The sequence below is a fragment of the Amblyraja radiata genome, chromosome 42, assembly GCF_010909765.2.
Source record: "Amblyraja radiata isolate CabotCenter1 chromosome 42, sAmbRad1.1.pri, whole genome shotgun sequence".
Classification (NCBI taxonomy): Eukaryota; Metazoa; Chordata; class Chondrichthyes; order Rajiformes; family Rajidae; genus Amblyraja; species Amblyraja radiata.
Window position 1 is genome coordinate 5,802,481 of NC_045997.1, and position 62,058 is coordinate 5,864,538.

Here is a 62,058-nt window from a genome sequence, read left to right on the forward strand (position 1 = left end):
AGGCGATGGCAATTTGCTTCTTAACAGTCTACTGTTCAGTAACTGTGAGGGGCATAGCCGCCTGTCCCATCAAGTGGGGTGTTGTGGTATTCGAGGATGGCATACATCGGGTCACGGCCGCTGCGTTTGGCTTTCCTCATGATATCTTTTATTGTCTCGCGTTGTCAGTCATCACCAAGTCAGGAATGCCATTCCGGGCAAACATGCCCTTCATCTCACATATCACCGAATGTGACGTCATGTCTGTCATTTGCGCTATTTCTGGGTACTTGGAGTATTAGTCCACTACAAGCAAATGGTCAACTCCATTCAGATGGAAGATGTCTGCGCCGACCTTAGACCAAGGTCTGCTGGGGATGAAGTGTGTTTGGAGCGGTTCGCTTGCTTGTGCGTTCCTTGTCGCCTGGCCTATCGAGCAATTTCCCAGTGTCCTCAATCTGTGCGTTCATTCCTGGCCACGCAAATAAATTGCGGGCTCGTTGTTTAAGTTACACTACTCCCAGATGTGATTCATGTAGCGCGTTCAGCATCTGCCTCCGCATGCTTTGGGGGACTACGATTCGGTTTTCCCTCAAGACTAATCCATCAACTTCAACCAACTCGTCATAGTATGTATGAAACGGAGTCAAGTCCGAGGGCAGATCACGCCTGTAACTAGGCCAACCCTTCCTTATATACTCCATCGGATGCGTCGGTATTGGAGCTGAGCAAAGGAGACCGCAGAGGCATGAGGTAGGAGCTGGCCAAAGAAGACTGGAAAGGGACCCTGGAAGGGATGACGGTGGAAGAGCAGTGGCAGGAATGTCTGGGGGGAATAATTCGGAAGAATCCGGATGATTTCATTCCAAAGAGGAAGAAAGATTCTAGGGAGAGCAAGAAGCCAGTGTGACTGAGAAGAAAACTCAACGGCATTTTTAAACTGAAAGAGAGGGCATAATTACAAACTTTGAAAGAACAACTAGATCAAGTGCAGACCCATTGGGTCTGTTTCCCCAATTCCCCAATGCGGGTTTGCGGGGGGGGGGGGGGGGGTGTGCTGCGGCTTCACACCCACACTAACAACACCCCACACACACACACTAGCCCATATTATATTTATATTATTCATTCGCTCCTTTTAACCCCATCCCCCGCCCTATCCACTCACGCATAGTTTCCAACTGCGCAGGAGCGGCTAGAGAGGGATAGGGGTGGAGGGGGCCGGCGGCGTCACAAACACACATGGGGGAAGGGGGGAGAGTGGGGGAGGCGTGTGGAGGGGAAGGGAGGGGGAGGGTAGAGGGAGGACAGGGATAGAGAGGAGGGGGAGAAGGGGGGAGAGAGTGGGGAAGGGGATCCCGTACCCTCAATGTGGGTGGGGGGAGGTTGGGGCGGCTTGCGGCATCACAGACACACTACCCACCCCACACACACACTAACCACCCCACACACACACACTAACCCCCCCCCCCCATATACACACTAACCACCCCCCTTGAGATTATATTAATATGATGAATTCACTCATTTTACCCCATCCCCGCCCTATCCACTCATGCATAGCTCCCCTCACAGGCGCGGCTAGAGAGGGAGAGGGAGGGGGGTAGAGAGAAAGGGGGGTAGAGACACAAAGAGAGGGGCAGAGACTATAACATATGATCAAAAAGGACAATGTTATCTTTTGTAGATATTTATAAACTTCTAGAGACTATTTTATCTTTCAACCATTAACATATAATTAAAAATGTACCAATGTGGCTGTATTTTGGCACACTCCTCCAGTGCTTCCTCCCGGTCTCTTGTGCCCTTCGGCTCATTATTGCTTCTTGACGTCTCTTTGTTTTAGACAATAGGTGCAGGAAAAGGCCATTCGGCCCTTCGAGCCGTGTTGTTCCTTGACCATCCAGCAACTCGATTGCTCCCATTTCGTTGCATGATGTAAAAAAAAGAGAAAGATAGTAGAACAATGTAGATATTCATAAACTTGTAAAGACGAATTTTATATTTTATAGACATTTATAAACTTCTAAAAATAATTATATATATTATATGTTGCTCAAACGGGTAGGGAAAGAAGAGGAGGGCAATAGTAATTGGGGACTCTATAGTTAGGGGGTCGAATAGGCGATTTTATGGACGCAGTCAGGAGACCCGGATGGTAGTTTGCCTCCCTGGTGCCAGGGTCTAGGATGTGTCTGAACGTGTCCAAGATATCCTGAAATGGGAGGGAGAGGAGCCTGAGGTCGTGGTACATATAGGTACCAATGACATAGGCAGAAAAAGAGAAGAGGTCCTGAAAGGAGAATTTAGGGAGGAGAGTTAAGGAGAAGGACCAAAAAAGTAACAATCTCACGATTACTGCTTGTGCCACGAGAAAGTGAGAGTAGGAGTGGAATGAAGTGGAGGATAAATGCGTGACTGAAGGACTGCTGCAGAGGGCAGGGATTCAAGTTTCTGGATCATTGGGAACTCTTTTGGGGAAGGGATGACCTTTACAGAAAGGACGGGTTGCACGGGTTGACGAAACCCGACGGGGACCAATATCCTAGCGGGGAGATTTGCAATGGCTACTGGGGAGACTTTAAACTAGAACGGTTGGGGGGAGGGACTCAAATAGGGAAAGCTAGTAGGCAGTGTGTGAGGCAGGAGGCAGAGAAGGGAAGCACTCGAACCCAAAATGTAGGGGGGAAAGAAATAAAAGATAATAAACAGAGAATAAGAGGTGGTGGGTTTCTTAAATGTGTATATATTTAATGCTAGGGGCATTGTAAGAAAGGTGGATGAGCTTAGAGTCTGGATTGACACCTGGAAGTATGATGTTGTGGCGATCAGTGAAAAATGGTTGTAGGAGGGCTGCGATTCGAAACTAAATATTACAGGATTTAGTTGCTTCAGGTGTGATAGAATTGGAGGGGCAAGAGGTGGAGGTGTTTCATTGCTTGTCAGGGAAGATATTACAGCAGTGCTTTGGCAGGATAGATTAGAGGGCTCGTCCAGGGAGACTATTTGGGTGGAACTGAGAAATGGGAAAGGTGTAGCAACACTTATAGGGGTGTATTATAGACCGCCTAATGGGGAGCGAGAATTGAAAGAGCAAATACGTAAGGAGATCGCAGATATTAGTAGTATGCACAAGGTAGTGATTGTGGGAGATTTCAATTTTCCACACATAGACTGGGAAACACATTCTGTAAAAGGGCTGGACGGTTTGGAGTTTGTAAAATTTGTGCAGGATACTTTTTGCACCAATACATAGAGGTACCTACTAGAGAACGGGCAGTGCTGGACCTCCTGTTAGGAAATGAGACAGGCCAGGTGTTGGGGAGCACTTCGGGTCCAGTGATCACAATACCATTAGTTTCAATATAATTATGGAGAGGGTCAGAACTGGACATAGGGTTGAGATTTTTGATTGGAGAAAGGCTAACTTTGAGGAGATGCGAAAGGATTTATAAGGAGTGAATTGGGCCTTTTTGTTTTATGGGAAGGATGTAGAAGAGACATGGAGGACATTTAAAGGTGAAATTTTAAGAGTACAGAATCTTTATGTCCCTGTTCGGTTGAAAGGAAATCGTAAAAATTGTAAAGAGCCATAGTTTTCAAGGGAAATTGGACACTTGGTTCGGAAAAAGAGGGAGATCTACAATAGTTATAGGCAGCATGGAGTAAATGAGGTGCTTGAGGAGTATAAAGAATGTAAAAAGAATCTTAAGAAATAAATTAGAAAAGCTAAAAGAAGATATGAGGTTGCTTTGGCAAGTAAGGTAAAAGTAAACCCGAAGGGTTTCTACCGCTATATTAATAGCAAAAGGATAACGAGGGATAAAATTGGTCCATTAGAGAGTCAGAGTGGCCAACTATCTACAGAGCCAAAAGAGATGGGGGAGATATTGAACAATTTTTTTTCTTCGGTATTCACCAAGGAGAAGGATATTGAATTATGTGAGGTAAGGGAAACAAGTAGAGTAGCTATGGAAACTATGAGGATCAAAGAAGAGGAAGTACTGACACTTTTGAGAAATATAAAAGTGGATAAGTCTCCAGGTCCGGACAGGATATTCCCTAGGACATTGAGGGAAGTTAGTGTAGAAATAGCAGGGGATATGGCAGAAATATTTCAAATGTCATTAGAAACGGGAATAGTGCCGGAGGATTGGCGTACTGCGCATGTTGTTCCATTGTTCAAAAAGCGGTCAAAGAGTAAACCTAGCAATTATAGACCTGTTAGTTTGACGTCAGTGGTGGGCAAATTAATGGAAAGAATACTTAGAGATAATATATATAAGCATCTGGATAAACAGGGTCTGATTAGGAACAGTCAACATGGATTTGTGCCTGGAAGGTCATGTTTAACTAATCTTCTTGAATTTTTTAAAGATGTTACTCGGGAAATTGATGAGGGTAAAGCAGTGGATGTTGTGTATATGGACTTCAGTAAGGCCTTTGACAAGGTTCCTCATGGAAGGTTGGTTAAGAAGGTTCAATGGTTGGGTATTAATGGTGGAGTAGCAAGATGGATTCAACAGTGGCTGAATGGGAGATGCCAGAGAGTAATGGTGGATGGTTGTTTGTCAGGTTGGAGGCCAGTGACGAGTGGGGTGCCACCGGGATCTGTGTTGGGTCCACTGTTGTTTGTCATGTACATCAATGATCTGGACGATGGCGTGGTAAATTGGATTAGTAAGTATGCAGATGATACTAAGATAGGTGGGGTTGCGGGTAATGAAGTAGAGTTTCAAAGTCTACAGAGGGATTTATGCCAGTTGGAAGAGTGGGCTGAAAGATGGCAGATGGAGTTTTTTTTTTTTTTTTTAAATATTTTATTTTATTAGAAGTAAGTACAGTCATATGGCACCAAAGTGCCTAATATATATTTTCATAATACATTTTATGTACAACTTCTTTTTTTTTTTTTGTTACACTGAAAAAAGATTAGAATAAGAAAAAGAAGTTAGATAGTAAAGGATAGAAAGATGTGAAATATATAGTGTGTGAAAAAAGAAAACGAGTAAATGAAAAAAGTTGAGAGAGAGAATAGAGAGAAGAAAAGAAAAAAAGAGGAGATCATTATTTATAGTCTTGACCAACCCTCGTCCAGTCCTGAAACAGTTATTTTTTACAATTGTGTTGCACCATATGATTCCAAAAAAACGACGAATGGAGACCAACTCGTTATGAATTGGTCTGATTTATCCATTAGGAGGAATCGCATTTCCTCATGATGAGCGGTGTCCAACATACTTGCAATCCACATTTTAAGCGTTGGTATTGATGTACCCTTCCAAAATTTAAGAATTAATTTTTTTGCTATTATTAAACCATAGTTAAGGAATAGATTTTGAGATGTGTTCAATTTATTCCCATCTTCCATTACGCCAAATATAATCATTTCAGTATTAGGTTCCATTCTTGTCTTGGCAGATGGAGTTTAATGCTGATAAGTGTGAGGTGCTACATCTTGGCAGGACAAATCAAAATACGACGTACATGGTAAATGGTAGGGAATTGAAGAATGTAGGTGAACAGAGGGATCTGGGAATAACTGTGCACAGTTCCCTGAAAGTGGAATCTCATGTAGATAGGGTGGTAAAGAAAGCTTTTGGTGTGCTGGCCTTTATAAATCAGAGCATTGAGTATAGAAGTTGGGATGTAATGTTAAAATTGTACAAGGCATTGGTGAGGCCAATTCTGGAGTATGGGGTACAATTTTGGTCGCCTAATTATAGGAAGGATGTCAACAAAATAGAGCGAGTACAGAGGAGATTTACTAGAATGTTGCCTGGGTTTCAGCATCTAAGTTACAGAGAAAGGTTGAATAAGTTAGGTCTTTATTCTTTGGAGCGCAGAAGGTTAAGAGGGGACTTGATAGAGGTTTTTTAAATGATGAGAGGGATAGACAGAGTTGACGAGGATAAACTTTTCCCATTGAGAGTAGGGAAGATTCAAACAAGAGGTCATGACTTGAGAATTAAGGGACGGAAGTTCAGGGGTAACACGAGGGGGAACTTCTTTACTCAGAGAGTGGTAGCTGTGTGGAATGAGCTTCCAGTGGAAGTGGTGGAGGGAGGTTCAATTTTATCATTTAAAAATAAATTGGATAGGTATATGGATGGGAAAGGAATGGAGGGTAATGGTCTGAGTGCAGGTAGATGGGACTAGGGGAAAATAAGTGTTCGACACGGACTTGAAGGTCTGAGATGGACTGTTTCCGTGCTATAATTGTTATATGGTTATATATCGATGGATTAACCTATAATTTAAAAAGTCATTACACAATTATGTATCATTTTGGCTGAATTTTGTCAGCTTATTGTTGAGTCTCTTGTTCCCTGCAAGCTTCCGTTATTTTTTGGAGATATTCAAGATGTATAGTCCTTTCTTGTTCCCTTATGCTCCTTACTCTACTTCTCAACGTCTCTTTGCGATGTTGCTTGACCATCCTGCAACTCGTTTGCTCCGGCTTCTTAGAATGTCTGAAAAAAATAGAGATTTATTACAATGTAGGTATTTATAAACTTCTAATTGACAGTTTGATCTATCAATCCATCAACATACCTATTAAAAATGGTGATATCGTATACCGATATCTAGGAACTTCTTCTTGTGTCTCTTGTTCCCTGCTGTCCTTGCTTTATTTCACGCAGATTCACAAGTCGTTGTCAAAATATCTGGGATTCAGAAATGAGGTGATAGTGGGAGATCTAGACAAAAAGGCAGAATTTGATTAGTGTGATATATTCAGGCATTCTGATAAAAACTAAAGTAAATATGTATCAAGGATAAACAACACTGCACTGACACCAAATATTTTCAAATACTAACCTGTCTTCCATCTTACAATCCGAAGTTGATATTCACTGATGGATATAGAATTTGAAATTCCAATGCCATTAACAATATCAAATCTTGTGGTTGTATATTTGCAGCAAATAATCCACCTGCAAACGTTGTCAGGAAGCATGATAGCAGCTCCAGCAACCTTCTATCCAAAAAGCCAATGCAATTGGCAAGATTTTACATGTCACTTAATGTGTCCTTGAAGCTTTTTCTGAGGCAGCATTTTAAACTTTTGTGTGCAGAACTGTGATTGCTGTGTTGAACATCCATTAATGAACTGAGGAGCAATCATCAAAAGTGTGGAAACTCTGGACGTTCGGTTCCTTCTTGCGTCTCTTGTTGCCTTCAATTTTGCGTTCTTTCGTTGACTTAAGGAAATTGTGAGCACTTACTGCAGGCGTCATCGCTCAACAAGGAACTTGTCTAATGACAAAATTCCTGGTTGATAACCCATCCTTCAGGAACACTTTTACTTATTCCTTCAGCTCGCTTCATTACTTTTGTCTTGCGTTTTTGTTTTTGGAGATCTTTCAAACCTAGTCATTTCTTGTTCGATAACCATTCCTTCTATCAAGCAAACATGATTAAAAAACAATGTCATCAATTGTAGACATTTATAAACTTCTAAAGACAATATTAACTTTCAAACGTTTAACCTTTGATTTAAAAAGTGCTACCAAGTACCAACCTGGATGTATTTTGGTAACATCCCCTTGTGTCTCTTGTGCCCTTCTGCTCATCACTGCTTCTCGTCGTCTCTTTGCATTGTCCCTTGACCATCCTGCAACGCATCTATGGAGCGAAGGAAATAGGCAACGTTTCGGGCCGAAATCCTTCTTCAGACTGATCGGGGGTGGGGGGCGGGGACAAGTAAGGAAAAAGGAGGAGGAGCAGGGGGACTGAGGAAGGGGAGGAGATAGCAAGGACTCACAACATTGGTAGAATTCGATGTTCATACCCCCAGGATGCAGAATCCCCAAGCGGAATATGAGGTGCTGTTCCTCCAATTTCCGGTGCTGCTCGCTGTGGCCATGGAGGAGACCCAGGACAAAGAGATCGGAGACGGGGTGGGAGGGGGAGTTGAAGTGCTGAGCCACCGGGAGGTCAGCTTGGTTATTGCGGACCGAGCGGAGTTCTAAAGTTCTAAACTCGATTATAACCATCAATGACCATAAAGTTCCAAACTCGATTATAACCATCAATGCATTAACATGATTAAAAAGACATCAGGCTATTGTGTACAGTTTTGCTGTATTTTATCAACTTAGTGTTGTGTCTCTTGTTCCATGCAAACAAACATCCATTATTTTTCGGAGATCCTAAAAAGATTCAGCCCTTTCTTGTTGTGGCTCTGGTTTCCTTCTGCCCCTCACTGCTTCTCAACGTCTCTTTACGGTGTTCCTTGACCATCCTGCAACACATTTGCTCCCATGACATAATGTAAAAAAGGAGAGATGTTTATCATGATGTAGGTATTTATAATCTTGTAAAGACAATTTTATCTATTGTAGAAATTGATAAACTTCTAAAACAATTATAACTATCAATAAATTAACATGATTAAAAAAGACGTCAGGCTATTGTGTACCGTTATAGCTGTATTTTGTCAGCTTATTGTTGTGCCTCTTGCTCCATGCAAACTTCCGTTATTTTTCGGAGATCCTCAAGAGGTTTCTTGTTGTGTCTCTTGTTCACTTCTGCTCCTTATTCCTTGTCAACGTCTCTTTGCGGAGTCCCTTGACCATCCTGCAACTCGTTTTCTCCTGCTATTGGGCATGATTTTAAAATATGAGATATTTATCACGATGTAGATATTTATAAACTTCTAATTGACAATGTTATCTATCAATCCAACAACATATGAATAAACAAGAGATTTGCTATCGTATACCGATTTAGGTGTTTTCTATCAACTTCTTGTTGTGTCGCTTGTTCCATGCTGTCCTTGCTTTATTTCTCGCAAATCCCAAAGACGTTGAGTCTAAATATCTGGGATCAAGAAATGATGTGACAGTGGCAGCTCTAGACAAAAAGGCAGCATTTGAACTGCATGGTATTAGAGCATTCTGATAAAACGGAAGTACATATGTATCAAGGATTTGATAAAAAAACTGCACTGGGCCCAAATATTTTCAAATACTGACCCTTCATCCATCTTAAGATCGGAAGTTGATATTCACTGATGGTTACAGAATTTCCAATTCCACTGCAACTCCTGAGAAAATGCAGTCAATGCTTACATACCAAATAACTCGACAATAGGCCGAAGTGGACCCTTCACTGACTTCTGGTAGGGAATGAATGTAACTAAAACGAGGGAGTAATGAAGCATATAGGTTCGGAGTCGCTGTGATACTGGGCGATAAATGATGATCAGAAGGTATATCCATCTATAGTGGGTGGCGTACGTCTCACCCTCACTTGACACTATAGATGGGGAATATAAAACAGTATAATTCGGGAACAGGTCGGTAGGCACCAAAATATATGCCGAGTATGACTCCTACATCATCACGATTAATGTAGTCAGGGACACCGCTGGTACTTCTGGAATCTACAACTGCAGATATTGTTTCCGAGTGAGGGTCCACTGTTATCATTCATCTTGCTCAGCCTTTTCAAAAAATACTCAAAACCTTCCAAAAATATGTTTGCAGCTGCATAGAAATAAAACAATAAAATATAAATTGTGTGCCCCTCTGGATCCCACAAATCTCTTCAAGGTGACTCGCCACAACTCGTGGATAACCTGACGGTCTTCGCCAAAACCGTCCGCAGATTCCGTGATGGATAGTCTCCGTCACACACATCTCGTCAACTGAGATAATAGAAAGGTGCAAGTGAAACATGGTGGTTGAGACGGATATATCAGCCATAATTGAATGGCGGTGTATACAATGGGCCGAATGGCCGAATGCTGGTTCTATAACTTATGAACATTCATTCTGAACTCATGGAAAGGCCATAAAGAAGACTAACAATGCAGGGGAAGAAGCTGTCCTCTGGTCCAGTGGAGTGCGTTTTCAAGCTGCTGTGCCTTTTGCCAGAGGAGTGCATGTAGTAGAACGAATGACCGGGCTGGGACAAGTCTATGTGTGTATTGGCTGCTTTTCCGAACAATGTGAAGTGTAGATGGAATCAATGATGTTTGTGTGATGGACTAAGATACATTCTCAACACTCCAATTTCCTGCGCCTTGAACAGAGTGTTCTTGAACCAAGCAGTGTTGCCACCCGACGAAATACTGTCCACGTGTATCCGTAAGAGTCATTGGAACGAAGCCGATTTCCCTCCGTCTCCTCAGGAGGCAAAGTCTGTTGTGTGCCCTCTTGGCTGTTGCTTTAATGCGGGTGATCGCATCTTGGCCGCAAGTCGTGGGGATATGGGGAGCCTTCTGGAGGACCGGGACCGCATCTGTATGGGACCCGTGTCGAGAATTATAGTGGACGAGTTGTTCATCTATCCTGACTGATCATGATCTTTGAGTCAGAAAGCCGAGGGAATAATGGCGCAGAGGGATGCTGACTTCTGGGTTCAGGAAATTGGCGCTAAGATTGGATGTGATAATGGCATTGAAGGCGGAGTAATAGCCGAGCAATAGGAGCCTGAAGCAGGAATCCTTGTTATCTAAGTGTTCGAAAGATGTTTAAGGCCATGGAAATGATGTTCTCTGTCGACCTGTTGCGACTGCAGGTAAATGCAACGGGTCAAGTTGCCTGGGAGGCTGGAGAGACTGTGCGCCATCACCAACATCTGGAAGTATTTGCCGCGGCTGGATGCCAGAGTAATTGGAGGATAGCAATGAAGGCACGCTATCTTAGCTTTCCTTTGCATCCGGGTGAAGGCCGTCTTCTTCAAGTAGGTTATACTCATAATCGAGTGCAGAGTAATGACGCATTTAATGCATTGATCCCATCCCGTGCAAGCCTTGCCGCAAACCACTGACATTCGTGAAGTTGCCTCGGGACTTCATCCATGTCCGCACATCCCTCGGGGTACCCTTAATAACTCAGCGAAGATCGTAAGTAGACATCTTGTACCGCTCAGGATCATTTGACATGAACGTTGCAGACATGAACATCGCGTGGGAGTCGAGCTCGCGCTTTATCCGTAGATTCTGTTATGGAACCAACTATCGCCGTTTTTGGTGCACGATCCCCAATACACTTGCTGACGAGGTCTGTGACAACTGAGGCTTATTCATCTAGGTTAGCAGCAAAGTACCTTGCATTACAGTGCCCCCGCTCAGGAGCAAACCCGTGCCCCCTCCTCGCCTATCCCCGCGTCGCCATCCGCACCGGGAGATGCATGAGACTCGCAGTGTCCTAGCAACTCCAACACTCGCATGTCTTTGCAAAATACATGCAGAAGACATGTACGTAAGACATGTTGGAAGGTGTGGGAGAGTTGGGGCGAAGGCCCTGTTTTCACAATGTATGACTCGATGACTCTATGACTACATTTGCTGCCATCCTCTCCCAATATTGTTATTTACTGAACTCGCAATAATATCCCGGCTTTAAATGTACCGTTGTTCTAATATCCTTTCGCGAGTAGAAACATATTGATTCGAATCCTGTTGTATCACTGCGAGTCTAGCGAAACTTTGAAAGATTGTTACAGCTTGTTGAATTCAATTTGAGCTTCGGCAGAGAAGAACCGTTTTACAGAAGAAGAGAAGCGAGGCCGCACATGTTGAACGTGTTACAGTATAGCATTCAAATTCCGACATTTATATCAGAATTAGAGGGAAATTACGTCAATATATAATCTCAAATACAGGTACTTCCACTTAGATTAAAACATCATTAGTGGTTATATATCGTGTGGTGAAATCATAGCTGTGAATATTGTTGATACGATGTTCAGATACCATGAAGTGATGTTAATGTTCTTGTTTGTGTCTTCCTGATCCCAGGGGAAGACTATCTCGAGTAGATATGAAGCCCTTCTCTGCGATGTCAGTCCATTCCAGCATCGAACAATGAGCTTCTCTCAGGATGAAAATTATATTCACCGCTCATCCGTTTTTTCTGCTGCCTCCCATTATCCAGGTAGAAATGATTTATTACCCGATTATAGCAGTGCTTGGAATTCTTGGTAAGTAATTGGATCTATGTTATGCATCGTCCATAAAAACATTTTTTCTACTACATTCTTGGTAGATATGTGCTGTTTACATTTCCCTGCCTTCCAATCCATCATAGCCGCGTTTCTGAAGGGCTGAACTCAGTAATACCACGTTTCGGTCACCTGGAACGCAATCGCAAATGCTGCAGTTGTTTGAAATGATTTAATGGCATTCATTAATGATCTGTTTGACTGAATCTTCCTGCAGTCAATAAAATATTTTGTGTTTACTTTATTGTTTCTATTCATCAGTTAGACACCGCTCCTATCCGGTGACACCAGGTAACGTCCCGTCATTTACATGTGTACTAAACCGCGCTTCCTCGTCGCCTCTGTGCACACATATATCGTGAGCCGTTCGGTTCCACAGATACACTCTGGTTTCTGAGCAAACATTACCCCGGCTGCGGTACCGTTGGCCAGAATGTCTCCACTGCTTTACACCCAGGTGAGGGATAGTATTCATCATTGCAATGCCTGCCATGGGTGGATATCCACTCTTGACAGGACCAAACATAGTCTACTCAAGGGGAAGCTCAATGTTTCATTCTCTACGCATTGTTCTGTCCTTGCCCGTGAGAAGCAGTTGCCTTCTGCAGCATCTGTGACAGCAGCAACATCGCTGCCGCAGGGAATCCATTGCACCGAGTAAACGGCTGAAGGAAGTAAACGGCTGAAGACACTGGTCAGAATCTCAGGTACGTGTGTGTTGCGGATCCGATATCCTCTCAATGTGTCTGTAAACAGCAATAGGGAAAATGATACATTTATACAATTTATAACTGGCGAGATGTTACCGAGAGTGATAGGACAAGAGCGGTGACTGACTGATGAATTGAAATGATAAAGTGAAAATAATTGATCTTATTGATTTACTGCGGGAAGTTTCAGTCAAACAGAAAATGATTAAAATAACTGCAATTAACTGCATCGATACAGCACGATGTAATTCGATGCAAATAACGGCATCGTTTACTGTTAGCATGTCATGTTAATGAAACGAAGCGTAAATGTGTTAAAGACGTAGAAAATCACGGCTAAATTTTCAGACATTCATTATGAGTTATCAGATGGCATTTGATTTCACTATCTGCCACAATTAAAACGCCGTGGCGTCTCGCTTCATTTTCAGATTTGTAGTCTGATACTGCCCCTGCCGCGAACACCATGTTTATCCGACCTGATAAAATACCATTCCTTGTAAATTCATTGTAAAATGATCATTATTTTCATTCACGCATATATTGCGATTCCATTCGCCCGTCAACACTGGCGACAGTCCTAACAGTGGAAATGTTTTTTCTTTCTCGTCGCCCAACCTTTAAGAAATGTGTGCGGTGGCCGCTCGCCCTGTCATGAATGCCTGTGCTAAACTCTAATCTTAATGTGAAATCGCGTGTTATGTGGGGCACCCTGTAACATACACTGTTAATGCACTTTGTCGATTTTTGATTCTTCCCGTAACACAGGTAATGTGATATCGATTGTGATCCTGTCCCGGGGAAAGTGCGGTCTCTCCAAATGTGTATCACGCTATCTTGTGGCCATGGCTGCGGCGGATCTGTTGGTTGCTGTCATTGACGTTTTACTTTATCGTATCAATCAGCTATATTTCCCCACAACTTTTCTCTTAATAACTCAAGTCTGTTCCTTCCACCGGGCCCTGAACCACGCAGTCACAGACATTTCCGTGTGGTTAACACTCTCGTTCACATTTGATCGATATTTGATGATTTGTTGCCACAAGCTGAGATCCAGATTTTGCACCGAGAAAACTGCAGCCAGGGTTATAGCAACTGTGTGTCCGCTGTTCTGCTGCAAAAACATCCCCTGGTACTTTGCATTTGATCCTGTTATATCAATACATAATGTAGCATGGGGCTGTAATGTAAAACAGGAATGCTTCATTGAACCCACATGGATATTTTTCACATGGATTCACCGATGTTTCACCCCTCTGCTCCCAATGTTCCTGATATTACTGCTCAACGCTCTAACAGTCGGGCACATTTTAATGGCCAGTCAAGTCCGCAAGAATCTGAGAGGCAGCAAGAATGGTGCGAATCAGAATGATGCCGAGCTGGAAAGCAGAAGGAAGTCAATCATCTTGCTCTTTGCAATTTCGGGCAACTTCATTATGCTTTGGTTGACGTATGTTATATATTTCCTCTGGACACAGATAACAACGCGATTTTATTTTACCGGTCTCAGTGACCCATCGCTAATTGCGGACGAAACCAGCTACATGCTCCTGCTGTTGAGTTGCTGCACAAACACGTGTATTTACGCGGTAACTCAGTCCAAATTCAGAGAGGAACTGAAGACCGGGATGACATATCTGCGGAGAATTATGTCCAAATGTGTTAAGGAAGGAATCTAATGTAGAAACTATAATAAATAAATCACAGCAGCATTGTCTCTCCCGTTTCATCTATGCCAGAAATATTCTCGTGTATATCTGACCTATCTCAGTGCAACATCCAAAATATCCTGAATATTTCTACATTTTGCTTTAGTGAACAAGTCGGCAGATTTAGACTCGGTTAGACACTGAGCGAGCTGATGGTCACGGGATAATTCGTAATCATACATGCACACAACTTAATTAAAAACCTTGTTTGTCGGGAGATCTGTGTGGTCCTGGAAATAGATGGTCGGACATTTGTTTTAGAAAACAAAATATCTTTCCTCTCAACCTGTACATAACAAGGCGTGTTGCATCATCAAATCTCCAATAAATAAACTGCACAGAAAAACGGGTAATTAACAAGCTTCAGTGGGCGTTCAGTCAACACTCTGGGTGCAGTGAGCTGTACCTCATCCGCTGTGATACAGTTCCCAATAATACAGATCACAATGTCACATTGAACAACACATTAACAATTTGCTACTGTTGACCAGCGTTTGGTGTTGATAGTGGAAGTGAGTTGATACTGCTATTCTTGTCATTGATAAACGTGGTGGCTGGTGGATTTGTCGAGGGGTTTATTAGTTTGTGAGGGGAGCGCGGAAAGGCTTCGTGTCATATGTTTGAAATTGAATCCGCATAGGCAGTGATTTCATGGCAGACGCAGACACCGTGGGTAGAATATAATTCGGTATTATACGACTCTGTCGAGCAGAAACTGTAAAGTCAAATCCAGAATTAGAGCCAGATTACTGCTTCTACACCGTCCCATCATGCACCACCAAGGTCTATGCAGTAGCGGTGTAAAATAGTACACGATTCTGTGGACTGTCTCAACACGCACGTTTAATACAGCAGCAGCGAGGTCGATCGAACTGTGGATGGCTATGGAACCTCATGCCTCTGCGCTCTACTTCAATGGAACACAGTCTGGGATTCAGCGTTCAGATGGTCAGGAGAGACGGGAAGAATGTTCTCAGTTGAAGGGATAAAAGTAGTAGATATTCTCGCACACACCTGCTGTGACACAGACATTGGGTATATTCTGTTCTTGAAGTTCAGGGAATCACGTGGTTTCGTGCAGGACAATGATACAGAAGTAATGAGTTTGATTGATGCATCTGTCCTGGTATTTATTATATTATTACTTAAAACAGAGATTGAAGCTCATACAACAAGCTTTCCGTTGTATCATAGTGAATATTCTAGATGTGGTAAAATAGTTTAATAGGTCAATAGTTTGATAGTCCTTTATTGTCACGTGTACACTGAGATACAGTGAAATTTGATGTTACCATAGAATCATACAAAAAAAGCCACAAGATACAAAGTCACATAAAAACGTAAACATAAACAGCCGCCACAGCGGTGTGCGGGAATCCTAAGGCAAACAGCATAGACGGAGAGCCACAGCCGTCAGTCCAATGTCCGGGCCACACACACGCTCCACCGTGTTGTGACCAGAGTTGCACCGACCGTTTGTCGCTCTCTCTGTCAGGAAGCCGTCCGCACCCGCACCAGACTCTAGGATGCTCCCGTGTTATGACGTCCCCGCAGCTCCGAGACCACGGATTCACGCCCATCCCTCCCAGTCCCCACCAACGCAAGCAGCATCCATCTTACTCCTCACTGTGACGGAAGGCGAATACATTTTACCTTCTTCCTCCTTCAAATGAGGGTTGATAAAGAATATATTTCCCCACACATTGTTGCAACAAACATTTCCAGCACAACACAGTTGGAAAATTACTTCAACGCCTCAAAGAACGATAGTTACATGTTAAGTGCTTTGAGATTAGTGTATGGATAAATAAATAATGCAAGATTAAGAATCATGTGTACTCAGAGAAGACTATGGCGACACAGTGCCGTAGCCGGAAGAGCTGCTGCCTCACCGAGCTAGTAACATGCATTTGATCCCGACCCCAGATGTTTCTGTGTGTGGCGTTTGCAAGTTCTCATTTTGACCGTGTACGTTTTGTCCGAATGCTCCGGTTTTCCCCGACATTCCATGGACATAAGGATTTATCGGTCAATTAAGCTCTGTAAATTGCCCCTAGTGTACCGGATGTGGATGGGGAAAGTAGGATAACATGAAACTTACGAATGGGTGACCGATGGCCGGCGAGGACTTGTTCGACCAAAGGGCCCGTATCATGGAGTCATAGATTCATAGAGGGATTCAGCATGGAAACAGGCCGTTCGGCCCATCCTTCCTCCAACGACCAACATGTCCCAGCTACACTAGTCCCAACTGCACGCATTTGGCCCATATCCCAGTAAACCAAACCTCCATGTATCTGTCTGACTGTTTCTTAAAGGGTGGGATAGTTACTGCCTCCACAAACTCCTCTGGCAGGTTGTTCCATGCACCCACCACACTTTGTGTGAAAATGTTACTCCTCTGATTCATATGAAATCGTTTCCCCTTCACCTTGACCCTATGTCCTCTGGACCGCGATTCATCTACTCTGATTCTATTCCTATTCCTCTCATGATTTTACACACCTCTATGAGACCCACCTCATCCTCCTGCACTCCAAGGAGTAGAGTCCCAGCCAGCTCAACCTCTCCCTATACCTCACGCCCTCTGGTCCTGGCACCATTCTCGTAAAACGTTTCCTTCAATCTTACACTTTCCAGCTTGACAACATATTTCCAATAACATGGTTCCCACCATGAAATCCATGATGTATATTTCATTCACATCAAAGGAATAGGTATGATTTTCTTCTGCACAAATTTCCAGCATAGCCTAGTTCGAATATTTTCTCAGCAACTCTTCAAATGGGGCATTCAGCCCTCACAGAGATGACTGTCCTCAACTTCCTCAACCATCTACTCTGCTGCAGCTTTTTGCACTCGCATTCCTCCAAGGAGCGCCCGTTGTTCAGCCACGCTGGTCAAAGCCAGAAACGAGACACTACTGTGAAGCTGGAAGCAATTACTTCAATGTTGAATGCCACATGCGAGTAAGGCTGCAGGAGTGCAGTCCAAGGTTTAGGTCAGGAATAATATCTCAGCCTGGATCCGCTCCGACTGTCACAGGTCATGTCCACACATCCGACATCAACTCGCTTTTATATTCCCGCTTTCAAATCAACCGACCCAGAGTCTGCCGCTTATCTGTACAGTTGGGGGAACGGCAATGGACAATTCTCTAATCGGCAGGTTCATATGAATCATAGAAACATACAAACATAGAAAATAGGTGCAGGAGTAGGCCATTCGGCCCTTCGAGCCTGCACCGCCATTCGATATGATCATGGCTGATGATCCAACTCAGTATCCCATCCGTTCCTTCTATCCTAACCCCCTGATCCCTTTAGCCACAAGGGCCACATCTAACTCCCTCTTAAATATAGCCAATGAACTGGCCTCAACTATCTTCTGAGGCAGGGAATTCCACAGATTCACCACTCTCTGTGTAAAAAATGATTTTCTCAGCTCGGTCCTAAAAGACTTCCCTCTTATCCTTAAACTATGACCCCTAGTTCTGGACTTCTCCAACATCGGGAATAATCTTCCTGCATCTAGCCTGTCCAACCCCTTAAGAATTTTGTAAGTTTCTATAAGATTCCCCCTCAATCTTCTGAATTCTAGCGTGTACAAGCCGAGTCTATCCAGTCTTTCTGCATATGAAAGTCCTGCCATCCCAGGAATCAGTCTGGTGAACCTTCTCTGTACTCCCTCTATGGCAAGTATGCCTTTCCTCAGATTAGGAGACCAAAACTGTACGCAATACACAAGGTGTGTTCTCACCAAGACCCTGTACAACTGCAGTAGAACGTCCCTGCTCCTATACTCAAATCCTTTTGCTATGAATGCTAACATACCAATTGTTTTTTTCACTGCCTGCTGCACCTGCATTCCTACTTTCAATGACTGGTGTACCATGACACCCAGGTCTCGTTGCATCTCCCCTTTTCCTAATCGGCCACCATTCAGATAATAGTCTACTTTCCTGTTTTTGCCACCAAAGTGGATAACCTCCCATTTATCCGCATTATACTACATCTGCCATGCATTTGCCCACTCACCCAATCTATCCAAGTCACCTTGCAGCCTCCCAGCATCACCCTCACAGCTAACACTGCCTCCCAGCTCTGTGTGAAAAAGTGTTTCCTCACATCCGTTCTAAATGGTTTACCCCTTATTCTTAAACTGTGGCCCCTGGTTCTGAACTCCCCCAACACCGGGAACATGTTTCCTGCCTCCAGCAAAGTGTGTCCAGGTTCAGCTCCTGAAGGACCGTGTTGGGGCACTGGAGAAGCAGCTGGATGACCTCAGGGTCATCCGGGAAAATCCTGGACAGTAAGATCGTTACACCGAAGATACCCGAAGAGAGAAGGGACAGGTCAGCGATTCAAAAGGTGACGCTGAGGCATAACCGAAGAGACAGACGTCAGGCAGAGCCGTGGTAGTCGGGGATAGATGGGTTTCTGCGGCAACAGGTGGGAGTCAAGGATGGTGTGTTGCCTCACTGGTGCCAGGATGCAGGACGTCACGGACCGATTGCAGAGCATCCTCAAGGGTGAAGGTGAGCAGCCGGAAGTGGTAGTGCATGTCGGCACAAATGACGTCGGGAAGAGATTTGCCCACTAGTCAGGGCTGCAGGTTCACCAGCGGATGCACAGCAGTGAGCGGCCCTTCACCTGCTCAGACTGCGGCAAAGGCTTCAAGTCGTTATCGGGACTGACATTTCACAGGCACACTGGTGAGCGACCTTACACCTACAGCGACTGCGACAAGGGCTTTACCCAGTCCATCACCCTGCTGGAGCACCAGCGCACCCGCACCGGCGAGCGACCCTACACCTGTTCCCAGTGCGGCAAGGGCTTCACCGCCCCACCAGGCTGCTGTCCCATCAGCGTGTTCACGCCGGCGACCGTCCCGTCCCCAGCCCAATGTGTGGAGAGCGCTTTTCCATGGCCTCCCACGCCCTGTCTCACCATCGCATGCACACCAGTGACCAGCCCTACGACTGCCCGTTCTGTGGTGAGGCGTTTGACAGCTCGCGGGGGTTGTGGCAGCACCGGCGGGCCCATGCCGGCGAGCAGCTGCTCCCACTGCGGCAAACGGGGGCTGCAGGAGCACCAACGGATACACAGACCGTGATGGAGAAGGTGAGGACAGACTCTACGATGGCAGTATAAAACTGGTCCAGCATTGTCTGTGGCAGATTGTGTTTCTCAGCTGCCGCAAGAAGTACATCCTCTGTTGGGCCTTTTTGACTGTAGAGTCGATGGTGGCCTCCCATTGATCTGTCCAACAATGATCTATTCTACATTTCCGTTGAACTCCATTCCCTTTGCCCTGTTTTCACTCCTTATACTTCCTTATCTCTGAACATCCCATCAGATTGAAGAAGGGTCTCGACCCGAAACGTCACGTATACCTTCTCTCCACAGATGCTGCCCGACCCGCGGAGTGACTTCAGCACTGCTTGACCTTCCCGTGATGCATGCTGTCCCCACGTGACTGCGCAAGGGCATGGGGCGGGGCCAGCAACCCCCCTCACATTGGCAGTGACATCAGGGCGTCGGTCGTACGTGCGTGAGGCTGACATCACGGAGCAGGACGGGTGGATGTGCTGACGCCTCAAAGCGGTCCCCGGATGCTCGGAGCCCCCCCAAGCACTAGTAATGTTCACGCATTAGTAATGTCCTGATTGCCAGTTTGTTGACTCTCTGTGTTCACCTCCTGCATGGTTTAGGATCCGTTGCTGTGGACGGAGAGACGGGGACGTGAGCGGCCATTACACTAAGTGTTGATCAACAGGAGCAAACTGTGTAAGAAAAATTAATATCCTTCCTTATTTAATTTTGATTGGAATTGAACAAGGTAACGAAAGGAAGTATTGGATGTGACAATAGGCAAATCTCGCTTGACCAGGTGCAGAAGAGGTTGTGGAAATCGGCAAAGTAAGATTAGACGTATTACCTCTTGTCTGGGAATGTGTGAAGGGTGGATGGTAAATGTAAACATGAAATAGCAGAGCAGATAACGAAGCTTGTTTACTCTTCTTTGAGGAGTTACAGAGGATCTCACGCGCCCCCTACCGCTAGTAGCATAGATACGTTGCAGTAAATGGGAGGCTTATGATTGGTTTGAAATGGGGATGGTGGCGTGGGCCGCCTGAAAGATGAGATAAAATAATGTCAAGATGCTCTTGTATTGTGTTTGACGTATTAACCATCTGTCAGACGTGTTAATCATTCCCCCATACCTCTCCCACATGCACACCCCCCTCCACCACACCCCTCCCCTGACTGGTGGAATATTGGTTTGGGGGAACGGGTTGCATTGGGGGAACAGGTGAGTGGTGGAATATTGCGTTGGGGAATGGGTTGAGTTGGGGGGACCAGGCCTCCCATGTGACTGGGACCCAACGGGTCCCACTTAGTCTAATCATGCAATGAAATCTCAAAACAAATCTGCGAAGTCGCCACTTTTCATTTTCCTTTAATTTTCCTCTAAATTAATTACTTCACAAAAAGGGACATTCATTTCATTGGAATACAACTTGGCTCCAGCGGGTTGATGAGCAAAAGTTATTGTTTACCGCAGCTGGAGTCTAGCTGACGTCCAAGGGCGGAGAGCGAGATCCCAACGTTCAGAGTTGAGGGGGAACGGCCGGGCGACGGGAAGCGGTGACTCCGGATTAATCCTGACGCCTTTCGCCAGTGAAAAGACAGAGGAATGACAAAGAGATGGCCCACGGTGGGAGATGTCTCCTTAATTTGGAAAATTGAATGTTCATGTCATTGGGCTGTAAGCTATGAGGTGCGTGTCACTTCACTCAGGCAATGGAGGAGGGCCAGGACAGAAAGACCTGTGTGGGAGTGGGAAGGGGAGTTGGTTGGCAACCGGGAGATCCAGCAAGCTTGGCGGACCGAGCGAAAGCGTAGGGTGAAATGCACGCCTAGTCTAGTACAAGGAACTGCCGGTGGTGGTTTACAAAGAGACACAATCTCCTGGAGTAACTTGCACCTCTGGAGAGCACAGGCAACATTCTAGGTCAAGACCCTTCTTCGGACTGCTTGGTGTGGGGTTTGGAGAAAGTTGGAAAGGAGTGTTGCGAGTGGCCGCCTAATGGGCCTGTCCCACTTGGCGATTTTTTAGGCAGCTGCCAGAGGCTGTCATAGTCACAGCAGGTCGCCGAAAAACCGGCGGCAACCCACGTCATCCTGGCGACAACCTACGTCATCACCTACGTTAGGAGGTCAAGCTACGCTCATTGGCGTCAAACCCACTGTCGCCGAAAAAATGTCAACACTTAGCGGCGACATCATAGTCGCAATGAATTTTTGCTCTTTTGAGGGGACTATTCCCGGCGACAACGTGTCGCCTGTAGTTGCCTAAAAAATGCCTAAGTGGGAGATGGACCATTAGATTCCCTTTACTGCACAGATGCAGCTTGACCCACTGAGTTCCTCCACCGCTTTAGAGGGAATGGACAGACAACGTTTTGAATCAGGACCCATCTTCAGACTGATTGGAGAGGGTGGGGGGAGGAAGCTGGAAAAGTGATGGGGGCTGGCAAGTGATAGGTGGATACAAAAGCCTGGCAAGTGATAAGTGGATACAAAATACTGGAGTAACTCAGTGGGACAGGCAGCAACTCTAGAGAGAAGGAATGGGTGATGTTTCAGGTTGAGACCCTTCTTTAGAAGTGACATGTATCTGTCGATATCTGTTTCTTAAACATTGGGATAGTCCCAGCCTCACTTTCATCCTCTGGCAGCTGTAGTTTGTTAGATGCACAGAATATTTTGCCAGAATGTGGGAATCGAGGAACAGAGGACATGGGTTCAAGGTGAAGGGGAAAAGATTTTATAGGTTTCTGAGGGGTAACTTCTCCACACAGAGGGTGGTGGGTGTATGGAACAAGCTGCCAGAGGAGATAGTTGAGGCGGGGACTATATCAACGTTTAAGAAACAGATATGGACAGGTGCATGGATAGGACAAGTTTGGAAGGATATGGCCCAAATGCAGGCAGGTGGGACTAGCGTAGTTAGGATATGTTGGTCGGTGTGGGCAAGTTGGGCCGACGGTCCTGTTTCCACAATCTATCACTCGATGACTCCAACACGAAGTGCTGCAGTAACTCGGCGGGTCAGGTAGCATCTGTGGAGAACATGGATAGGTGACAGTTCGTGTCGGGACCCTTCTTCAGACTGACACTATATTAACATGAGGGGTTGATCGGTAGGTGAGTGAAGTAAGTGACAGAGGCGAGAGAAACTAAGGAGGTAAAAGGATGTGAGATAAGGAGAGAGGAATGTATACGTGCAGCTTTAAGGGACATTGGTCAGGTAGTATTTGGAGCATTGCATGCAGTTCTGGTCACTCCATTACAGGACTGATGTGGAGGCTTTGGGGAAGTTGCAGAGATGGTTAACCAGAATGGTTTAAAAACAAGGAACTGCAGATGCTGGTTTACAAAAAAGATACAAAATGCTGGAGTAACTCAGCGGGACAGGCAGCATCTCTGGAGAGAAGGACTGGGTAACATTTCGGGTCGAGACTGAGGAGGGTCTCGACCACAAACGTTACCCATTCGTTCCAGCATTTTGTGTCAACCTTAACAGCGCCTATCCACATGGTGGTGTGCGGGCAGGTGAAGGGGCGCTGGCCAGTGTGGACCAGCAGGTGGTCAAGGTGGGTTTACAGGACGGGCAGGGCAAGGGACGCTCACCACTGTGGGTACGCCGGCGCTGCCACAGGCTGGACATGCGGGTGAAACCCTTGCAACACTCAGCGCACACAAAGGGTCTCTCTCTGGTGTGTATCCGCCTGTGCTCCCGCAGCCCCCATGCTCTCTTGTCACAGTGGGGGCAGCTGCGCGCCAGCGTGGGCCCGCCGGTGCTGCCGCAACCCCCCGCAACCCCCGCGAGCTGTCAAACGTCTCACCACAGTACGGGCAGTCGTAGGGCTGGCCACTGGTGTGCACATGCTGGTGAGACAGGGCATGGGAGGCCATGGCAAAGCGCTCTCCACACACCGGGCCGGAGATGGGATGGTCACCGGCGTGCACCCGCTGGTGGGACAGCAGTTGGGTGGAGCAGATGAAGCGCTTGCCGCACTGGATACAGGTGAAGGGACGCTCGCCGGTGTGGGTGCGCTGGTGCAGCAGCAGGTGGCCAGATTGGGTGAAGCCCTTGCCGCACTGGGCGCAGGTGTAGGGACGCTCGCCGGTGTGGGTGCGCTGGTGTTTCAGCAGGTTGCTAGAGCTGGTGAAGCCCTTGCCGCACTGGGCACAGGTGTTGGGGCGCTCGCCGGTATGGGTGCGCTGGTGCTCCAGCAAGTAGCTGGACTGGGAGAAGCTCTTGCCGCACTGGGCGCAGGTGTAGGGACGCTCGCCGGTGTGGGTGCGCTGGTGCTTCAGCAGGTTGTTGGATTGGGTGAAGCGCTTGCCGCACTGGATACAGGTGAAGGGACGCTCGTCGGTGTGGGTGCGCTGGTGTTTCAGCAGGCTGTTGGACTGGGTGAAGCCCTTGCCGCACTGGGTGCAGGTGTAGGGCCAGTCCCCGGTGTGGGTGGGCTGGTGCTTCAGCAGGCTCCTGGTGCTGATGAAGCCCTTGCCGCACTGGGCACAAATGTGGGGACGCTCGCCGGTGTGGGTGCGCTGGTGCTTCAGCAGGTTGCTAGAGCTGGTGAAGCCCTTGCCGCACTGGGCACAGGTGTAGGGGCGCTCGCCGTTGTGGGTGCGCTGGTGCTCCAGCAGCCTGGTGGATCTGGTGAAGCCCATGCCACAGTTGCTGCAGGTGAAGGGCCGCTCCGCAGTATGCAACCGCCTGTGCACCTTCAGGTCGTTGGACGACTTGAAGTCATTTCCGCAGTCGGAGCAGGTGAAGGGCCGCTCACTGCTGTGCACCCGCTGGTGCTCCTGCAGCTGTGCCAACTGGGTAAATCTCTTGCCGCATGTGGAGCAGGCATAGGGCTTCTCGCCCGTGTGCACTTGCAGGTGGGCCTCTAGGGCATTCGCCGTCTTGAAACTCTTGCCGCACTCCGAGCAATTGAAGGGGCGTTCTCTCGTGTGCACCGGCCGGTGGGTCTCCAGCTCGCTCGGGCACTGCCAGGCCTTGCCACATACGTCGCACTCATAACGTTTCTCCTTGTGGTGCCCAGTCATGTGGTCCTCCATCGAAGCTCAGCAAACACACCGAGCAAATGGGGTTGGTACCAGCAACCTGGCCGCCCTCAATGGCCGCTCACAAACCCGTCTCTCCGTCCACAGCAACGGCTCCTAAACCCTGCTGGAGGGGAACAGAGGGTCAACAAACTGCCATACAGTACATTACTAACACAGATTGGGTGCGTTTATGGTGGAGGAAACCATTATATAATTCTGCGCGGCACACTGTCGCAGCGGTACAGTTACAGTTGCTGCCTCACCGCCAGAGACCCGAGGTCGATCCTGACTTTGGGTGCTGTCTGTGCGGAGATTGTACGTTTTCCCCTTGACCTGTGTGGGTTTTTACTCCGTGTAAGACGTTCAGGGTTGTAGATTAATCGGCCTCCGCAAAATTGCTAAATTGTCCCTAATGTCCGTAGGGTTATTGCTAGTGTACGGGGTGATTGCTGGTCGGCGCGGACTCCGTGGGCCGAAAGGCCTGTTGTTTCGGCGCTGCATCTCTAAACTAAACTAAACCAAAGGGTGTTGACGCAAAACGCCACCCATTCCTTCTCTCCACGGATGCTGCCCTGTAGCTCAGAAAGGTAGGGGAAAAAGAGGAGGGCAATAGTAATTGGGGACTCTAAAGTTAGGGGGTCGGATAGGCGATTCTGTGGATGCAGTCAGGAGACCCGGATGGAAGTCTGCCTCCCTGGTGCCAGGGTCTCGGATGTGTCTCAACGCGTCCAAGATATCTTGAAATCAGAGGGAGAGGAGCCTGAGGTCGTGGTACATATAGATACCAATGACATAGGTAAAAAAAGAGAAGAGGTCCTGAAGGGAGAATTTAGGGAGTTGGGAGGAGAGTTAAGGAAAAGGACCAAAAAAGTTACAGTCTCAGGATTACTGCCTATGCCACGCGAAAGTGAGAGTAGGAATGGAGCGAGGTGGAGGATAAATGCGTGGCTGAAGGACTGGTGCAGTGGGCAGGGATTCAAGTTTTTGGATCATTGGGACTACTTTTGGGGAAGGTGTGACCTGTACAGAAAGCACGGGTTGCACTTGAACCCGAGGGGGGCCAATATCCTGGCTGGGAGATTTGCAAAGGCTACTGGGGAGACTTTAAACTAGAATGGTTGGGGGGTGGGACTCAAATAGAGAAAGCTAGTAGACAGAGTGTGAGGCAGGAGGCAGAGAAGGGAAGCACACGGACCCAAAATCTAGGGAAGAAGAAAACGAAAATAAACAGAGAATAAGAGACGGTGGGTTTCTTAAATGTGCATATTTTAATGCTAGGAGCATTGTAAGAAAGGTGGATGAGCTTAGAGCCTGGATTGACACCTGAAAGTAAGATGTTGTGGCGATCAGTGAAACATGGTTGCAGGAGGGCTGTGATTGGAAACTAAATATTCCTGGATTTCGTTGCTTCAGGTGTGATATAATTGGAGGGGCACGAGGTGGAGGTGTTGCATTGCTTGTCAGGGAAGATATTACAGCAGTGCTTTGGCAGGGTAGATTGGAGGGCTCGTCTAGGGAGGCTATTTGGGTGGAACTGAGAAGTGATTGTGGGAGATTTCAATTTTCCACATAGACTGGGAAACACATTCTGTAAAAGGGCTGGATGGTTTGGAGTTTGTAAAATGTATGCAGGATAGTTTTTTGCAGCAATACATAGAGGTACCTATTAGAAATGAGACAGGTCAGGTGGCGGAGGTATGCGTTGGGGAGCACTTCGGGTCCAGTGATCACAATACCATTAGTTTCAATATAATTATGGAGAGGGTCAGAACTGGACTTAGGGTTGAGATTTTTGATTGGAGAAAGGCTAACTTTGATGAGATGGGAAAGGATTTAAAAGGAGTTAATTGGGACATTTTGTTTTATGGGAAGGATGTAGAAGAGAAATGGAGGATATTTAAAGGGGACATTTTAAGAGTACAGAATCTTTATGTCCCTGTTCGGTTGAAAGGAAATAGTAAAAATTGGAAAGAGCCATGGTTTTCAAGGGAAATTGGACACTTGGTTCGGAAAAAGAGAGTGATCTACAATAATTATAGGCAGCATGGAGTGAATGAGGTGCTTGAGGAGTATAAAGAATGTAAAAAGAATCTTAAGAAAGAAATTAGAAAAGCTAAAAGAAGATATGAGGTTGCTTTGGCAAGTAAGGTGAAAGTAAATCCAAAGGGTTTCTACAGCAATATTAATAGCAAAAGGATTACGAGGGATAAAATTGGTCCATTAGAGAGACAGAGTGGACAGCTATCTGCAGAGCCAAAAGAGATGGGGGAGATATTGAACAATTTCTTTTCTTCGGTATTCACCAATGAGAAGGATATTGAATTATATGAGGTAAGGCAAACCAGTCGAGTAGCTATGGATACTATGAGATTCAAATAACAAGGTGTACTGACACTTTTGAAAAATATAAAATTGGATAAGTCTCCAGGTCCTGACAGGATATTCCCTAGGGCATTGAGGGAAGTTAACAATTGAAATCAGGGATAGTATCAAAACAAAAGATGAAGCGTACAAATTAGCCAGAAAAAGCAGCCTACCAGAGGACTGGGAGAAATTCAGAGACCAGCAGAGGAGGACAAAGGGCTTAATTATGAAAGGGAAAATAGATGATGAAAGAAAACTGGCAGGGAAAATAAAAACTGACTGCAAAAGCTTATATAGATATGTAAAGAGAAAAAGATTGGTTAAAACAAATGTAGGTCCCTTGCAGTCAGAAACGGGCGAATTGATCATGGGGAACAAGGACATGGCAGACCAATTGAATAACTACTTTGGTTCTGTCTTCACTAAGGAAGACATAAATAGTCTGCCGGAAATATCAGGGAACCGGGGGTCAAATGAGATGGAGGAACTGAGTGAAATCCAGGTCAGCCGGGAAGAGGTGTTAGGTAAATTGAATCGATTAAAGGCCGATAATCCCCAGGGCCAGATAGGCTGCATCCCAGAGTACTTAAGGAAGTAGCCCCAGTAATAGTGGATGCATTACTGATAATTTTTCAATACTCTTTAGATTCTGGAGTAGTTCCTGAGGATTGGAGGGTAGCTAATGTAACACCACTTTTTAAAAAGGGAGGGAGAGATAAAACGGGGAATTACAGACCAGTTAGTCTAACGTCGGTAGTGGGGAAACTGCTAGAATCAGTTATTAAAGATGGGATAGCAGCACATTTGGAAAGTGGTGAAATCATTGGACAAAGTCAGCATGGATTTATGAAGGGTAAATCATGTCTGACGAATCCTATAGAATTTTTCGAGGATGTAACTAGTAGAGTGGATAATGGAGAACCAGTGGATGTGTTATATCTGGACTTTCAGATGGCTTTCGACAAGGTCCCACATAAGAGATTAGTATACAAACTTAAAGCACACGGTATTGGGGGCTTCAGTATTGATGTGGATAGAGAACTGGCTGGCAGACAGGAAGCAAAGAGTAGGAGTAAACGGGTCCTTTTCACAGTGGCAGGCAGTGACTAGTGGGGTACCGCAAGGCTCAGTTCGGGGACCCCAGCTATTTACGATATATATTAATGATTTGGACGAGAGAATTGAATGCAACATCTCCAGGTTTGCAGATGACACGAAGCTGGGGGGCAGTGTTAGCTGTGAGGAGGATGCTAGGAGGCTGCAATGTGACTTGGATGGGCTGGGTGAGTGGGCAAATGCATGGCAGATGCACTTTAATGTGGATAAATGTGAGGTTATCCACTTTGGTGGCAAAAACAGGAAAGTAGATTATTATCTGAATGGTGGCCGATTAGGAAAGGGGGAGGTGCAATGAGACCTCGGTGTCATGGTACACCAGTCATTAAAAGTAGGCATGCAGGTGCAGCAGGCAGTGAAGAAGGCGAATGGTATGTTAGCATTCATAGCAAAAGGATTTGAGTATAGGAGCAGGGAGGTTCTACTGCAGTTGTAGAGGGTCTTGGTGAGACCACACCTGGAGTATTGCGTTCAGTTTTGGTCTCCTAATCTGAGGAAAGACATTCATGCCATAGAGGGAGTACAGAGAAGGTTCACCAGACTGATTCCTGGGATGTCAGAACTTTCATATGAAGAAAGAGTGGATAGACTCGGTTTGTACTCGCTAGAATTTAGAAGATTGAGGGGGGATCTTATAGAAACTTACAAAATTCTTAAGGGGTTGGACAGGCTAGATGCAGGAAGATTGTTCCCGATATTGGGGAAGTCCAGAACAAGGGGTCACAGTTTAAGGATAAGGGGGAAATCTTTTAGGACCGAGATGAGGAAAACTTTTTTCACACAGAGAGTGGTGAATCTCTGGAATTCTCTCCCGCAGAAGGTAGTTGAGGCCAGTTCATTGGCTATATTTAAGAGGGAGTTAGATGTGGCCCTTGTGGCTAAAGGGATCAGGCGGTATGGAGAGAAGGCAGGTACAGGATACTGAGTTGGATGATCAGCCATGATCATATTGAATGACGGTGCAGGCTCGAAGGGCCGAATGGCCTACTCCTGCACCTATTTTCTATGTTTCTAAGTTAGTGTAGAAATAGCAGGGGCTATGACAGAAATATTTCAAATGTCATTAGAAACGGGAATAGTGCCCGAGGATTGGCATACTGCGCATGTTGTTCTATTGTTTAAAAAGGGTTCTAAGAGTAAACCTAGCAATTATAGACCTGATAGTATGACTTCAGTGGTAGGCAAATTAATGGAAAAGATACTTAGAGATAATATATATAAGCATCTGAATAAACAGGGCCTGATTAGGAACAGTCAACATGGATTTGTGCCTGGAAGGTCATGTTTGACTAATCTTCTTGAATTTTTTGAAGGGGTTACTAGGGAAATTGATGAGGGTAAAGCAGTGGATGTTGTCTATATGGACTTTAGTACGGCCTTTGACAAGGTTCCTCATGGAAGGTTGGTTAAGAAGGTTCAATTGTTTGGTATAAATGCAGGAGTAGCAAGATGGATTCAACAGTGGCTGAATGGGAGACGCCAGAGAGTAATGGTGGATGGCTGTTGGCAGGTTGGAGGCAGGTGACTAGTGGGGTGCCTCAGGGATATTTGTTGGGTCCACTGTTGTTTGTCATGTTCATCAATGATCTGGATGAAGGTGTGGTAAATTGGATTAGTAAGTATCCAGATGATTCTTACTAGGCGGTGTTGTGGATAATGAAGTAGATTTCCAAAGTCTACAGAGAGATTTAGGCCATTTGGAAGAATGGGCTGAAAGATGGCAGATGGAGTTTAATGCTGATAAGTGTGAGGTGCTACATCTTGGCAGGACAAATCAAAATAGGACGTTAATGGTAAATTGAAGCGAATTGAGGAATGCAGTTGTACAGAGGGATCTAGGAATAACTGTGCACAGTTCCCTGAAGGTGGAATCTCATGTAGATACGGTGGTAAATAAAGCTTTTGGTATGCTAGCCTTTATAAATCAGAGCATTGAGTATAGAAGTTGGGAAGTAATGTTAACATTGTGCAAGGCATTGGTGAGACCAATTCTGGAGTATGGTGTAGAATTTTGGTCGTCCAATTATAGGAAGGATGTCAACAAAATAGAGAGAGTACAGAGGAGATTTACTAGAATGTTGCCTGGGTTTCAGCAACTAAATTACAGAGAAAGGTTGAATAAAGGTTGAAAGGATCGAAGGGTCGAATTGCCTACGCCTACACCTATTTTCTATATTTCTATAAGTCAGGTCTTTATTCTCTGGAGCGCAGAAGGTTAAGGGGGAACTTGATAGAGGTCTTTAAAATGATGAGAGGGATAGACAGAGTTGACGTGGACAAGCTTTTCCCATTGAGAGTAGGGAAGATTCAAACAAGAGGACATGACTTGAGAATTAAGGGACTGAAGTTTAGGGGGAACATGAGGGGGAACTTCTTTACTCAGAGAGTGGGAGCTGTGTGGAATGAGCTTCCAGTGGAAGTGGTGGAGGCAGGTTCGATTTTATCATTTAAAAATAAACTGGATAGGTATATGGATGGGAAAGGAATGGAGGGTTATGGTCCGAGTGCAGGTAGATGGGACTAGGGGAAAATAATTGTTCGGCACGGACTTGTAGGGCCGAGGTGGCCTGTTTCCGTGCTGTAATTGTTATATGGTTATATGGTTATGCTGCCTGACCTGCTGAGTTATTTCAGCACTTTGTGTCTATCTTCTCCACAAATACTGCCTGACCCGCTGAGTTACCAGCACTTTGTCATAGATACAGAGTTGGAAAGAGGCCCTTCCGGCCAACTCGTACCCACACTCCTAGATCCTTCGTCTCCACACATTCAATAAAGGCCGGCCGGCCTGCCTGCCTGCCTGCCTGCCTGCCTGCCTGCCTGCCTGCCTGCCTGCCTGCCTGCCTGCCTGCCTGCCTGCCTGCCTGCCTGCCTGCCTGCCTGCCTGCCTGCCTGCCTGCCTGCCTGCCTGCCTGCCTGCCTGCCTGCCTGCATGCATACACACAAGAAAAATATACAGAAACATAAAATCAATAGAAAGAATTTAAAAATATATATATTTAAAAACGTTCATTCAAATAGTAAAAAACGTACGCGGGATAATGTACACAGACATCTCTCTATCTCTCTCTGCCTTTATCTATTTCTATCTCTCCCTATCTATCGATTTCTGTCTCTATCTATCTCTCTATCTATCTCTACTTATTTATCTCTCTCTCTCACACTGTTATCTGTCTATCACTCTCTCTCTCTTTGTATCTCTCTAGCTCCATCTCTCTAGCTCCATCTCTCTAGCTCCATCTGTCTCTCTATGTATCTCTCTATCTGCGGAATGTAATAGACATTAGACAACAGGTGCAGCAGGAGGCCATTTGGTCCTTCCAGCCAGCACCGCCATACAATGTGATCAAGGCTGATCATCCCCAATCAGTACCCCGTTCCTGCCTTCTCTCCATATCCCCTGACTCTGCTATTTTTAAGAGCCCTATCTAGCTCTATCTTGAAAACAGAGTACCTGCCTCCACTGAGGCAGATAATTCCATAGACTCACCACTCTCCGTGAGAACAAATATTTCCTCGTCTCCGTTCTAAATGGCTTACTCCTTATTCTTAAACTGTGGCCCATATTTCTGAACTCCCACAACATCGGGAACATATTTTCTACCTCGAGCGTGCCCAAGCCCTTAACAATCATATGTTTCAATGAGATACCCTCTCATCCTTCTAAACTCCAGAGTGTACAAGCACAGCTGCTCCCTTCTCTCAGCATATGACAGTCCCGCAATCCCAGGAATTAACCTTGTAAACCTACGTTGCACTCCCTCAATAGCAAGAATGTCGTTCCTCAAATTAGGGGACCAAAACTGTACACAATACTCCAGGTATGGTCTCACTAGGGCTCTATACAACAAGAGAAGGACCTCTTTGCACCTATTTTCGATTCCTCTTGTTATAAAAGGCAACATGCCATTGGCTTTCTTCACTGCCTCTTTCATGGACTGATGTACAAGGACCCCCAGATCCCGTTGTACTTCCCCTTTTCCCAACCTGACGCCATTCAGATAACAATCTGCCTGCCTGTTTTTGATACCAAAGTGGATAACCTCACATTTAGTCGCATTACACTTCATCTGCCATGCATCTGCCCACTTCCCCAACCTGTCCAAATCACCCTACATTTTCATAGCGTCCTCCTCACAGTTCACACTGCCACCCATCTTTGTGTCATTTGCAAAATGTGCTAATGTTACTTTGAATCCCTTCATCCAAATCATTGATGTATAATGAAATAGCTGTGGTCCCAGCACCAAGCCTTGCGGTACCCCACTAGTCACTGCCTGCCATTCTGAAAGGGACCCGTTAATCCCTACTCTTTGTTTCCTGTCTGCCAACCACTTCTCTATCCATGTCAGCACTCTACCCCCAATACCATGTGCCGTAATTTTGCCCACTAATCTCCTGTGTGGGACCTTATCAAATGCTTTCTGAAAGCCCAGGTACACTACATCCCCTGGCTCTTCCTTGTCCATTTTCAAAAGTTACATCCTCAAAAAATTCCAGAAGATTAGTCGAGCATGATTTCCCCATTCATTAGATTAGTCCCATTAGGATATTTTTACCCTTACAATTTCAAAGTTCTATCCATACGGACACCACATCTCCCGTTTCAATGTCACCCCTTGCAAGGGACTGAATTTCATTCCTCACCAACAGGGCAACCCCACCCACTCTGCCTACCTGTCTGTATTTTCGATATGAGGTATATCCTTGAATATTCAGTTCCCAGCCCTGATCCTCTTGCAGGCATGTCTCAGTAATTCCCACAACATCATACTTGCCAGTTTCTAACTGAGCTTCTAGCTCGTCCACTTTATTCCTTATACTTCGCGCATTCATATACAGTACTTTGACCTCCGTATTCACATCCCCCCCTTGCAATTGGCCCTGACCTTACTCTGTTGTCCATTCTCAAGCTTTCCTTCCCATTAATTCGAGAATATTTTGTAATTTTTCCTGTAGCCGATTCCCCTTCAACTCAATCTTTAAACTCCCAATTTGTCAATCCCCCCCCCACTATTTAGTTTAAACCCAGACGTGTAGACCTAGCAAACCAGCCTGCCAGAATGTCGGTCCCCCTCCAGTTAAGGTGTAATCTGTCCCTTTTGTACAGGTCACCCCTACCTCAGAAGAGATCCCATTGGTGTATAAATCTAAATCCTTGCTCCCTGCACCAGCCCCTCAGCCACACATTCAGATCCCCTATCTCGCTGTTCCTGTCCTCATTAGCACGTGGTACTGAAAGCTATCCAGAGATAACCGCCCTAGAAGTCTGGCATTTCAATCTTCTTCCCAACTCTCTGAAGTCATGTTGGAGAACCTCCTTCCTCTTATTCCCTATGTCGTTTGTGCCCACGTGCACAACTACTGCCGGCTGTTCCCCTTCTCTCTCGAGGACGTTCAGAATTTGGCTCGTGACATCCTGAACCTTGGCACCAGGGAGGCAACAGACTATCCTCGCATCTCGTCTGCCGCCACAGAATCTCCTGTCCGCTCCTCGGACAATCGACTCACCCACCACTAGGGCTCTGCCCGACGTCGGCCGAGTCCCATCTCCGGGATTGGAGCCACTGACGTGTCCGCCGCTCGGACTGGAATCATTGTCTCCCCGGACAGTTCCCAAGTGGGCGTACCTGTTTTCATTAGGCACAGCCGCCTGAGTCTTCTGCACTCCACGATTTCCACCCTTTCTCTCCGTCACACACCTTGGTTCTTACCGTAACCTCGGCGTGACAATCTCACTATAGGTTCTGTCCAGGAAACTCTCGTTTTCCCGGATGGACCTGAGGTCATCCAGCCGCTTCTCCATTGCCTCAACACGGTCCTTTAGGATCTAAAGCTGGACGCACTTGCCACAGTTGTAGCAGCCAGAGGCTCCATCCCTGACCCTGGGCTCCCACATTCTGCAGGGCTCACACTGTCTCATCTGCCCCGACATGTGTTCACTGCGTTCCGTCCTCTCGCACTTTATGTGTAGCCTCCTCTCCTCAGCCGAAGACTCTCAAGCCAAAGACTCACAAGCACTTTCCCCCCCAAAGACGCTCCCTCAGAGTTCTTGCTTATATTGACTGATAAATTGCCCAATTTTCAAACCAAATTCCACAGTTTTCAACTGTTTTGCCCCTCTGACTGACTTCTAAATCTCCTCCCACTCGGGCTAGAGCCAATCAGGGCTTTCTCCTGCTTCTCTTTGTTGCTGTTGCTTCAAACTGCACGGGAGCGCTCTCTCTCCATCTCTCTCCCTCTCTCTCTTTTCTCCTTCTCTCTCCATCGCTCCCTCTCTCCCTCCCTCTCTGTCTCTCCCTCTCTGTGTCCCCCCCCCCCCCGCTCTGACCCCCTCGCTCTCTGTCTCTCACTCTGTCTCTCTATCTGCGGGATCATTGGACATTGAGGCGGGGCCCATCTGTGGGGCTGGGGCTCCAACAGGCTGCTTCACTGTTCTAGCCAGTCTCTGAGGTCAGGTTTAAAACTCCTTCACTAAGATCCTCCATTCTGATTTTAAATTTATCACCAAAATTTTTCTTCTTCCAGATTACAGCTTTGGCGACTGCCTCCTGCACACGATCAGTTGGTTCACCCTCCAGGTCCACCTCATCCAGATTTTCTAGGCTGTTTTGGTAATGTTCAATCAAAATTTGTCATGTTTGCTTTGCCCAGGTTTCAACATTAGAGGCCAATTGTTATAATGTTTCCTGGGTGTGATTTGCCGCATTTACAAAGTGTTAATATCTCACTAGTGTTGTGGAAGAAAGGCAGAAACATTCATGTTATTGTGCTGTACTCTTGCTAGTGTTGGAGGAGAAAGGTTAAGCATTCATTTTATTGCTTCCAAATCGACAGCAGAATCCATTTTGTAAACTCTAAATCTTTAAACTCTTTCATTCCTTCCTCTATATCATATATGATAACATTCACAGTCCTCGGTAGGTACACATGGTCGCAAGCATTTAAAAATAAAAATCAGAGCGATGATTAACAAAAAGATAGAGCCATACTGTAACACAATGCCCCAGAGTCCACCAAACCAACTGAATGGCCAGCAGCTCCCATTTCCTTCATTGTACCCATGCATGTCACTGCCAACCTTGCGGAGCTTTTCAATTTATTGGGAAATATTGGTAGCAAGGTCAGTGATATTAGCGGATTCATCAGGGATTATAGGAGCCTCACTCTTGTCTTATTATAGCACAGGTGCCTCCTTGTTGATCTTTGTAGGTAAAAGTAAACAGGAAATGACTGTCTTTATGCAGGGGTATGGAGAAAAAGGCTGAACATGTTGTCGGTTTCTGCCGGTATAGATGACAGAATAATATTGGTGTCAAGTACTAAAGGAGCAATAGGGGTCACTATTTTAAATAGCTCGCAGGTCTTAGACAACACACCATTCATTACGTCTTCCTACTTTCGGGATTGGCAGAATAGGAGTATTACAGAACTTTGCTTTTCACTAATACTCCTTGTTGTAATAAAGATACTGTGACCATAGCTATCCCTTCTTCAGCCTCTGGGGCCAGTCAATATTGTTTTAAACATGGCAAGGTGGCACCCTTTTTTAAAGTCTCTTTATGTTCAAGGGCTGAATGCACTCATCCCACATGATTCTTATGCTTTGCCCATAGTTCAGAGGGTACTTGGACCAGAGCCATTGGTAACCTTGGCAGATCCTCAGTAGGCGGCTGGTACACAAAATTGCTGGGGAAACTCAGCGGGTGCAGCAGCATCTATGGAGCGAAGGAAATAGGCGACGTTTCGGGCCGAAACCCTTCTTCAGACTGATGGGGGGTGGGGAAAGAAAGAAGGAAAAAGGGAGGAGGAGGAGGAGCCCGAGGGCGGGCGGATGGGAGGGTGGGAGGAGACAGCTAGAGGGTTAAGGAAGGGGAGGAGAAAGCACGGGCTAGCCAAATTGGGAGAATTCAATGTTAATGCCATAAGGACGCAAGGACCCCAGACGGAATATGAGGTGCTGTTCCTCCAATTTCCGCTGTTGCTCACTCTGGCAATGGAGGAGACCCAGGACAGAGAGGTCGGATTGGGAATGGGAGGGGGAGTTGAAGTGCTGAGCCACCGGGAGGTCAGGTAGGTTATTGCGGACTGAGCGGAGGTGTTCGGCGAAACGATCGCCCAACCTACGCTTGGTCTCACCGATGTAAATCAGCTGACATCTAGAGCAGCGGATGCAGTAGATGAGGTTGGAGGAGATACAGGTGAACCTTTGTCGCACCTGGAACGACTGCTTGGGACCTTGAATGGAGTCGAGGGGGGAGGTGAAGGGACAGGTGTTGCATTTCTTGCGGTTGCAACGGAAAGTGCCCGGGGAGGGGGTGGTGCGGGAGGGAAGGGAAGAATTGACGAGGGAGTTGCGGAGGGAGTGGTCTTTGCGGAAGGCAGACATGGGGGGAGATGGGAAGATGTGGCGAGTGGTGGGGTCACGTTGGAGGTGGCGGAAATGGCGGAGGATTATGTGTTGTATTTGCCGGCTGGTGGGGTGAAAGGTGAGGACCAGAGGGACTCTGCCCTTGTTGCGTGTGCGGGGATGGGGGAGAGAGAGCAGTGTTACGGGGTATGGATGAGACCCTGGTGTGAGCCTCATCTATGGTAGTTAAGTGTGACTCAGACGTGTCGCCCATCTTAAATCGATCCCTTTGGTTTTTAGAGAGGTGGACCATTATTCCTAATCCCGGGATCGCAAAGAACAAATAAGGGGTCACTGTTAATGGTTCAAGTTTTTTCAACCAGGGGGAGACTTGTTCCTGGTATCCGGGATTAGGGAGGCACGTATATAATTCAGTGCAATGCATTTGCTTATGCTCATGGCTGGTTTCAACAAGATACTGTAAATACTGGCCTTTTTAAAAATGTTTTGTATGACTTCCTTTTACCTCCAGTCTTGCAGGAGGACGTCCAAGTTCATATTTCCTTTTTCCAGTTTCCAATTCTTTTGCAATCGGTTAGGTGTATGCAAGGAGGATTATTTTCGACCTTCACTGCTGAAGGTGTAGTCAGTAGTTCTTGCAAGGGCTTCTTCCACCGTTCTCCCAATTTCTTATCAGCTCGTGATCTCCTTGTTGTAAGGATTCGCTGTTATGGTTAGTTGATAGTGGGTTCTGTGGTTCAGTGGTTTCTGTAAGACTGACAAGATTCGGGTCAATTGCTGTGCAGATGTAATTAATTAATCACTAAGATCCTGTTCAGTCGCAGTCAAGGTTTTAAACTCTTTAACTACTTCCAAGGCAGACCCTTTAAAATAGGTCATTATAAAGAAAAAAACTATTTCAAATTAACAGATTTTTCCCTGAGATAAAGTAATTTCCAATTCTCATCCAACACCTCAATCTGAATCCCACATGTCCAGTGTGCAATTCAGATCTCTCTTGAATTCAATTCAAAAGGTAAGAAATAGGAAGAAATCAAAATTAAAATACCGACAAGATCACCAATCCTAATGCCAGGTTACGCAGCAAAGAAAATGAACAGTCTCCTTGCTGAGCCACATCCGCTGTTTAATAAATGTTGAGAATATAGAGAATAAACAGTTAATTTCCACATAGATCGCCAATGCATTTCTGAAGAGCAAAGGAAAATAAAATATCTGTGCGGCTCCACCCCCACACAACAGCAACTTCTTAGAGACACTACCTTTTAAACCACATGAGACTACAAAGATTTATCATGTAAATGAGCAAGCTCATTCAATGACATCCTATTTCATCTGAATTATAGGATTCATTCAACATTCACCCAGAACCGGTTCCACAAACAAGTAACAGTCTTTAAACTCACTCACTCTACACCCTCTTTTCTGTGACATTCACTCACAAATTTCCACACCTCACGCAATATGTTGAATCTCAGATATTCACACATTTAAAGCAATAAAATTCTCACTCAAGAGTAAAACACAGTTATACACACCACAAAGAAATCATGCAAAATCTTAAAACTTTGATACACCCCAAAATGTTCATACTTTAATCATGAATACAGCATATACTGAAGAATGGTCTCAACCCAAAACACACATTTACACATCCCTTATATCCCACTCCTCTCTTTCTCTGTCTCTGTTGCTACTGTTCTTGCCCTCCCTCTTAGATACGGATCATTTCATAAAAGTTAAAAATTGTAAGCTCCATTCCACATTCCCTTCCCTCCTTATCACCATGCGTAAGGAAGTGTATATAGTGTAAAAGAATGGGCATAAAAACAACAGGTACACAAATTTGTCCGAGAGGTTGAGCCAGAGGCCCGTCAAAGGGTCAACGGTGCAGCCCCCTCCTTTCCAAAGATCTTTATACGTGGCAAAACGTTACATTAATTAACTTTACATTCCCTTGTCTGACAGAGCCGTTTTGCCTACTAGAATCTTTGGTTTTGTGGGGACCAATGTGCAGAATTTGTAATCTGCTGTGCGGGCAGTAATGTCAGCTAGGGCGTTCCCCCGGGAGACTTTGTTGTGGCCACTTGTATGGGCATTGCACTTAATAATGGCCAGTTGGACTGGGAGGGCTAAGGCGTGCAGTGGCTGGTGCAGTAGCCAGTGCTGTTTTTAAATTGCGAAAGCCTTCTTGTTGGAGTGAGAGAGAATTGCTGTGGTGCCTTGGCAGAGACACCAGCAAGAGTAGTTTAATGTATCCTTTGTTCCATAGATGCTGCATTTTTGTCTACCTTCCTTATTTACTGAGGTAAATCTCCACATAAACTACACGTCTGGGGGTAAAACTGTGGTAAATAATGTTACAAACATCTCTCAGTGTCTGTCCCCCCCCCCCCTCTCTGTAAATAATCAATACATCTCCACAAACTACAGGTCTGTGAGAAAACTGGGGTAAATCTATATTACTAAAAGTCTGAACTTGACCGCTTTTGGCCCACTGTGCTGCGATTTCCGAGAGAACGCCGCAACCTACGGTCGTCATTTTTGGCCACCTCGCTCAGAGCCCCCCTCCGCCTTTCGGGACCGGAGGATCTTTCCCATCGATGAAAAATCAGAGAGATATTAATGTTTTTTTTTAATTGCCATTCTCTCTGCTGCCGCTGCTGGCGGGAGGGGGGAGGGACGATAAAACCCGGAAGTGGTGTACCTCACTCAGTCTCTGCAACATGGAGGAAGCCTGAGGGTCATGTCTCTCTGAACTGTGAATAACACTGAACACATGTCTACTCAACTGTGAGTACCCTTAATGTGGTTCTAAAATGCTTGCAAAAAGTGTCTATTGTTTCTAAAATGGTTGCAAAAAGTGTCTCTATTGGTTCAAAAATGCTAGCAAAAAGTGTATTTTTTGGTTCTAAAATGGTTGCAAAAAGTATGTATTGGTTCTAAAATGTTTATAAAAGTGTCTATTGGTTCTAAATTGCTTACAAAAAGTGTCTATTGGTTCTAAAATGCTTGCAAAAAGTGTCTATTGGTTTTAAAATGCTTGCAAAAAGTGTCTATTGGGTTTAAAATGCTTGCAAATAGTGTCTCTATTGGGTTTAAAATGCTTGCAAAAAGTGTCTCTATTGGTTCTAAAATGCTTGCAAAAAGTGTCTATTGGTTCTAAAATGCTTGCAAAAAAAGTGTCTCTTTTGGTTCTACAATGCTTGCAAAAAGTGTCTATTTTGGTCCTAAAATGCTTGCAAAAAGTGTCTCTTTTGGTTCTAAAATGGTTCCATAAAGTGCCTCTATTGGTTCTAAAATGCTTGCAAAAAGTGTCTCTTTTGGTTCTAAAATGGTTCCATAAAGTGTCTCTATTGGTTCTAAAATGCTTGCAGAAATTGTATTTTGGTTCTAAAATGCTTGCGGAAAGTGTCTCTATTGGTTCTAAAGCTTGCATAAGTGTCTATTGGTTCTAAAATGCTTGCAACAGGTGTCTATTAGCTGTTGTTGTGGTAACTGCTTTGAAAGGCTGCACTGCCAAAAAAAAGGCTGTTGTTGGTGGTGGTAACTGCTTTTTAATGGCTGCACTGGGGAAAAAATGGCTGCTGTTGGTGGTGGTCACCGCTTTTAAATGGCTGCACTGGAAAAAAATGGCTGTTGGTGGTGGTGGTATCTTCTTTGAAAGGCTGCATTGCAAAAAAAAAGGCTATTGTTGGTGGAGGTAACTGCTTTTAAAAGGCTGCACTGCAAAAAAAAATGGCTGTTGTTGGTGGTGGTAACCGCTTTTAAATAGCTGCACTGGAAAAAAAATGGCTGTTGGTGGTGGTAACTGCTTTGAAAGGCTGCAGTGCACCAGCGCACCCACACCGGCGAGCGCCCCTACACCTGTGCTCAGTGCGTCAAGGGCTTCACCAGCTCCAGCAGTCTGCTGAAGCATCAGCGCACCCACACCGGCGAGCGTCCCTACACCTGTGCCCAGTGCAGCAAGGGATTTACCCACTCAACCAGCCTGCTGGTTCACCAACACACCTACACTGGCGAGCGTCCCTACACCTGCGCCCAGTGCTGCAAGGGCTACACCAGCTCCTCCAGGCTGCTGTCCCACCAGCGAGTGCACGCCGGCGACCGTCCCGTCCCAAGCATAGTGTGTGGAGAGCGCTTTGCCATGGCCTCGCAAGACCTGTCTCTCCAGCACATGCACACCAGTGACCAACCCTACGACTGCCCGTACTGTGGTGAGGCGTTTGACAGCTTGCGGGAGTTGCAGCAGCACCGGTGGACCCACGCTGGCGACCAGTTGCTCCCACTGTGAGAAGAGAGCATGAGGGCTGCGGGAGCACCAGCGGATACACACCAGGGAGAGACCCTTTGTGTGCGCTGAGTGTGGCAAGGGCTTCACCCGCATGTCCAGCCTGTGGCAGCACTGGCGTACCCTCAGCAGTTAGCGTCGCTTCCCCTGCCCGTTCTGAGGTAAGTGCTTAGAAACATAGAAAAAAGATGCAGGAGTAGGCCATTCGGCCGTTCGAGCCTGCACCGCAATTCAATATGATCATGGCTGATCATCCAACTCAGTATCCTGTACCTGCGTTCTCTCCATACCCCCTGATCCCTTTAGCCACAAGGGCCACATCTAACTCCCTCTTAAATATAGCCAATGAACTGGCCTCAACTACCTTCTGTGGCAGAGAATTCCACAGATTCACCACTCTCTGTGTGAAAATTTTTTTTCTCATCTTGGTCCCCTTATCCTTAAACTGTGACCCCTTGTTCTGGACTTCCCCAACATCGGGAACAATCTTCCTGCATCTAGCCTGTCCAACCCCGTAAGAATTTTGTACGTTTCTATAATAACCCCCCTCAATCTTCTAAACTCTAGCGAGTACAAGCCAGGTCTATCCAGCCTCAAGGGCCACATCTAACTCCCTCTTACATATAGCCAATGAACTAGCCTCAACTACCTTCTGTGGCAGAGAATTCCAGAGATTCACCACTCTCTGTGTGAAAAATGTTTTTCTCATCTCGGTCCGAAAAGATTTCCCCCTTATCCTTAAACTGTGACCACTTGTTCTGGACTACCCCAACATCGGGAACAATCTTCCTGCATCTAGCCTGTCCAACCCCTTAAGAATTTTGTAAGTTTCTATAAGATCCCCCCTCAGTCTTCTAAATTCTAGTGAGTACAAGCGGAGTCTATCCAGTCTTTCTTCATTTGAAAGTCCTGACATCCCAGGAATCAGTCTGGTGAACCTTCTCTGTACTCCCTCGATGGCAAGAATTTATTTTCTCAGATTAGGAGACCAAAACAGTACGCAACACTCCAGGTGTGGTCTCACCAAGGCCCTGTACAACTGTAGTAGAACCTCCCTGCTCCTATACTCAAATCCTTTTGCTCTGAATGCTAACATACCATTCACTTTCTTCACTGCCTGCTGCAACTCCATGCCTACTTTCAATGACTGAGTCCTGCCATCCCAGGAATCAGTCTGGTGAACCTTATCTGTACTCCCTCTATGGCAAGAATGTCTTTCCTCAGATTAGGAGACCAAAATTGTACACAATACTCCAGGTGTGGTCTCACCAAGGCCCTGTACAACTGTAGTAGAATCATCTGCTCCTATACTCAAATCCTTTTGCTATGAATGCTAACATACCAGTCGCTTTCTTCACTGCCTGCTGCACCTGCATGCCTACTTTCAATGATTGGTGTACCATGACACCCAGGTCTTGTTGCATCTCCCCTTTTCTTAATCGACCAACATTCAGATAACAGTCTACTTTCCTGTTCTTGCCACCAAAGTGGATAACCTCACATTTATCCACATTATACTGCATGTGCCATGCATTTGCCCACTCGCCCAACCTATCCAGGTCACCTTGCAGCCTCATATCATCCTCCTCACAGCTAACACTGCCCCCCAGCTTCGTGTCATCCGCAAACTTGGAGATGTTGCCTCTTCCAAATCATTAATATATATTGAAAATAGCTGGGGTCCCAGCACTGAGCCTTGCGGTACCCCACTAGTCACTGCCTGCCATTGTGAAAAGGACCCGTTTACTCCTACTCTTTGCTTTCTGTCTGCCAGCCAGTTCTCTGTCCACATCAATACTGAACCCCCAATACTGTGTGCTTTCAGTTTGCATACTAATCTCTTATGTGGGACCTTGTCGAAAGCCTTCTGAAAGTCCAGATATAACACATCCACTGGTTCTCCCTTATCCACTCTACTAGTTACATCCTCGAAAAATTCTATAAGATTCGTCAGACATGATTTACCTTTCATAAATCCATGCTGACTTTGTCCAATTATTTCACCACTTTCCAAATGCGCTGCTATCCCATCTTTAATAACCGACTCTATCATTTTCCCCACTACCGATGTTAGAGTAACTGGTCTATAATTTCCCGTTTTCTCTCTCCCTCCCTTTTTAAAAAGTGGGGGGAGAGTGATTCCTTCCCTCTAGAGTTGCTGCCTATCCCGCTGAGTTACTCCAGCATTTTGTGTCCACCTATCACTTGCCAGGCTTTGTCCACCCATCTCTCTTTACCAGCTTCCACCCCCCACCCTCTCCAATCAGTCTGAAGAAGGGTCCTGACTTCATATGTTGTCTGTCGATTCCCTCTAAAGTGGTGGAGGAACTCAGCGGGTCAGGCCGCATCTGTAGAGGGAAGTCAATCCAAGGCGACCACTCCCACCTCTCTCTTCCAACTTTCTCCATCCCCCACACCAAGCAGTCTGAAGAAGGATCCTGACCTAGAATGTTGCCTGCCCATGCTCTCCAGAGGTGCAACTTACTCCTGGAGATTGTGTTTCTTTTTGTAAACCAGCTTCTGCAGTTCCTTGGATCTAGACTAGGCGTGCATTTCACCCTACACATGCGCTTGTTCCGCCAAGGCCTGCTGGATCTCCCGGTTGCCAACCATTTTAACTCCCCTTCTGTCCTGGGCCTCCTCCATTGCCAGAGTGAGGTGACACGCAAACTGGAGGGATAGCACCTCATAGCTTACAGCCCAATAACATGAACATTGAATAATCCAAATTAAGGAGACATCCCCCATCGTGGGCCATCTCTTTGTCATTCCTCTGTCTTCTCGCTGACGAAAGGCGTCAGGATTAATCCGGACTCGCCGCTTCCTGTCCCCAGGCCGTCCCCCCTCAACTCTGAACGTTGGGATCATGCTCTCCGCCCTTGGACGTCGGCAAGACTCCGTCTGCAGTAAACAAGGACTTTTGCTCGTCAACCCGCTGGAGCCAAGTTGTATTCCAATTAAATAAATGCCTCTTTTTGTAGAAGAAATTAATTTACAGGGAAATTAAAAGAAAATGAAAAGTGGAGACTTTGCAGATTTGCTTCGAGATTTTATTGCATGACAAGACTAGAATGGGGGAATCGACGACCAGAGGACATGGGTTCAAGGTGAAGGGGAGAAGTTTTAATAGGAATCTGAGGGGTAACTTTTCAGTCACATGGGAGGCCTCGTCCCCCCCAACGCAACCCATTCCCCAACACAATATTCCACCACTCACATGTTCCCCCCATGCAACCCATTCCCCTAAAGCTATATTCCAACACTCAGGGGAGGGTGTGGGGGAGGGTCAGTCTGGGAGAGGGCCTGGGTGAAGATGGGGGTTGGGAGGGGGTTGTGGGTGTGATGTCTTTGTAATGTATTATATGTAATATATATAATGTAAATGCCAGTGCCTGTGATGTCTTTAAAGTGAAGAGGGAGATGTGATGTATTTGGAAAATATGTGATATATATATTGTGTAATATATAATGGAAATGCCAGTGTCCCTTGAGGCCAAATGCAGAATCTGGCAAATGTACCTGAGCCTCGTGACTGAGGTCAAGTGACCTTCAAGATAAATTGCAGTAATTGCAGATTAAACATATCTTACTCGGTGGCGGACGTGGTTTCCTTGTGCTAGTCTAAACAGGGCCTTACCTGGTCACAAACATTACAGTGGGAGAGGGGGGTCTAGGAGGGGGATGTGGGGGAGAGGGGGTGGCAGGGTGTTGGGGGTCCGGGGGAGTGGGTGAAGGGAGGGTATGTGGGTGAGGGGTGTGTGGGAGAATGATTAATACGAGTCAGATGGTTAATACAAGTCAAACACAATACAAGGGAATCTTGACATTAGTCTATCTCACCTTTCAGGCGACCCACACCACCATCCCCATTCCAAGCCAATCATAAGCCTCCCATTTACTGCAACATATCTACGCTACTAGGGGTCGGGGGCGCGGGGGATCTGCTGTAACTCCTCACAGAAGAGTAAACAAGCTTTGTTATCTGCTCTGCTATTTCATGTTTACATTTACCATCCACCCTTCACACACTCCAAGACAAGAGGTAATATGTCTAATCTTACTTTGCTGATTCCCATAACCTCTTCTGCACCTGGTCAAGCAACAGCTGCCTATTGTCACATCCAACACACCGTTTCGTTACCTTGTTCAATTCCAATCAAAATTAAATAAGGAAGGATATTAATTTTACTTCCACAGTTTCCTCCTTGTTGATCAACGCTTAGTGTAAGAAAGGATATTAATATTTTCTCTCATTAATCAGTTGCAAAAATTGAGCCATATAGGTCCGATTATAATTTTGGTTGGAGCAAGCAAAGAGATACCTCCTTGTGCATGCGAAGGAATATGGGCACAAACCCAACATTCTAATCAGATAAGGAAGCTTGTTTACTTCCAGCAGCGAATTCACTGTGTTTTGTGTGGAAGTTGTTTTCGTTGGATTTCAGACTCCAACCTCTACCCTCCTCCTGTTTAGATGCCCATCTAGATGCCTCACTTCACCTTTGTTTTCTCTCTCATCCCACAAAATGATAGTATATTCATGTATTTTATACTACAAAGATAGTTAATACGGAAGATGTCTACATTTTAGGATCTTAATAAATTTAAGATCAGTTTATCACGCCTAATAGTCTTTCCTGTTCATGTGATGAATCCCCTATTTTTCCATAACTGCCTAAAGCCTATCTGGCCCTGGGGATTTATCGACATTTAATCCATTCAATTTACCTAACACCATTTCCCGATTTCACTCAGTTCCTCCATCTCCTTTGACCCGCGGTCCCCTGTTATTTCCGGCAGATTATTTATGTCTTCCTTAGTGAAAATGGAACCAAAGTAGTTATTCAATTGGTCCGCCATGTCCTTGTTCCCCATGATCAATTCACCTGTGTTTGACTGCAAGGGACCTACATGGTCGCATTCTTCTTCTGGCAGTGGTACAAAGGAAGGTGGGTTTATAGCAGGTGATGGCTGATAAGTACAGTTCGGATGTGATAGGCATGAGATTTCTCCGTGGATTTTGAATTCAGATGTACGGATGCCAGCACGGCATTGAGGTAATTGAGGATGGAGGAGGAGAGAGTGGCGAGCTGATTTGCCAGTCCGCTGCCGTCCTTGCCGAGTGGCCGTGGTGTTGCCAGGGACTGCCGCATCCACCCACGCCTTCACCGGAGAGAAGTACCGGCCCATCACCTCCTACACAAAGGCTGCCGTCCAGCGGGCCGGATCTGGGTGCAATGGCCAGTGCCAAGCTGGTGGCCTTTGTGGGGGAGGTGATAGACTCGGACCCATGGCCACGGGCATCGTGGTGATTGTGGCCACAGACCGGCTGCACCGTGACCTGCCTGTGCATCAACAGGTCCGACGACGACTTGAAGCCTTTGCCGCAGCCGGAGCAGATGAAGGGCCACTCACGGCTGTGCACCCGCCGGTGCACCAGCAGCCCCAACAGCCAGGCAAAACTCTTGCCACAGGTGGAGCAGCCGAAGAGCTTCTCTCCCGGGTGCACTCGCCGCTGCATCTTCAGCTCATGCGTTGTCTTGAAGCTCTTGTCGGAGATGGAGCAGCCGAAGGGCCTCTCGCCGGAGTGCTCGCGGTTGTGCCGCAGCAGTCTATCGTAGTGGGTGAAGCTCTTGCCGCACTCCAAGCAGTTGAAGTGGCGTTCTCCCGTGTGCAGCCGCCGGTGGATCTCCAGCTGGCTCGCCACGCATGCCAGGCCTTGCCACACATGTCGCACTCATCACGCTTCTCCATGGTGTTCCCCGTCATGTGGTCCTCCACCGAAGCTCAGCCCCTCCAAGCTCAACCCGCACACCGAGCAGATGGGGGGGGGGGGGGGGCTCACCGGCACCATGGCCTCCCTCAATGGCCGCTCACGTTCCTGTCTCTCTGTCCACAGCAATGGATCCTAAACCCTGCAGGAGGGGAACACAGAGGGTCAACAAGCTGGGAAACAGGACATTACTAATGCGCGAATGTTACTAGTGCTTGAAGGGGAGCGGCAGAGGGTGTGGCGAGTCAGGGGGTGGGGGAAGAAGGGGGTGATGGAGTGAGGGGCGGGTGGGGTGAGATCCTGTTCAGTCGCAGTCAAGGCTTTAAACTCTGTAACTACTTCCAAGGCAGACCCTTTAAAATAGGTCATTATAATGAAAAAAACGATTTCAAATTAACAGATTTTTTCCTGAGATAGATTCATTTCCAATTCTCATCCAACATCTCAATCTGAATCCCACATGTCCAGTGTGCAATTCAGATCTCTCTTGAATTCAATTCAAAAGGTAAGAAATAGGAAGAAATTAAAATACCGACAAGATCACCAATCCTAATGCCAGGTTACGCAGCAAAGAAAATGAACATTCTCTTTGCTGAGCCACATCCGCTGTTTAATAAACGTTGAGAAGATAGTGAATAAACAGTTAATTTCCACATAGATCGCCAATGCATTTCTGAAGAGCAAAGGAAAATAAAATATCTGTGCGGCTCCACCCCCACAAAACTGCAACTTCTTAGAGACGTTACCTTTTAAACCACATGAGACTCTACAAAGATTTATCGTGTAAATGAGCAAGCTCATTCAATGACATCCTATTTCATCTGAATTATAGGATTCATTCAACATTCACCCAGAACCGGTTCCACAAACAAGTAACAGTCTTTAAACTAACTCACTCTACACCCACTTGTCTGTGACATTCACTCACAAATTTCCACACCTCACGCAATATGTTGAATCTCAGATATTCACACATTTAAAGCAATAAAATTCTCACTCAAGAGTAAAACACAGTTATACACACCACAAAGAAATCATGCAAAACTCTTAAAACTTTGATACACCCCAAAATGTTCATACTTTAATCATGAATACAGCACATACGGAAGAACGGTCTCAACCAAAAACACACATTTACACATCCCTTATATCCCACTCCTCTATTTCTCTGTCTCTGTTGCTACTGTTCTTGCCCCTCCCTCTTAGATACGGATCATTTCATAAAAGTTAAAAATTGTAAGCTCCATTCCACATTCCCTTCCCTCCTTATCACCATGCGTAAGGAAGTGTATATAGTGTAAAAGAATGGGCATAAAAACAACAGGTACACAAATTTGTCCGAGAGGTTGAGCCAGAGGCCCGTCAAAGGGTCAACGGCGAAGACCCCTCCTTTCCAAAGATCTTTATACGTGGCAAAACGTTACATTAATTAACTTTACATTCCCTTGTCTGACAGAGCCGTTTTGCCTACTAGAATCTTTGGTTTTGTGGGGACCAATGTGTAGAATTTGTAATCTGCTGTGCGGGCAGTAATGTCAGCTAGGGCGTTCCCCCGGGAGACTTTGTTGTGGCCACTTGTATGGGCATTGCACTTAATAATGGCCAGTTGGACTGGGAGGGCTAAGGCGTGCAGTGGCTGGTGCAGTAGCCAGTGCTGTTTTTAAATTGCGAAAGCCTTCTTGTTGGAGTGAGAGAGAATTGCTGTGGTGCCTTAGCAGAGACACCAGCAACAGTAGTTTATTGTATCCTTCGTTCCATAGATGCTGCATTTTTGTCTACCTTCCTTATTTACTGAGGTAAATCTCCACATAAACTACACGTCTGGGGTAATACTGTGGTAAATAATGTTACAAACATCTTTCAGTGTCTGTGCCCCCCCCCCCCCCTCTCTGTAAATAATCAATAAATCTCCACAAACTACAGGTCTGTGAGAAAAACTGGGGTGAATCTATATTACTAAAAGTCTGATCTTGACCGATTTTGGCCCACTGTGCTGCGATTTCCGAGAGAACGCCGCAACCTACGGTCGTCATTTTTGGCCACCTCGCTCAGAGCCCCCCTCCGCCTTTCGGGACCGGAGGATCTTTCCCATCGATGAAAAATCAGAGAGATATGAAATTGTTTTTAAATTGCCATTCTCTCTGCTGCCGCTGCTGGTGGGAGGGGGGAGGGACGATAAAACCTAGAAGTGTTGTACCTCACTCAGTCTCTGCAACATGGAGGAAGCCTGAGGGTCATGTCTCTCTGAGCTGTGAATAACACTGAACACATGTCTACTCAACTGTGAGTACCCTTAATGTGGTTCTAAAATGCTTGCAAAAAGTGTCTATTGTTTCTAAAATGGTTGCAAAAAGTGTCTCTATTGATTCTAAAATGCTAGCAAAAAGTGTATGTTTTGGTTCTAAAATGGTTGCAAAAAATATGTATTGGTTCTAAAATGTTTACAAAAAGTGTCTATTGGTTCTAAATTGCTTACAAAAAGTGTCTCTATTGGTTCTAAAATGCTTGCAAAAGGTGTATTGGTTCTAAAATGCTTGCAAAAAGTGTCTCTTTTGGTTCTAAAATGCTTGCAAAAAGTGTCTCTTTTGGTTCTAAAATGCTTGCAAAAAGTGTCTCCTTTGGTTCTAAAATGCTTGCAAAAAGTGTCTCTTTTGGTTCTAAAATGGTTCCATAAAGTGTCTCTATTGGTTCTAAAATGCTTGCAGAAATTGTATTTTGGTTCTAAAATGCTTGCAGAAAGTGCCTCTATTGGTTCTAAAGCTTGCATAAGTGTCTATTGGTTCTAAAATGCTTGCAACAAGTGTGTATTGGCTGTTGTTGTGGTGGTAACTGCTTTGAAAGGCTGCACTGTCAAAAAAAAGGCTGTTGTTGGTGCTGATAACTGCTTTTAAATGGCTGCACTGGGGGGGAAAATGGCGGTTGTTGGTGGTTGTAACCGCTTTTAAATGGCTGCACTGGAAAAACATGGCTGTTGGTGATGGTATCTTCTTTGAAAGGCTGCATTGCAAAAAAAAGGCTTGTGTTGGTGGAGGTAACTGCTTTTAAAAGGCTGCACTGCAAAAAATGGCTGTTGTTCGTGGTGGTAACCGCTTTTAAATTGCTGCACTGGGAAAAAAATGGCTGTTGTTGGTGGTGGTAACTGCTTTGAAAGGCTGCAGTGCACCAGCGCACCCACACCGGCGAGCGCCCCGACACCTGCGCCCAGTGCGGCAAGGGCTTCACCAGCTCCAGCAGCCTGCTGAAGCACCAGCGCACCCACACCGGCGTACGTCCCTACACCTGTGCCCAGTGCGGTAAAGGGTTTACCCGCTCAACCAAGCCTGCTGGTTCACCAACACACCCACACTGGCGAGCGTCCCTACACCTGCGCCCAGTGCTGCAAGGGCAACACCAGCTCCTCCAGGCTGCTGTCCCACCAGCGAGTGCACGCCGGCGACCGTCCCGTCCCAAGCCTAGTGTGTGGAGAGCGCTTTGGGATGGCCTCGCAAGACCTGTCTCTCCAGCACATGCACACCAGTGACCAACCCTACGACTGCCCGTACTGTGGTGAGGCGTTTGACAGCTCGCGGGAGTTGCAGCAGCACCGGTGGACCCACGCTGGCGACCAGCTGCTCCCACTGTGAGAAGAGAGCATGAGGGCTGCGGGAGCACCAGCGGATACACACCAGGGAGAGACCCTTTGTGTGCGCTGAGTGTGGCAGGGGCTTCACCCGCATGTCCAGCCTGTGGCAGCACTGGCGTACCCACAGCAGTGAGCGTCCCTTCCCCTGCCCGTTCTGAGGTAAGTGCTTAGAAACATAGAAAATAAGTGCAGGAGAAGGCCATTCGGCCCTTCGAGCCTGCACCGCAATTCAATATGATCATGGCTGATCATCCAACTCAGTATCCTGTACCTGCGTTCTCTCCATACCCCCTGATCCCTTTAACCACAAGGGCCACATCTAACTCCCTCTTAAATATAGCGAATGAACTGGCCTCAACTACCTTCTGTGGCAGAGAATTCCACAGATTCACCACTCTCTGTGTGAAAAATGATTTTCTTATCTTGGTCCCCTTATTCTTAAACTGTGACCCCTTGTTCTAGACTTCCCCAACATCGGGAGCAATCTTCCTGCATCTAGCCTGTCCAACCCCTTAAGAATTTTGTACGTTTCTATAATATCCCCCCTCAATCTTCTAAACTCTAACGAGTACAAGCCGTGTCTATCCAGTCTTTCTTCGTATGAGTCCTGCCATCCCAGGAATCAGTCTGGTGAACCTTCTCTGTACTCCCTCTATGGCAAGAATGTCCTTCCTCAGATTAGGAGACCAAAACTGTACACAATACTCCAGGTGTGGTCTCACCAAGGCCCTGTACAACTGTAGTAGAATCATCTGCTCCTATACTCAAATCCTTTTGCTATGAATGCTAACATACCATTCGATTTCTTCACTGCCTGCTGCACCTGCATGCCTACTTTCAATGATTGGTGTACCATGATACCCAGGTCTCGTTGCATCTCCCCTTTTCTTAATCGGCCAACATTCAGATAATAGTCTACTTTCCTATTCTTGCCACCAAAGTGGATAACCTCACATTTATCCACATTATACTGCATGTGCCATGCATTTGCCCACTCGCCCAACCTATCCAGGTCACCTTGCAGCCTCATAGCATCCTCCTCACAGCTAACACTGCCCCCCCAGCTTCGTGTCATCCGCAAACTTGGAGATGTTGCCTCTTCCAAATCATTAATATATATTGTAAATAGCTGCGGTCCCAGCACTGAGCCTTGCGGTACCCCGCTTCTCACTGCCTGCCATTGTGAAAAGGACCTGTTTACTCCTACTCTTTGCTTCCTGTCTGCCAGCCAGTTCTCTGTCCACATCAATACTGAACTCCCAATACTGTGTGCTTTAAGTTTGCATACTAATCTCTTATGTGGGACCTTGTCGAAAGCCTTCTGAAAGTCCAGATATAACACATCCACTGGTTCTCCCTTATATACTCTACTAGTTGCATCCTCGAAAAATTCTATAAGATTCGTCAGACATGATTTACCTTTTATAAATCCATGCTGACTTTGTCCAATGATTTCACCACATTCCAAATGCGCTGCTGTCCCATCTTTAATAACTGACTATCATTTTCCCCACTACCGATGTTAGACTAACTGGTCTGTAATTTCCCGTTTTCTCTCTCCCTCCCTTTTTAAAAAGTGGGGGGAGAGTGATTCCTTCCCTCTAGATTTGCTGCCTATCCCGCTGAGTTACTCCAGCATTACGTGTCCACCTATCACTTGCCAGGCTTTGTCCACCCATCTCTCTTTACCAGCTTCCTCCCCCACCCACTCCAATCAGTCTGAAGAAGGGTCCTGAATCGACAGACGTTGTCTGTCGATTCCCTCTAAAGTGGTGGAGGAACTCAGCGGGTCAGGCCGCATCTGTAGAGGGAAGTCAATCCAAGGCGACCACTCCCACCTCTCTCTTCCAACTTTCTCCATCCCCCACACCAAGCAGTCTGAAGAAGGATCCTGACCTAGAATGTTGCCTGTCCATGCTCTCCAGAGGTGCAACTTACTCCTGGAGATTGTGTCTCTTTTTGTAAACCAGCTTCTGCAGTTCCTTGGATCTAGACGAGGCGTGCATTTCACCCTACACATGCGCTTGTTCCGCCAAGGCCTGCTGGATCTCCCGGTTGCCAACCATTTTAACTCCCCTTCTGTCCTGGGCCTCCTCCATTGCCAGAGTGAGGTGACACGCAAACTGGAGGGACAGCACCTCATAGCTTACAGCCCAATGACATGAACATTGAATTATCCAAATTAAGGAGACATCCCCCATCGGGGGCCATCTCTTTGTCATTCCTCTGTCTTCTCGCTGACGAAAGGCATCAGGATTAATCCGGACTCACCGCTTCCTGTCCCCAGGCCGTCCCCCCTCAACTCTGAACGTTGGGATCATGCTCTCCGCCCTTGGACGTCGGCAAGACTCCGTCTGCAGTAAACAAGGACTTTTGCTCGTCAACCCGCTGGAGCCAAGTTGTATTCCAATTAAATAAATGCCTTTTTTTGGAGAAGAAATTAATTTACAGGGAAATTAAAAAAAATGAAAAGCGGAGACTTTGCAGATTTGCTTCGAGATTTTATTGCATGACAAGACTAGAATGGGGGAATGGACGACCAGAGGACATGGGTTCAAGGTGAAGGGGAGAAGTTTTAATAGGAATATGAGGGGTAACTTTTCAGTGACATGGGAGGCCTCGTCCCCCAACGCAACCCATTCCTCAACACAATATTCCACCAGTCACCTGTTCCCCCCATGCAACCCATTCCCCCAAACCTATATTCCAGCACTCAGGGGAGGGTGTGGGGGAGGGGCAGTCTGGGAGAGGACCTGGGTGAAGATAGGGGTTGGGAGGGGGTTGTGGGTGTGATGTCTTTGTAATGTATTATATGTAATATATATAATGTAAATGCCAGTGCCTATGATGTCTTTAAAGTGAAGAAGGAGATGTGATGTCTTTGGAAAATATGTGATATATATATTGTGTAATATATAATGGAAATGCCAGTGTCCCTTGAGGCCAAATGCAGAAGCTGGCAAATGTACCTGAGCCTCGTGACTGAGGTCAAGTGACCTTCAAGATAAATAGCAGTAATTGCAGATTAAATATATCTTACTCGGTGGCTGACTGTCAGGTCTCGCGTTTGATCTAGTTTCTGTTTCTTATTGGTTTTTAGTATTAGAGTTTGCATTCTTGTTTTTTTTGGTGTCTCACATCTCCTCTTGTTTCAGGTCCCATTTCCTGTCAGGTCGTTTACCCTCATGTGATTGTTGGCCACGCCCTGATGTGTTTCACCTGTGTCTCGTTATCCCCTGCTAGTCTGTATTTAAGCCTTTTGTGTTTTAGTTCCCATTGCCAGTTCGTGGTGTATGCTACTTGGTATCACCTCGTTCCAGCTCTCGAAATCTTGTGACCTTGTGATCTCGACCTTTGCCTGTATTTTCGACCACTGGTTCTTGCCTGCTCCTATATGGTACTGTTGCCTCTGTTTTGCCTACCTGTGTACTGACTTGGACCGATTAAACGCCGAAGACTGATCTGCCCTGTGTCTGAGCCTGCATTTGTGTCCTCCTCCTCGTTCAGTTCTGACAGTACGAACTGGCCAACAATGGACTCAGCGGGCTCTGATCCTTTTCGTGCAGCGCTCCAGAAGCAAGAGGAGCGCATCTCGCATTACGAGGGTCAACTCTCCTCGATCGTCGCCGGGTTCCGGGATCTCGGCGAGCGTCAGCAGGGGTTCCAGGCAGACATCGGTTCACAGGTGAACACTTTAAGTTCTCGGTTTGAAGACCTGGTTACTCGGCTGAATTCTTTGTTTCCTGCTGTGGCTCCCGTGCCTGCCGAGTCTGTTTCCTTGTCTGTGTCTCCAGGAGCTCCGATGGCCGCGGCTGCTGCAGCATCTCCATTCGTCCACCTGGCAAGACCGGAACACTTTTCAGGGGCATCGGAGAAGTGTAGACGTTTTTTGATTCAGTGTGGACTGCATTTCGAACTTCAAGCGGCTTCCTTTTCATCAGAACGCTCAAGGGTAGCCTTTATCATCACGCACCTGTCGGGTAGGGCGGAGGCTTGGGCCACGGCGGAGTGGTCTCGGAATTCTCCTGTTTGCCAGACATCGGTCCTGTTCATGGAAGCTCTGTCCCGCACGTTTGATCACTCCAATCCTGGCCGAGAGGCTTCACAGAACCTGGTCTCCATGAAACAAGGTAATCGCTCTGTTATGGATTTTGCTATTGACTTTCGAACTGTTGCTGCTAAGGGTGGATGGAATGAGGCTGCTTTGTTGGATGCTTTTCGCAATGGATTGTCTGAAGCTATCAAAGATCAATTGGCTCCCCTAACCCTGCCTTCCGACTTCGAGTCTATGATTTCCCTGGCTATCCAGATTGACGCTAGACTCAGAGAAAGGGAGCGAGAGAGGAGATCGGCGGCAGTTCGCTGCTCCTCCCAGCTGTGGCTGCAGCGTCACCCTTCACCTTCCAGTCGGGACTTCTTCCCTCTCGGCCGGTCCAGTCAGCCTACATTGCTACCTGTCCCTTCAGAGGAGCCCATGCAGGTGGGACGAGCCAAACTCAGCCCGGAGGAATGGCAGCGCCGCCCAAGGGAGGGGAGGTGTTTTTACTGTGGTGAACTGGGACATTTGTTGAACAGCTGCTCAGTAAAAGACAAGGCTCACCAATGAAAGAGAGGACATTGGTGAGTTGTACCACTCCTATGAGCCGTTCCTCTCGTCAACTCACGACGGTACAATTGTTGGTGCATTCCCAGTGGCACTCCCTGCAGGCTTTGGTTGATTCTGGGGCAGATGAGAACTTCATGGACATTCGCTTGGCTGATGAATTGAAGCTGGAACGTGAACAGCTTCAAGATCCTCTGGAGGCTAGTGCACTGGATGGGTGCCTACTGTACAGGGTAATTCACCGAACTCAACCTGTTCAACTCATCGTGGCAGGTAATCACCTTGAGACCATCAGTTTACATCTCCTCGACTGTCCTCTTCATCCTCTGGTGTTGGGGCTCCCTTGGTTGTCTTACCATAATCCTCACATGAACTGGGGTACTGGGGAAGTAATTTCTTGGGGGAATAACGGTAAACTCATCTATCTGCATGATTCTTCTCCTGAGTCTATGAAGGATCCGTCAAGGAGCAGTTTGCTGGGATCTTCCAGGACCACCCTCCGGCACCCTCCCCATTCAAGGGAGGAGGATTTTCCAGATCTCACCAAGGTTCCCTCATGTTATCTAGACCTAAAGGAGGTGTTTCAACAAGGCCAATGCCACATCTCTTCCGCCGCATAGACCGTACGACTGCTGCATCGACCTTCTGCCAGGTACAGCGCCTCCTAAGGTTCGTCTCTATTCCTTGTCCTCACCTGAGCGACTCGCCATGGAAAAGTAATGGACGACGCCCTTGCTGCTGGGATCATCAGACATTCCTCTTCACCTGCAGGAGCTGGATTCTTCTTTGTGGGATAAGAAGGATGGAACACTTCGGCCCTGCATTGACTACAGAGGGACTCAATGACATTACGGTTAAAACAGATACCCTCTTCCTCTTATCTCCTCTGCACTTGAACTGTTAAAGACACTAAAGTATTCACTAAGTTAGATCTTAGGAACGCTTATCATCTGGTGAGGATAAGGGAGGGGGATGAATGGAAAACTGCGTTTAACACACCCTGTGGTCATTATGAATATCTGGTCATGCCGTTTGGTCTTACTAATGCTCCAGCAGTTTTTCAAGGCATGGTTAATGATATATTACGGGACATGCTGAACAGATTTGTGTTTGTGTACCTTGATGACATTTTGATTTTTTCTCCAGACGAGACTTCCCATGTGCAGCATGTACACCAGGTGCTGGAACGTTTGCTCCTGAATGATCTGTTTGTGAAAGCTGAGAAATGTGAATTTCATGCTAACACTGTTCAATTCCTTGGTTATGTTGTATCACCTGCTGGTATACAGATGGACCCGAGCAAGGTCAGTGCTGTGGCCAACTGGCCTACACCCTCCAGTCGTAAGCAACTTCAGGGGTTCCTTGGGTTTGCTAATTGTTATAGGAAGTTTATCCGGAACTTTAGTGTCACTGCTGCACCACTCCATGCTCTTACCTCACCCCACGTGCCTTTCTCTTGGTCCCCTCAAGCAGAAAACTGCATTTATGAGACTCAAGAGGAGCTTCTCCTCAGCCCCCATCCTGGTTCACCCTGACCCGTCACTCCAGTTCGTGGTTGAGGTGGATGCTTCGGGTGTGGGCATCGGGGCCGTACTCTCCCAGAAATCCCCCACAGATGGTCGACTGCATCCCTGCGCTTTCCTCTCAAGAAAGCTTTCTCCTGCTGAGAGAAATTAACATGTGGGTAACCGTGAACTGTTAGCGGTTTAAACAGCCTTGGAGGAATGGAGACACTGGTTGGAGGGCACCGAGCAGCCGTTTCTAGTTTGGACAGACCACAAGAACCTGGAATACATCAAGTCAGCCAAACGCCTCAACTCACGCCAAGCAAGGTGGACTCTTCTTTAATCGGTTTGATTTTGTACTGTCTTACCGCCCTGGTGCCAAGAATGGCAAACCTAATGCTCTCTCCAGACAGTTTGATCCTGAACCCGTCCCCCTAAGGTTTCAACTCCCATTCTGCCTGCTTCCTGTTTTGTTGGGGCGGTTACTTGGGAGATTGAGGAGAGAGTTTCCGAGGCAACTGCTGGTGTTCAGGTCTCCGCTAGGGTGTCCTTCTAATCGTCCTGTTTGTTCCCGAGTCTCTTCGCTCACAGGTGATTCACTGGGCTCATACGTCTCGGATCTCCTGTCATCCCGGTGTCTGCCGAACCCTGTTGTGGCCAAACAGCCGTTTTGGTGGCCTTCCATGGAGAGGGGGATTAAGGGTACGTTGCCGCCTGCAGTATTTGTGCTCAGAACAAGACCTCACGTCGGGCCGCCTTTAACCTCCTGAATCCGCTGCATGTCCCCTCACGCCCCTGGTCAGACATCTCCATGGACTTTGTCACGGGCCCTGCCCACTTCTGAAGGTAACACACAGTCATGACTGTAGTGGACAGATTTTCTAAGATGGCCATTTCATTCTGTTGCACAAGCTTCCCTCCGCCAAGAAAACGGCAGAGGGTCATGCTGTCTCATGTTTTTCGAATTCATGGATTTCCCAGAGACATTGTGTCTGACCGGGGGCCTCAGTTCGTGTCCAGGTTTTGGAATGAGTTTGTTCTCTGTTGGACGCCACGGTCAGCCTTACATCTGGTTATCACCCGGAATCCAATGGACAGACTGAACGCCTCAACCAGGAATTGGAGACAGGACTGCGGTGCTTGGTGGCACAGAACCCTTCAACTTGGAGCAAACACCTTATTTGGGTGGAGTATGCACACAACATACTTCCTTGCTCATCCTCTGGTCTCTCTCCATTCCAGTGTGCCTATGGTTACCAACCGCCATTGTTCCCTGCTGTGGAGAAGGAGTCCAGTGTGCCCTCCGCTCAGGCTCTCGTCCGTCGCTGTCGCAAGGTTTGGAATGGGGCTCGGCAGATGCTGTTGCGCAGTTCTACACGTTACAAGAGGATGGCTGATCGTGGAAGAACGCCGGCTCCAGTATACTCGCCTGGCCAAAAGGTGTGGCTCTCCACTCGAGACTTACCTCTGAGGGTGGAATCCCGGAAGCTGGCTCCTCGTTTTGTTGGTCCTTTCCCCATATCGAAGGTCATCAATCCTGTGGCAGTTCGTCTCAAACTCCCCCGTGCCATGAGGGTCCACCCTACTTTCCATGACTCCCGACAGAAGCCATTTAAGGAGAGTCCTCTGGTCCTTGCCTCCACACCCCCCCCCCTCGTGTGATTGTTGGCCCCGCCCAGATGTGTTTCACCTGTGTCTCGTTATCCCCTGTTAGTCTGTGTATTTAAGCCCTTTGTGTTTTAGTTCTCATTGCCAGTTCGGTTGTGTATGTTAATTTCTATCACCTCATGCCAGCTCCTAGAAATCTTTTGACCTTGTTATCATCGACCATTGCCTGTTTTTCGACCACTGTTTTTGCCTGCTCCTAGATTGTACTGTTGCCTCCGTTTTTGCTTACCTGTGAAGTCGACTTGGACCAATAAACTCTGAAAACTGATCTGCCCTGTGTCTGAGCCTGGCAGTTGTGTCCTCCTTGAGGGAGTAAGGGAGGGAATATAACTCAGAAGTGGTGTGCATCACTCAGTCTCTGCAAGGTGGATGAAGCAAAGAGTCACGTCTCTATGAACTCTGAATAACCTGAACAAATGGCTACACAACTGTGAGTACCCTTAATGTGGTTTAAAAATGAAAATGTTGTTTGTTTGAAGTAAAAAGGGCACTGCCTGCAAATGGTTGTTGGGTGCTTTGGCTTGAAGTTGAAAGACACTACTTCCTGTAAATGGTGGCTTGGTTACTTTTGACCTGAATTGAAAGGGCACTACTTACAGCAAATGGTGGCTTGGGCGCTTTGGCTTGAAGTTGAAAGACACTACTTACTGCAAATGTGGCATGCAGTTGAAAGGCACTACTTACTGCTAATGGTGGGCATGGGTGCTTTGGCCTGAAGTTGAAAAGGCACTACTTCCTATAAATGGTGGCTTAGGTGCTTGACTTGATATTGAAAAAGCACTATTTGCAGCAAATGGTGGCTTGGGAGCTTTGGCTTGAAGTTGAAAGGCACTACTACTACTGCAAATAGTGGCTTGGGTGCTTTGGCTGCAGGTTGAAAGACACTACTTACTGCAAATAGTGGATTGGGTGCTTTGCTTGAAGTTGAAAGGCACTACTTACTGCAAATGAATGGCTTGGGTGCTTTGGCTTGATGTTGAAAGTCAATACTTACTGCAAATGGTGGCTTGAGTGATTTGGCTTGAAGTTGAATTGCACTATTTACTGCAAATGTGGCTTGGTGCTTTGGCTTGAAGTTGGAAAGGCATAATTTTACTGCAAATGGTGGCATGAAGTTGAAAGACGCTACTTACTGGCAGAATGGTAGCTTGTCAAGTCAAGTCAAGTGAGTTTATTGTCTGTGTCCCTGTATAGGACAATTCAATTCTTACTTTGCTTAAGCACACAGAAAAATAGTTAGGCATTACTACAACAGATAAATGTGTCCATATACCATGATATAAATATATACACACATGAATAATAAACTGATAAAGTGCAAATAACAGAAAATGGTTATTAATAATCAGAGTTTTGTCCGAGCCAGGTTTAATAGCCTGATGGCTGTGGGAAGTAGCTATTCTGAACCTGGTTGTTGCAGTCTTCAGGCTCCGTACCTTCTACCTGAAGGTAGCAGGGAGATGAGTGTGTGGCCAGGATGGTGTGGGGTCTTTTGATGATACTGCCAGCCTTTTGAGGGCAGCGACTGCGATAGATCCCCTCGATGGAAGAAGGTCAGAGCCGATGATGGACTGGGCAGTGTTACTACTTTTGAAGTATTTTCCTCTCCAGGGCGCTCAAATTGCCGAACCAAGCCACGATGCAACCGATCACCTGTGGCTTGGCTGCTTTTTGCTTGAAGTTGAAAGGCACTACTTACTGCAAATGGTGGCTTGGAGCTTTCGCTGGAAGTAGAAAGACACTATTTACTGCAAATGGTAGTTTGGTGCTTTCGCTTGAAGGTGAAAGGCACTACTTACTGCAATGGTGGCTTGGGTGCTTTGGCTTGAAGTTAAAAGTCACTATTACTGCTATGGTGGCTTGCGTGCATTGGCTTGAAGTTGAAAAGGCACTACTTACTGCAACTGAGGGCATGGAAATGAAAGGCACTACTTACTACAAATGGTGGCTTGGGAACTTGGGCTTAAATTTGAAAGGCACCACTTACTGCAAATGGTGGCACGAAGTTGAAAGACACTACTTACTACAAATGGTGGCTTGAATGCTTTGGCTTTTAGTTGAAAGACACTACTTACTGCAAATGGTGGCTTGAATGCTTTGGCTTTTAGTTGAAAGACACTACTTACTGCAAATGGTGGCGTGGGTGCATTGCTTGAAGTTGAAAGGCACAACACGGCCTTCGAGGAGGAGGAGCCATCTTGGGGAATGGCTGCTAACCAGCAGCCGTCCGTTTAAATCACTTGTTTTGTAGTTTTTAGTGAGTCCCGTGCCTTGTTTGTGGGAGAATAGACTTTTTAATTTGGGGGGAAGGGGACAACGATATTTCTAGGTCCCTACCTGGTCGGTGGGGCAGCTTTTTCTCCAGGCTGCCCTGCTGACCCGTCCTGCCGGGGACCGCCCAGCAACTTCAGCACCGATGGCGGTACAGCGCTGGACCGACGCGCTGGAGCTCCGGTGAGCTGAGACCGTCGAGCTCAACACCTCTGGTCTGCGGGTCTGTAGAGCGGCCAGCCGCGGGCGGCGCCGACTTCTACATCGGGAGCCGGGAGCTCCAAACCGGCGCGGCCTTGTCGGCTTCGGAAGCCGCGGTCTCCGGCAGGGAAGCGGCCGTTCCAGGTGGCCCAGCCGCTGAGAGGACCCTCCCGTCGCCGGGGTAACAGCTACCGGCGAGAACGGCCAGGAACATCGGGCCTCCGTAGAGGCAACTGTGGAGGCCTCAATAGGCCGGACTATGGGTGAACTCGGGATGGGACTGAACATTGTGCCTTCCCCCACAGTGGGAACCATTGTGTATGTAATTATTATGTTTTGTGTGTGTCCATGATGGCTGTCGTGCGGGGAGAGTGGACGCTGGCGCGCTTTGGCTGCCGCTACTCTCTCCTCACATTGGTCGCCCAATTATAGGAAGGATGTCAACAAAATAGAGAGAGTACAGAGGAGATTTACTAGAATGTTGCCTGGGTTTCAACAACTAAGTTACAGAGAAAGGTTGAATAAGTTAGGTCTTTATTCTCTGGAGCGCAGAAGGATAAAGGGGGACTTGATAGAGGTCTTTAAAATGATGAGAGGGATAGACAGAGTTGATGTGGACAAGCTTTTCCCTTTGAGAATAGGGAAGATTCAAACAAGAGGACATGACTTCAGAATTAAGGGACAGAAGTTTAGGGGTAACATGAGGGGGAACTTCTTTACTCAGAGAGTGGTCGCGATGTGGAATGAGCTTCCAGTGGAAGTGGTGGAGGCAGGTTCGTTGGTATCATTTAAAAATAAATTGGATGGGTATATGGATGAGAAGAGAATGGAGGGTTATGGTATGAGTGCAGGCAGGTGGGACTAAGGGAAATAATTGTTCGGCACGGATTTGTAATCCGATATGGCCTGTTTCCGTGCTGTAATTGTTATATGGTTATATGGTTACATCGTGTTTCTGAGTCTTGGTCTTTGGATTTAATTCTGTCTTTAATTTGTGTACTGGTGATGTCTTTATTATTTATTTTACTCGGACTATATGTTTTTTTACTTTTGTTGAATTTTGTAAGGTGTCCTTGAGACTCTTGAAAGGCGCCCGTAAATAAAATGTATTATTATTATTACTTACTGCAAATGGTGGCATGAGGTTGAAAGGCACTACTTACTGCAAATGGTTGACCTTTTTTTGGGGTGAATGGCTTGCAGTTAGATAGGCGCTACTTACTGCAATGGTGTGCTTGGGTGCATATGGCTTGGAAGGTTGAAAGGCATTACTACTGCAAATGTTGGCTTGGCTGCTGTGGCTTGAAGTTGAAAGGCACTACTTACTGCAAATGGTGTGTGGCTGTTTGGCTTTGAAGTTGAACGGCACTACATTAATCGCAAATGGTGGCTTGGAAGTCAAAGTAATACTTTCTGCAAATGGCTGATTGGGTATTTGGGCTTGAATTAAAGATAGTACTGCAAATGCACTTACTTTTCTGTTGCACTGTATATCAATTTAGATAAAACGCTACCACTTACGGCGTGTGTGATTTGGCCATCTTACTCAGTCCCCCCTCCGCTGAGCAGGTGCAGGGAATTCTTCCCATCAATTAAAAATAAAACTGTTATTAGTGTTTAAAAAATGTTGAGAATCTCTATCCTGTCAGACACGCCCTGAAAGCCACACCTTCTCCTGGGGAAGGGTTATAAAACCGGAAGTGTGGGTGTGGCTCAGCCTCTGCATGATGGGAGAGTGTGAGGTCATGACTCTGTCTGAGCTGTGGAATGCGCCTATCTGA

At 46.5% G+C, this 62,058-nt stretch overlaps 2 protein-coding genes and 2 long non-coding RNA genes across 4 annotated transcripts in view; 2 read left to right on the forward strand and 2 right to left on the reverse strand.

The window, feature by feature from the left end:
• Window positions 1-8,909, reverse strand: part of LOC116967968 — a 24,005-nt gene extending 15,096 nt beyond the window's left edge. Inside the window, exon 1 of the long non-coding RNA XR_004410369.1 lies at window positions 8,708-8,909. This is a non-coding gene — a long non-coding RNA (uncharacterized LOC116967968). The remainder of the gene's footprint in view (window positions 1-8,707) is intronic.
• Window positions 8,910-23,439: 14,530 nt separating this feature from the next.
• On the reverse strand, window positions 23,440-24,504 carry LOC116967958 (zinc finger protein 239-like; the record flags this gene model as incomplete). The annotated part of the gene is made up of 3 exons (XM_033014594.1): window positions 24,454-24,504; window positions 24,225-24,366; window positions 23,440-23,891 (listed from the first exon to the last, which is right to left on the reverse strand). Coding segments are annotated over exons 1-3 (645 nt in total), but the record flags the coding sequence as incomplete, so codon positions are not given.
• A 4,454-nt stretch (window positions 24,505-28,958) lies between these two features.
• LOC116967967 lies at window positions 28,959-33,291 on the forward strand. The gene is made up of 3 exons (XR_004410368.1): window positions 28,959-28,979; window positions 29,148-29,149; window positions 33,167-33,291. It is a non-coding gene; the product is annotated as an uncharacterized LOC116967967 (long non-coding RNA).
• A 6,632-nt stretch (window positions 33,292-39,923) lies between these two features.
• On the forward strand, window positions 39,924-50,184 carry LOC116967959 (zinc finger protein 383-like). The gene is made up of 3 exons (XM_033014595.1): window positions 39,924-39,932; window positions 40,221-40,739; window positions 50,130-50,184. The coding sequence occupies exons 1-2, from the start codon at window positions 39,924-39,926 to the stop codon at window positions 40,635-40,637; spliced, it is 426 nt and encodes a 141-aa protein (XP_032870486.1). The 3' UTR covers window positions 40,638-40,739; window positions 50,130-50,184.
• Window positions 50,185-62,058: the final 11,874 nt, after the last annotated feature.